General features: G+C 33.3%; 3 protein-coding genes and 1 long non-coding RNA gene across 4 annotated transcripts; 3 read left to right on the top strand and 1 right to left on the bottom strand.

Moving 5' to 3' along the window:
• Positions 1–3,121: 3,121 nt before the first annotated feature.
• Positions 3,122–20,942, top strand: LOC143054449 (uncharacterized). The gene is made up of 5 exons (XM_076227459.1): positions 3,122–3,255; positions 3,920–3,967; positions 10,123–10,238; positions 18,637–18,815; positions 19,375–20,942. The coding sequence occupies exons 1-5, from the start codon at positions 3,219–3,221 to the stop codon at positions 19,469–19,471; spliced, it is 477 nt and encodes a 158-aa protein (XP_076083574.1). The 5' UTR covers positions 3,122–3,218; the 3' UTR covers positions 19,472–20,942.
• Positions 20,943–21,370: 428 nt separating this feature from the next.
• Positions 21,371–26,350, top strand: LOC143055226 (uncharacterized). The gene is made up of 4 exons (XM_076228359.1): positions 21,371–21,400; positions 22,328–22,670; positions 23,715–23,777; positions 24,741–26,350. The coding sequence occupies exons 1-4, from the start codon at positions 21,371–21,373 to the stop codon at positions 25,247–25,249; spliced, it is 945 nt and encodes a 314-aa protein (XP_076084474.1). The 3' UTR covers positions 25,250–26,350.
• A 2,779-nt stretch (positions 26,351–29,129) lies between these two features.
• On the top strand, positions 29,130–41,878 carry LOC143055439 (uncharacterized). The gene is made up of 8 exons (XM_076228583.1): positions 29,130–29,280; positions 32,142–32,189; positions 34,363–34,478; positions 34,999–35,180; positions 36,364–36,391; positions 39,077–39,170; positions 40,245–40,325; positions 41,022–41,878. The coding sequence occupies exons 1-8, from the start codon at positions 29,235–29,237 to the stop codon at positions 41,495–41,497; spliced, it is 1,071 nt and encodes a 356-aa protein (XP_076084698.1). The 5' UTR covers positions 29,130–29,234; the 3' UTR covers positions 41,498–41,878.
• Positions 41,879–44,021: 2,143 nt separating this feature from the next.
• Positions 44,022–59,871, bottom strand: LOC143055440 (uncharacterized). The gene is made up of 3 exons (XR_012972032.1): positions 59,727–59,871; positions 45,060–45,244; positions 44,022–44,439 (listed from the first exon to the last, which is right to left on the bottom strand). It is a non-coding gene; the product is annotated as an uncharacterized LOC143055440 (long non-coding RNA).
• Between the last annotated feature and the right edge of the window lie 12,218 nt (positions 59,872–72,089).

Here is a 72,089-nt window from a genome sequence, read left to right on the forward strand (position 1 = left end):
CATGTCGGGGCCTTTTATAGTTGACTATGCGGTATGGGCTTTGCTCATTGTTGAAGGCCGTACAGTGACCTATAGTTGTTAATTTCTGTGTCATTTTGGTCATTTGTGGAGAGTTGTCTCATTGGCAATCATACCACATCTTCTCTTTTTTTTTTATTATTTTATGCCGGTTAAGTAGGTTAAAATTTCTTTTTTTAATACTAGTAGATGCACAACCTTAAAATTGCAGGATACTGTTAACCAATGGGATGTCTGATATGTTTTATAAAAATCGACTTCTTCTTTTAATTATTTATTTTGTAATTAAAAATGATTGGATATATTTCGTGGTATTTATTCTTAACTAAGAAAGATTATTATCAGAGCCGTGTTTACAGGAACTCCTCTTTTCGCCCCTTTTCTATTTTTGATATCATAATCAAAAATCCAAAAAATCAATCTTTCAAAAAGTGAAATAATCAAAATTGCACGTATTTTAAAAGTTTTATCAAATTTCTAAACTATAAAATTTTAAAATGATATTTAGAATTTTAATATTTTAATTATTTGGTTAAAATTTCAAAATTTCAAAACTTGGAAATTTGGAATTTGGAATTTTGATATTTTAGAACTTTGATCAAAATTCCAAAAATCTAAAATTTCAAAACTTTTTAAAACTTTGAATTGATAAGTGTTACACGGACCATTGACGCTTTGTTTCTATTAATACATATAGTGGTGGTCAATATAAAACTGTTAGATTTATAACGTAATGACGTCGCACATAACAACCACGGAGGAAGCGCTGCTTCAGAAAGGAAATTTGCTTTATCAGGAGATTTCAAGAGTTTTATGTTAAATGTAGACGATAAAAATATAAGAATGCTAATGCAACAAGCTATGATGTTTTTAAGAAAAAATTATATTCTCAATAACATATTAACATTTTTGCAAAATACAATTAAAAAATACACAGAAAGAACATTAAACGACATTTTCCTAATACTTTATTTAATTAATTAATGACTTTCACTTCGTCGATAAGTTATATTTGGACCTGTTAGATTATATTGACACTCGGATTTCGTCCTCGGTCAATATAATTTGAACAGGTCCATATATAATGTATTGACCTGGTCAAAAGTCCATTATTGATATATATATAATAACTGATGATTTGAATTAAAATGTCAAAACTGTTCATGCTGTATGAATAATTTTCATAAATATCTAGGTTTAATCATTAGCCAGTGATTTTCACCAACATGTGACTTATTTATTAGATGTTTTTACTTGTACTTAGCTTATACGTTTCGGTATTACGGTTTCAGGGTATAAGAAGTATAAAAAAAAAACAATTAGAAGTTTGTCACGTGTTTAGAGATCGCTTAGTTGGTATTTCTCAAATTATTAATACTAACAAATGCTCCAACAAAGTTTTCGTTTCCTTTTAATTTTTGTATGTAGAAAGTTGTGAAAGTATACTGTGTATACTCTTTGATAACTCAATGGCATAACATATTACGGAAGGTTTTTTGGGGACACGTTTTGTTTTCTATCATTTCTTTTTATTTTAAATAAATGTAAATAAATTCTTTAACTTATACACCATAGTATCATATTTTGTGTTTAAATACTTTTTTATACGCACTTTATTTGTAATGTTATTCATGATTGATTTTTATTTTAATTGTGTACACTCTTTATAATCGAGAGTTTACAATTATTTCAGATTGAGAAGTTATTTTATCATTATTTTCTTTTGATTTACAAAAAACAAATCAGTGACATGACGCTCGAATAAAAAGAAAGTTAAAAAGGCCAAATAAAATATGGAGCATGGTGATTGCTGTTTTTTATGATTTATACACTTCTTATACTTGATAGTGTTCATCGTCTCAACCCGTGCATGTTGCAATCGTGTCATGTTTATTAGTTAACATTTCATTCGTTCATATCTTTTTTTTTAATTCAATTTCATCATCTCCGCACATTCAAGTTGAAAATCTTTCATTTTGATCAGTTACTTTTCAATATTTTATTTTTATTTTTAATATTTTGAAATATGTTTTTTTTAACTAACGCGTCATCTTTTTATATTATGTGCTTAAATACTTGTGTCTTATTTGATACGCACTTTATTTGAAATGTACTAAATAAACTAATCCAAGATACCTGGATTGAATTTTGTATAAGCGCTAACATGCGTTTCGTCTACAAAAAACAAATCAGTGACGCTCGAATAAAAAAAAAGTTAGAAAGGCCAAAAAAGAATGGAGTTGAAGAGCATGATGGTTGTTGTTGTTTTTATTATGATTTATACACATTCTTATATTCGATAGTGTTCCCAATCTCAACCCGTGCATTTTCAAATCCTATTATGTTGATTAGTTAACCTGTGGTATTTTTTTTAATTCAATTTTCCTATCTCTACTCATTCATGTTACAATTTTGTTATATTATTTGTTATCTTTTCATTATTTTGGTTTTATTACCCAACTTCAATATTTTGAAATACCTATTTTTACTAATATGCCATCGTATCATACTTGATATAGAAATATTTGTGTCTTAATTGATACGCATTTTCCTTTAACAATGTTAAAATTAAATTTACGTCCATATTGTTGTTTACTATAGATATTTTGTAAGTGTATACACTTTTGAAATTAGATAGTATTCTACATTTTTACTCCACCAAGTATTGAAATATTTTTAGATATATATTTTAACTAACACGTCTGTTTAGAAATACTTATGTATTTTTAATACACACTTTATTTTTAATGTACGTCATTAAAACTGTTTACTATAAAATGTATACTTCCTCTATTGGATATTATTCCCTATCTCTACTCGACCATGTTAAATTCATCTCGTGTTATTTAATATGTACATTCATTTTTTTTTTTGCTATCTTATTATAACATTTCTTTAATATTGTTTCATTTTCATTGGAAAATGTCTGTACCAAATCAAACATTTAAAAGTTATTTTTTCACTCGTTCCGTTGAAAATTGTTTGATTTTGTTAGTTTTTATTGACTATTTTGTAAATCCCGTAGGACTTCCAATTCTTTTGTTGAAAGGTTTTTCACGTGATCGTATCTTATTTAGGATGTTTAACTACTTGTACCCTTTATTTAATACGCATTTTATTTTAAATGTTCTTCCTAGTAGTTGTTTACAATTTCTCTGTTAACGACGATCGTTTGCTTCACTTGAATCTATACACAAACCATGGAATGTTGTGATCTAGATCCAATACGGATTAAAGGTAAATTATCATATTAACTATTAGATGTATAAAACAAAACGTCGGACTACTATCAGATAAAATAGAAAATGGAAATAGGGAATGTCTCAAATGACAACCACCGAATCAAAGAATAAAATACACAGCCGTAAACAATCGGATTCAAATTTTATTAGGGTAAAAAACATGTTCGAATGAGCAAAAATTCAGATTGGCAATACATACCATATGTAGGTCTTTTAAAAGGAGACAATCTGAATACAGGACAGGAAATAAGGATTGCCACTGGAAAATGATGATATATTGGTTAAGGACGAAAAAATAGATGATAAGGTTGAAATGCCGTATGTTGTACTGTCACCATGAATAAAAAAGGGAGGATAAGTCGAGTCAAGTCGCAAAAGAAAAACAATAATAACAAACAACTATCCAAAATACATACAATAAATGAATACATACGACATAGACACCACCACACTGAACAGCATAACCTCACTAAAAATCGCGGGTTTGTTCATGTCGCCCAGAATGGTACCTGCTCCACTATTGCTTATGTAAGTACAAATTATGTGGTGAATTTCACCCAATTATAGTATATTCAAGGCAAAGAGATGGTGGGTGGTCAATGGTACAAATAAGATACGAAAATTGCCAACCTATATTATATATTTTTTTTTCATTATAGAGCCAACAAGTCGAGTAGTGAAGACTGGATACCTTACTATTTATGAACGTATGTTAAATAAAAAGTTAATTTAGCGGCCGAACTGACAACATTTACAAACCGTTGAACAATGTCATTGAAAATTAATATTCTGATTAAATATCATACAATGGGGTTTCATTTTAATTGTCCTTGATTGAGTGAAAATTAGTTAGAATTGTGAAAATCAACTAGTGTGCACGTAAGTGACGTCAAAACACTGTATTACGACGATATATTCCTAAAAATGGTTTCTTTCCTGCAAATGAACATGTTGAACAAAAACATAAGTTATTCACCTAGTAACAAGTAGACTTTGAAAAATCAGGACATTAACGCTAATATGAGTCTTTAAAACACTGTACTCATTTCCTTGGAGATTGATGTCTAGTGAATTAAATTTACACTCGTCAATTGACACTAATGCTTAACTTTTTAGTAGATCAAAAAACGTAACAGTAAACTAAGAATTAAAACAAATACACGATGATAACAAAATAGTAAGATGAAACCAATGAGCAATTAAAAAACATTCAACCAAAAGGGACAACATTACAATTTTCAGTTCATTATAAACTCGTCATAGATATATGACTTAAATGAGAGCCAGACTTGCGTTAAGGCAACTAAAGACACGTCAGGGACGCTCAAATCAATTAATCTGAACAGTACAAAGAAACAAAATACTTAAAACAAAACCTCACATAAAAGTAGGGATAAGCATTGTAACAGGAGGGTCGGGTGGCTATGCGTCACCGTTCCCTCTTGTCGATTAATGGTTCGTTCCGCTGCGACTGAGCTCTGGCAAATGAGACCAAATACAGATGATATTCAGATACTTTATTAAAATGTTCCACATAATGTACATGTGAACAGTGAAACTAAAACATAAATTTAGTTAAGTTAAGTTGTCGGATTAATGATAAACCAATGTAGTAATAAAAGAAAGGCGGATTAATGATAAATCCAGGTTGTCTATTTGAGACCCAGTACAAAAATTTTCTTTAATAAGTTTATACTTTTCACAAGTCCATTTAAGAAGGTATGAATCTTCTACGAGAATGGCAAAATCTTCTCTTAAATATCCAGTAAGTTGGATGAAACGTCTACCAAATCATTACCATATTATTTATATTAATATACACTTTGTTATTCCTTTATCTGACAGTGAAATAGTTCATTTTGCGTCATCTCGTATTTAGCAAAGGGAGATTATTCCACAGCATCTCCGTTACATTAGTCCCCTCTTAAAACTTGAAATACAGCGCAGCTTTATTTCTAGTTAAACTTTCGAAATAATCTCACACTGGTTATCGTCACTTTATACACATTTATCGCCGTCTGTAGCGTGATGAACTTCTTTCACTTGTATGTAGGAGACATTTGATCCCCATGACATGTAAGCTGTGCATACGTAAATGTTTAGCAAGTACACTTGCTGAAATGAGAAAGCAAACTTAAGAAAACTATACTTTAAAGTCAATTCAAACAAAACATATACATAATGTTCATACTGCTTTTAAATTGTTGTACAGCGTTTGTAAATATTCACACAGCTAACCTAGGTACCGATACTATTTTTCCCAAGTCCTATTAACGGCCCCCTTATGGAAATATAAGCCCTCTGGCACATAGTTGTGGTAGCAGTATGGCTATGCTGCGGCTTTCTTGCTGAAAACTGTTGCGGCTTCGATGCAGCGATAGCATATGTCGTATGCAAACTAGTTTTCTGGCACCATAATGGCGGCTACATTCTGGCACCATTGCGGCAATATTCTGGCATCATGTTGCGGCACTGATGCGGCTATAGCGTATTTCGTATGCAAATTAGTTTTCTGGCATTATTGTGGCGCTGTTACGGCTCTAATACGGCTATATTATTGCATCATTTTAGTGACAAAACATGCGAATAGGCCGTGCTTTGTATAAAATGTATTGCGCCGGCAAAACCAAGTTGTCAATGCATATATATGACATGCATTCATGCATTATAAATTTATATGCACAGGTACCTAAAATAAATGTCAGCGGTATCTGCATAAAATATAATGAAAATTTTTAATGTGCCCTAAGTTTAGCAAATAATATTGTGTTATTTACCAAACTACAAGTATGCAATTAAACTGCTGCAAGAAAGACCCACAAACTTCACCGATACATGTATAGTGAACTCAGATGAGGCCATGTTATTGAAATACACAATGCAAGATTGATCTTTTCTATACATGCAATTACTTGATATGAGTTTACTTACAAGTCTTCAAATCTTCAAAAAAAACAGCTAGAACACCAAATTCTTCAATACAATTATAATCCCAAGCAACATGGTGGATTTCTAACACACTAGTACAGGGAATAGCTAAAAACGCTGGAAGTGACATCATCAAATGTTCTGGCTATATTGTGGTGCTCATTAATTTTGAAAGGAATTAGTGTCGCAATGATGCCAGAACAATGCCGCTAGCAGCATCATCCGGCACTACTCCGGCAACAATCCTCTGGCAACCTGATTAGATTGCAGCTTTAAAGCCGCAACGCTGCGGCAATGCTGCAGCAACATTTTAAATTTCATAAGGGGGTATAACCAATTAACTTTGTAAACACTTCACCAAAATGAAAGACATATTATAAACATATACACCCGAAAATAGACACATCATTGTGGCATTCACAGATATACAATCCATTAGTCACATTGACTTGTGAATGTAAATCTCACCAGTAGCAGCTATATTAGATACCCCTACTCACATTTTCAAAAGTACTAGTCTAACCTAACCACTCTGGTCCTACAATAATTCTCAACCTTCGTCAGAAAAAACACATGCAGTACAAAGTTATATGTCGCAACTATATGCTATATACTTAAAAATAATTACATGTTTTCAGAATGTAAGTGTATTCGTGTGGTTGCTAAAACTTACAAGTGTCTACAAAATGTAATGTATGGAATCATTGAACTCTCAAATATATTCTGCTCTGTCTCTAATACTAACAGTTGTATACTGCATATTACTTCTATATATTTATTATATTTTATATTAACATTTCCTACAAATGTATCTATTCATTTCCTTTTTTTTTTATTTAAACCATAGTGTATTCCATTTATCAATAGTGTAATATGTGGACATCAAGTTTCATACATAAAATCAACAACATATACATACACATGTACAATGGTATCATAAAATTCATATACTTAGTTTAGTAAAAATCAATGTATCATATCTGGATCTCACTACCAAGTTTCAACTCAAGTTAGATAACACATTGGCCACCAAAAATGTAACAGGAGGGTCGGGTGGCTATGCGTCACCGTTCCCTCTTGTCGATTAATGGTGTTCGTTTCGCTGCGACTGAGCTCTGGCATATGAGACCAAATACAGATGATGTTCAGATACTTTATTAAAATGTTCCACATAATGTACATGTGAACAGTGAAACTAAAACATAAATTTAGTTAAGTAAAGCAAATTGTGTTGGTCGGATTATTGATAAACCCATGTAGTTATAAATGTAAGGCGGATTAATGATAAATCCAGGTGGTCTATTTGAGACCCAGTACAAAATATTTCTTTAATAAGTCTACTTTTCACAAGTCCATTTAAGAAGGTATAAATCTTCTACGAGAATGGCAAAATCTTCTCTTAAATATCCAGTTTCGTCTACCAAATCATTACCATATGATTTATATAAATATACACTTTGTTGTTCCTTTCTCTGACAGTGAAATAGTTCATTTTGCGTCATCTCGTATTTAGCAGAGGGAGATTATTCCACAGCATCTCCGTTACACATATCTAAAAGAAAAAAGGGTTTGCTCCACATTTACATCCATCTACATACATTTTAGTGTACATAAATAAATTTGACTAAAATATACTCTTTCGAATTGTGAACTTTCCATTTCTAAGAAGCAACATTCCAGCAGCACCTACATACGGGGTGTATATCTCCCAATTTATACGATATTTCCTGTGCTTGTATTTCCTATCATGATTTTCTTGATAGAGGGTTGCTGCTCACAAGGAAGCTATTAAACTAGGAGTTCCAAATGGTGAAGTTGAAATCATCCCTTCGTAAATTTTACGGACGCCATCACGAGTTTGTTGACCGTTATGGAATAATCGTTTCACATATGATATCGGATATGTTCCTTACGTCGTAACTACAATTCCCTTTCCTTTTATCAATATGACCTACCGAATTATACTATTTACTAGATTTGATATAACATGAGCAACACGACGGGTGCCATATTTGAAGCAGGATCTTAAACCCTTTCGGAACACCTAAGATCAGTTTTTGGTGGGGTTCGTGTTGCTTATTCTTTAGTTTTATATGTTGTGGCATGTGTACTATTGTTTGTGTGTTTGTCTTTTTCATATTTAGCCATGGCATTATCAGTTTATTTTCGATTTATGAGTTCAAAGTATCTGCGATGGATCATAGTTTTATGTTAAAGGGTTCATTTATGTTTTTGTTTAAGTTTCAAGCGTTGATTTGGGACGATCTTGTTTATGATTGTCTGTTTAATATCTACCGATAAACTTGTTTTTTCTTTGTCTTAAAATTTTTTTTTCACTTTAATTTCACATATCGTTATAAGATTATTATGATTTTCATTATCTGTTGACCTTCCCGGACTATATGTGACCCGCCACGACATATCCAGGCTTATGGAGGTAGAAAGTCATTGTGAGAAAAACGCCGTTAACTATATGTGACTAGCCACTTCAAGGCTTAGGGGGGTACATTGTCTAAAATTTGCTTTTTGTATATTTATCTAGAAGATCTAGTCATGTTATTATGACATATTTGTTGTAAAAGCAACGAGTCATTTCGAATACCGGTATGAAAATGAGACTGTTCTAATACGACTTTTATTAATTGAAGGCACTAATTTATAAAACACAAAAGTATTGTATTTATTAGCTCTTATTGATGTTCAACATGTTCAATAGCGTATTTGAATAAAATATCAAAGACTTAGATTTACTACAATTTAAACAACTCTTATCTCTTTTTTAGAACATGTAATTTAAACTTGTTGAAGTGAAGTTAGTTTAAAATTTCTCAAAGTAAACTTTAAGAATTCCTTTTTTTTAATTTAGATTTATTATGCATGTCTCTAAACATAGTATGCGACGCGTAACAGATTATGAGGTGTTCTCATATATGCATTTGATACGGTGCATTTATTATGAATATATATCAGACTTTATTTATGAAAGAAAATCTTAAGAGCAGAGCATTTTTGTTTTGTTTGTAACTCTATTTTAGAACATGTAATTTAAAATTGTTGAAATATGTTTAAAATTTGTCAAAGTAAGCTTAAGAATTCCTTTTTTTAATTTAGATTTATTATGCATGTCTCTTTACATAGTATGCGACGCGTAACAGTTTATAAGTAGGTGTTCTCTTATATGCATTTGATACGGTGCATTTATATTTCAGACTTCATTTATGAAAGGAAATCTATAGAGCAGAAATTTAAATTTTTTTTGTATTAATTTAAAATGTAGATTCAAATATTTTTCACTTCAAACGATAAACTAAAACTTTTTCAAAACTTACATATGATGTATAGTTCTGCGTCCGCAAAAAAGAAGCCAAGGAAAGTGTTTATCTCTTCTTCACAATACGCATTTCATTGAATCTCGATATTTATCATGTTTATAATTTTTCTAACAATGACGTTCTACCTTCGTAAGCCTGCAAATGTCATGGCGGGTCACTTATGAGATCAACCCCCTATTGTTTGTTAAGATTTTTTTCAAAGTTGATTTATTTTTTTATTATATCATGTTTCATTACTGTTTTGTTATAAGTACGCTAATCGGTATTTAGGCATCCCACCGTTTTATCAGCGTCATATTGAGCCATCCCTATTTACAATACTTTATTTTAAGAGGGTTACACATTTAGAAAAGCATAACAAAAAATGCAAACATATACATAATATATTTCGAATTATGGAAGTGAAAATAGATTGTTATGCCTTTTACTTTGTTTTTATGCATTTTAAATATAAGTTCCGTAACTGACGAAAGATATCAAAATTTTAAATGCAAACATTGTATCACAATATAACAAAAACATGGCGCAGACTTGTTAAAGAAAGCATTTTCAATGCGTTACTGTGGACTCTCGTCTATTCTATATATTTTGATATTACACAGGAGGATTTTTCGTCAACGGATGGAAAGACCGGTATTTTAAATTGTATGCCGACAGCAGTCTTTTATGGTACCATGGAAACAACGATGGGTATCACAAGGGTGGTATAAGGCTAAAGGTAATATTCTTCCACTTTTGTATGAATATCTTTTTCCAATTATGGAACACCACATACAGTTGTGTATCTGTATTCAAACTTATCATACAATTGTTAAACTTATTTATACTCATAAAATTAGATTCTGAACGGACACTTTTGTACAGTATCAATAGAAGGGATACAGTTTTAAAAGTCATAGGAAGATGTGGTCAGAGAGCCAATGAGACAACTTTTCATCCAAGTCATGATATTTAAACTTTTACCATCATTATAATCGCTTATGAACCACATAGACAAACGACAACCACTGATCAATAGGTTTCTAAAATTTATATATGTACGTGTAAATTTAAAATTTAGCAGTATACCTTTTTACATTTAGGGTTAACCAGGAATAAACTGAAAATCCTAGAGGATACATTGTACTGTATATGTTAAACGGAAAGAAAATACTGTCTCTCCTTATTCATTTGTCTTCATACGTATACAAAACATTTAGACAAAGCACTGTTAAGTAGCCACGTTATATATATGTTTTTTTTACAAATTGTTATTATTACAATTAGATAGATAAAATGAACAAACGAACAAGTGAAATTAGACATGTTAAATATTTGTTTAATTGTATATCTGAATCCTATTTTGATACTCTCACCCAAGGTGATATTTGCAACCACAAGTAACGTACTATTTGTTACATTTACATGTTTGCAGTTCATGCATGTTCATTTGCAATTGAATTTTTAGTAAAAATGCTTAATATTCTAAAACAATTGTCCTCCCACATTATGTTTACTTCCGATATCTTCAATTTCAGTGATCATAATTCAATTAATGTATTTCTGATCGACATGATTAATACAAGAGATTAACAGATTTAATTAGCGTGAATTTTTAAAATAGTTAAAATAGGAAGTTATTATTTTAATTACAATTGAACTTTTTTAAATTAATTTGAGAGTTAAGTTATGTTGATCTGTTATATATATTTGTATCTTATAAACTTCACCAACTTCCGACCGTATAAGTATTTTTGAAAAAGTACACTTAAGGTCCAATTACTCATACGGTTTGGAACATATACAATGTCATTTTATAATCATATCAAGCTTTTTGTAATTGATAAATATACATCAATAAGTTTAACAGATAACAAAGAGACATAAAACGAAACGAAGGTCATGTGATAAAGCATTTCTGGTCTATATGTTCGACTGATATATTTGAAAATTTTCTATGCATTATAGGTTAAGTGAACCCTATCTTAAACAAAACTAATTATAAGATATTTTTTAACTTATTTTCTTTTCGTGCTAGTACTGGAACAGTTTGTTCTAGTCTTGTCAATATTCAACTCTATTTAAGGTTCATTAGACGATTACAACAATTAAACATATTAGCTAACCTTGTATGGTTAATCAGTTTTCTAATTGTTAAGTGTTTATCTATCGATTATACTTTTTCAGATATTCGGCAAATACTCAAGCAAGTTATAAAAAACTTTAGTAATGGGCAGTAACGAGTCAGCTCACGTTTTCGACTATGTTCACTTATACATAAATCTAGTCTTGTTGGTCAATTTTTTGCTATTAAAAGTTTCCGTTTATCTTTCCGTTTATACAATAATCAAGATAATATACAAAAATGAAAATAAAATGGTAAAATGTGTCATGGGAAGGTTATAAATCCTATAGTAGTCGTCTAGCTATTTTGATGAAAAAAGACAGCAGAAAAATCTTATCATTTCGTACATGCATGCCTTTGTCAGATTTTCTGTATTTTTTTAAGCCTTTAAATCAATCGACAAAACTTATATTTTACCTCTATGTTCTATTTTTAAAATATTGTTAAATTCGATAACCAAATAGTGATTGTGGGTACGTCTAGTTGAATTTAGTTCAATAGTTTCAGAGTACAAGATTTTTGTAAGAATAAACGACGACGGACGATGGACTCAATATGACAGGTGAAATATTACCAGTTTGTACCCAAAACGTAATGCCTAAAAACTGGCTTGGCTGATTAAACCATCGAAGACTAATAGTCCATCAGCAGCAAAATCGACCTAATACCATCAATTTAAAAATTATTGCTAGACTTTTATTACTTAAAAAATATAAAGCAACTACACGGTAGGTATAGTATCCGGATAGGATCGTGGGATTTCGAGTGATTTGGTCGGGCTTTTTCGAGTGATTTGATTGGGCTTTTTCGATTGAATATCAAAAATGTAAACAAACAGACTTGTTTTCTAACAAAACGTGATATAGAAGCTTGAGTTTGATATATAAGGTTATACATGATATGTTAGTATTTGAAATATACAGATAGTATCATTCTGACATTGCTTTTCGTTTAAAAAGATAAATTAAAATAGGGACGAAAGATACCAAAGAGACAGTCAAACTCATAAATCTAAAACAAACTGACAACGCCATGGCTAAAAATGAAAAAGACAAACAGAAAAACAGTAGTACACATGACACAACATAAAAAACTAAAGAATAAACAACACAAACCCCACCAAAAACTAGGGGTGATCTCAGGTGCTCCGGAAGGGTAAGCAGATCCTGCTCCACATGCGGCACCCGTCGTGTTGCTTATGTGATAACAAATCCGGCAAATAGTCTAATTCGGTAGGTCACATTCAGGAAAGGGAAGGGGATTGTAGTTACGACGTAAAGAACATATCCGATATCATTTGTGATACGGTTATTCCATAACGGTCAACCAACTCGTGATGGCGTCCGTAAAATGTACGAAGGGATGATTTCAACTTCACCATTTGGAACTCTTGGTTTAATAGCTTCCTTGTGAGCAGCAACCCCCTATCAAGAAAATCATGATAGGAAATGCAAGCACGGGAATATCGTATCAATTGGGAGATATATACCCCGTATGCAGGTGCTGCTGGAATGTTGCTACTTCGAAATGGAAAGTTCACACTTGGATTTTTTTGTTTGAATCAGAGTGGTCCTTTACAAAGTAGGATTTATCCCTCCCTAAGACAAGATACTTGTATCTACGTTGGCCATTCTTTTTTACGAAGCAAAGCAATACCAACTCTTTCAATTTGTCTTTTAGTTTGGAATGTGGAATACTAGTGTACAGAGTAGAAAAGTCAAATGTTTTAATACTGTTACAAGATGAAAGAGAGTTAGATTGTATGTACTCTAAAAGATCTTTGGAATTTTTAACTATCCACATCTGATTCACGCCCCCTCTAGAATAGGCAGTTTCACAATAACTTTGAAGCCCGTCTTTGATTGCTGATACAATGGATGTTAATAATTTAGAAAGAGGTTTCGTGGAGCACTTGGAAGACCCAGCAATATACCGTTGTTTATAAGGACACTTATGTAGTTTAGGTATCCAATACAATGATGGCAGATCTAGTTCTTCATTTTTGGTTGAAATCCCAAAGGAACACAGAACAGACCTATGATTATCCAGGATTTCCTCTTTGGTAAGTGTCGTGAGTGTATATGTTGAGTTTCCAAGTGAATTGTCAATACCTAATTCGTTTATCAAGCAGTTAATGTAATGAGTTTTACATACAAAAACGATGTTGTTTGGGGCTTTATCTGCGGGGACAACAACATATTTGTCATGGAAGTAGGATAGGTGTTTTGCAACATTTGGGTCTTTAAAGATTGACGTAGCATGGGCATTGATAGACCCATTCAGTTTCTTAATTCTGATTTGTATCAACGACCTCACTGCCTTAATCCATTCGGAAAGAGTGTCTACGTCCTCCTTCTCGCGCTTAGCCCATTGCCTGGCATAATCCTCAACTGAATCCATCAAAATTTTAAAGTTGAATTTCCAATTGATGGATTTAGGCTCATGATATTTCGGACCTTTCGATAACACATTTCGTAGAGAAGTGTTATTAACAATGTTGAGGTCACCGGTAATAACGTGGCCAGCGGGATTATATGTGAATTGGGAATTAGCACAAGTGCAATCGGGAGGTTTAGACTTGAAGTCGTCCATATCGAGATCCTGCAAAACGTGTTTGTAATTGAAAATTTTAGTTGCAATAGGTTTGGTAAAATGCTTTTATTTCAAAATACCGAAGAAAGCCATTTTCTTACACATACAAATGCAAATGTCGACGGAAATGCATACATGGAATCTATGTATCCTTGGATATACAGACACTTTACAAAAACTATTGTTATTGCATTGAAAACGACATTTTGAGACTAAATTCAGTTTTTCATGTCCGCGCTTTTTCGAAAGTAGTCCGGGTTTTTCAAGTGTGTCCTTCTTTTATCGAGTGATTGTACACATTTCTAATAGCTAAAAATGTTATGTGTTTACGAAATAAAGGCTCAAATTAAGTACTTTCAAGGCAAATGGTGTATCAACACTTGCATTTTATCATGAAACAAGTATCGTTCATTTGTATATATTCTTTTTCTCACATCTTATAAATTGCATAAACAGTATTTATCCGTGATGTCAACAATCTATTGTGAGTGTTCCGGACCATATAAGTATTTGAATCTCATGGGATAACTATTACTGAACAGCAAAATGTCGACTTGGAAAATAACTTCCAAAAATGTCTTAATGAACTGTTAAACAAGAGTTCAACTGTTTTTCTAACTGACAAAAAAAGTCGATATGATAAAGAGTCTAATAATTGATACTAGAGACGGCCAGAAAACAGATACACACAGATTAAGACAATTGATTGAAAGACAATGGGTTTCAACTTGTAACTTGTGCTGTTTTGAATAGCCTTTGAACTATAAAATTCATACATTTCACTTAACCGTCATTGTTATAGATAAGTTTATTGTATTATTGAATCGTTTCTAATGTATACATATATGGTCCCAAATTGGGTTTCCCCTTGGGCAATTATTTGTTTCGCCACCTCTTTCGAAAAAAACAATATGTAACATAAATATATCTTTCGTTTACAATTTTCCTTTTTTTCTACCCCAACCACACTAAACCGTTAGTTTTCATGTTTGAATGGTTTTTAACTAGTCATTTGGGGGCCCTTTATAGCTGGTTGTTCGGTGTGAGCCAAGGCTCCGTGTTGAAAGGCCGTACCTTGACCTGTAATGGTTTATTTTTATAAACTGTGTTTTGGATGGAGAGTTGTCTCATTGACACTCATACCACATCTTCCTATATCTACATATACGCGTATGGTCCTAATACACATATGGTCCGGAACATAAGCATAAATAATTCGAATTGAGACGTTCATACATATATTGTATAAGATGAGATGTATGTTTGTTCTTAAATGAGTATACATCCTAAAATTGAGAATGGAAATGGGGAATATATCAAAGAGACAACAACCTGACCATAGAACAGACAACAGCCGAAGGTCACCAACAGGTCTTCAATGCAGCGAGAAATTATCGTACCCGGAGCAGTCCTTCAGCTGGTCGCTAAACAAAAATACTAGTTGAGTGATTAATGAACGCCATACTAAATTTCAAATTGTACACAAGAAACTAAAATTAAAAAGAGTACAAGACTAAGAAAGGACAGAGGATCCAGACTTGGGACAGGAGCACAAATGCGGCGGGATTAAACATGTTTGTGAGTTCTCAACCCTCCCCTATACCTCTAGCCAATGCAGAAGAGAGAACGCATAACAATACGCACATTAAAATTCAGTTTAAGAGAAGTCCGAGTCTGATGTCAAAAGATGTAACCAAAGAAAATAAAAAAAAATGACCATTATATACACTTGGAAAAAAGTATTGCAACACCTTGATTTTTAAAACTTTGAAAAATCAGCCTCTTTTTTTGGATGAAATATAATAAAATATATGTATAATATTATTGAAACATAGTTTATGATAACATTGGCATTGAAACGAACAAAAAATGTTTGAAAAAAAATGATTTATATAACCACAATTTTAATAACAAAATGAAGTGTTTTTTGTACAAAAAAAATGTATTTTACAACTTTTACTGTAGTCGAACTTTACAATGTCAGACATTTCAAAATTAATCTTCAGATGACTGTTCACATCATGGTTGATCGTTATACGCCAAAGAATTAGTACTTTGTGCGCAGCCTCCATTCAAACGGATAACCGCATCTAAACGTCTCCTGATTCTTGCCAAAAATCAACTTATTTGTTGCTAAGGTAGCAGCAACCATTTCTGATGAAGGGCATTGTTTATTTCAAGATGTGTTTGAACTGGGGTTGTCCTTTCGCGCACGGTCCGCCCAATAGTGTCCCATATATGCCCGATATGGTTCAAATCCGGGCTACGATCCGTCCAAGGAAGATGAACCGAATTCCATTGGAACAATGGATCTTCCTCCACGATGCTAATTTTCAACTTTAGCGAGCTCTGCACTACATTGGATACGGAAAACTGTGTGTCTGTTTGTAAGCAAATGTCTCCGAAATGGTCTTATCGCACGATAACCAGTAGCGATGAGTCGATCTCGAACAGTTCTTGTTAAAAGGCTCCTGTATGCCCACCACTCTCTTTTTAGAATTGTATTGTATGCAATGGGTTTCCTTCTGACCAACCTTCATTATGCTTGATTTTCCCTAGCAAATGGTATAGGGGGTCTTCTTTATCTCGGAAGGTCTTTAACATTGTTTAGTGCCTTATTTTTATTCTCAAAACGACTTATAGTGGAATGGTGATGACCAAAAATACGTGCAGTTGTTTCAGCGACATCCCTGCTTCTCTCATGCTGATAATCTGCCATCTTGCTGCAGTTTAGAGTTGTCGAGGACCCATTACAAGGTGTCAATCACTTGGTTATTTAAAGTGTTGAAAACAATGAGAATGAAAACATCTGTTTTGCTGTTTACGGGTACAGTAGCTGCATGTGCAGATAAAAACTTATAGAGTCGATATTTATTGATTAAACTCAGGTGATACTTAAATAATGTTTAATTAGTTCTATTTTACCAAATTATATCACAAAAAAATAAAAAGTGTTTTTTTAATTTCAATTTCAATTTGGTGTTGCAATACTTTTTTCCATGTGTATACATAAATAACAACAGACAACTAGCAGTTAACTGACATGCCAGCTCCAGACGTCAATTAAACTGATTGAAAGATTATGTCTTCATCATATGAATATCAGGCACAATCCTTCCCGTTAGGGATTTAGTATTACACATTCATAACATATAGGAGAAGAACATAACCCGTGTCATGCCAACAACTGGTAGATTATTCCATTATCTATTTGTCTGGTATCTTGTATTATTTATTTTATTGTTTAAGAACTGGAAACCGAAAATGACTAAATGCTACAACTGTGAGGAGGAGTCTGATTATGCAAATATAATAATTGGTCATACAGCAACTAAACACTATGATAACTTCCTTTCAATAAAAGAAGTGTCTAAAAGGTGGAAAATAGGAATATTAATCACGACATTGCAATGTTGTTCCTGTTGTCGTTCGAAGCACTGGACAATCTAGCTGGTGATAGCATATATAATATACACATTTTGTATTTGTCTATCATTGCAAAGGATCCTATTTAGGCTAATGAACTATTCATTTCATTGTTGATTTTATCTGAAATTTCGTTCAAATTTGGTATTCAATGGAAATAAAAATGGGGTGGATTAAGTGTGTGTTTTTTTTATTAATAGGTTTCTTTTATTAATCTTCGGAGTTCACTACAAGAAATATTATTTACTGTAAAATCAAAAGTAGCCTGAAATGAAGTTAAAATGAATATGAGTTCCCTGCATGTTCTCGACACCGTTTTGTTAAGGATCAAGTAATTTCTAAATGAACACTGAAAAGTAGTATAACGCTCTCCAAACATTAAATTGAAAAAAAAGATTCATTTTGATATGTTTTTGATAACTTGGGAATATATGATATTGTCCTTCACTTCATTACAGTTATAAACTAGAAATAAAGTATTTTTTTAAAGTCTAGAATACCTTCACAATTTCTGTAAAAAACCCGGACCATTTGTCTAAAAACCCGGACGATTCTACAGTTCTACTAGCGAAAAAAAAACGGCCAATAACAAACACTGATTTTTTTTATTAAATACAAGGAAATTGAGCTTCTTTGTAAATCAAAATATATATAATATTCAATATAAGATGGGTAGTAATGTTAAAACTGTTATATTATATATTTCGTTAATTGAACTTATCGAATGTTTTATCACTCGAAAAAGCCCAAACTACACTCGAAAAAAATGGACCAAATCACTAGAAAAACCACGATCTTAGCCGGACACTATACTTACCGTGAACTAGTTGAATATAATAAAAAATAAGAACTCGCATCTGATATCCGTGAATTATATCTGTAATGTGTTTTTTCTTAAAATTGCGCATTTTTGTAAAAAATAAAATGGAAAATAGCTATAATTAGGGATTATTTTTAAGAACAAAAACTATATTATTTTTGATTTGTTTTACAGATGGTTGCAAATTTCATTGCAGTTGGACCAATGTGTCTTCATACAGTTGATTTCCCAAAGCTTCCAAAAGGCAGACATGTCATACATTTGATGGGTGTTCCTGATATCTTCAAAAAGAACACTAAAAGAAGAAACATTAAAATGAACTGGATTTTGTTCCCGACAGATGGAGACATGCAGTACGTAATTACAACACATATGATACAGCTGGGTCAGTTCAAAACTCTCTAAAAATCTGTGTTCGTAGACATCCTCGAACTGTTCGTCACTATGATTCCAAGTACATAACTAAAAATGATCACTACGAGGAACTTAATATAGAATTAACACCGAAATGCAATTATGTACGTGATATACGGGGAAATCAACGGTATCCATTTTTCTGCCAAATATGCGCATTTTGACATGTCTCTTCGGTAATGTTCGAGGTTAACTCATTTGAAAGCTATTCACCAAAAACACCTAGACATTATTGCCATATCCGTGCGAAGAATCAGAGTTGTGCATGAGGGCGATATATTCCGTAATTCAAAATAAGTTCATATATTGTGTAATTTATATATTTTTATTTTATTTATTTTGTAAAAAGAAAACACTAAATCTTTATGTTTATGCAAGTAATAGCTATTGCGTTAAAGAGGCATTTGCTGTCAAACCCATTTCACCGCTTTCAATCAAATTAAAATATTAAAATGTATTTCCAAATTACAAATTATTTTCATTCATTATTAATTGCAGGGCATGGCTTCAGGCTATAAAACCAACGGTAGGTACAATAAAATTCTCATTTGATATGTGCAGCGAAACGCTTTACCTCTTGCACTTTATTTCATAGTATGTACCTCGCTTTGACTTTCGTATTTCATACATTTTTACAATTCTAATATTAAAAAGTAAACTTATAATTGGTCTACTGATTGCCTTATATTACCTGAATGCTTGTATCACAGGTCGTGTAAAACAAATTCAGTTACTACGTTTGATATATGGTAAATACACTCATTAGCGTATTAGTATTCATGTTAGTTCAATCTTTGACAATGATTGAGCTGACCATCAGTTCATGAATGCAGTGAAGAAGAATAGCAAACTTTGCAACTTATCTGTCAATCAAACAATAAAAAAATAGTGATATTGAAGGCCCTTAACTCCAGAAGTAAAGGATAGCAGAGACTGGTGAAATAATGTATATTAAGACAAATCATTACATAATCAGATGACAAAATGAGCAGTCTAAATATAGGCATATGTAATAAAGTTGCTGTTGACATTTTTGATGTTTTGAAAGAAAAATCAATTTCACTTTCAACTAAATTGAAAAAAAAGATGAAAAAGAGAAAAGATCTTACCTTAATCTTTCCTTTGCCAAAAAAGGTATCGATGGCGTCAACTTAGGCAATATCCTTCATCATAAATCAGTTCAATCGATAATACCTCTTTATTTCAAAGACCAGTCTGTACCACATGTGTACAAATCATTGCTTATACCTATACCAAACCTATTGCAACTAAAATTTTCAATTACAAACACGTTTTGCAGGATCTCGATATTGACGACTTCAAGTCTAAACCTCCTGATTGCACTTGTGCTAGTTCCCAATTCACATATAATCCTGTTGGCCACGTTATTACCGGTGACCTCAACATTGTTAATAACTCTTCTCTACGAAATGTGTTGTCGAAAGGTCCGAAATATCGTGAGCCTAAATCCATCAATTGGAAATACAACTTTAAATTGATTCAGTTGAGGATTATGCCAGGCAGTGGGCTAAGCGCGAGAAGGAAGACGTAGACACTCTTTCTGAATGGATTAAGGCAGTGAGGTCGTTAATACAAATCAGAATTAAGAAACTGAATGGGTCTATCCATGCCCATGCTACATCAATCTTTCAAGACCCAAATGTTGCAAAACACCTATCCTACCTCCATCACAAATATGTTGTTGTCCCCGCAGATAAAGCCCCAAACACCATCGTTTTTGTGTGTAAAACTCATTACATTAACTGCTTGATAAACGAACTAGGCATTGACAATTCACTTTGAAACTCAACATATACCCTCACGACACTTACCAAAGAGAAAATCCCGGATAATCATAGGTCTGTTCTGTGTTCCTTTGGAATTTCAACCAAAGATGAAGAACTGGATCTTCCATCACTGTATTGGATACCTAAACTACATAAGTGTCCTTACAAACAACGGTATATTGCTGGGTCCTCCAAGTGCTTCATGAAACCTCTTTCTAAATTATTAACATCCATTGTATCAGCAATCAAATACGGGCTTCAAAGTTATTGTGAAACTGCCTATTCTAGAGGGGGCGTGAATCAGATGTGGATACTTAAAAATTCCAATTATCTTTTAGAGTACAAACAATCTAACTCTCTTTCATCATGTAACAGTATTAAAACATTTGACTTTCCTACTCTTTACACTAGTATTCCACATTCCAAACTAAGAGACAAATTGAAAGAGTTGGTATTGCTTTGCTTTATAAAAATGAATGGCCAACGTAGATACAAGTATCTTGTCTTAGGGAGGGATAAATCATACTTTGTAAAGGACCACTCTGATTCAAACAAAAAAATCTCTGAAACTGATATTATCAAGATGCTTGATTTCTTGATTGACAACATATTTGTTACGTTCGGATGACGTGTTTTTCAACAGACTGTCGGCATTCTAATGGGAACAAACTGTGCCCCTCTACTTGCCGACTTGTTTCTTTATTATTATGAGGCTGACTTCGTGCAGGAACTTCTTAGTAAGAAAGATAACAAGTTAGCAATATCCTTTAACTCTACTTTCCGCTATATAGATGATGTTCTTTCACTAAATAATTCAAAATTTGGTGACTATGTGGAACGCATCTATCCAATCGAGCTAGACTAAGGATACCACAAATACAGTTACGTCGGCCTCATATCTTGACTTACATCTAGAAATGGACAATGAGGGTCGGTTGAAAACAAAACTTTACGACAAAAGAGATGCGTTCAGCTTTCCAATTGTGAACTTTCCATTTCGAAGTAGCAACATTCCATCAGCATCTGCATACGGGGTATATATATATATCTCCAAATTGATACAATATTCCGTGCTTGCATTTCCTATCATGATTTTCTTGATAGAGGGTTGCTGCTTACAAGGAATCTATTAAACCAAGAGTTCCAAATGGTGAAGTTGAAATCATCCCTTCGTATATTTTTCGGACGCCATTACGAGTTGGTTGACCGTTATGGAATATCCGTTTCACAAATGATATCAGATGTGTTCCTTATGTCGTAACTACAATCCCCTTCCCTTTCATGAATATAACCTACCGAATTATTATTATTACCGGATTTGTTATCACATAACCAACACGACGGGTGCCACATGTGGAGCAGGATCTGCTTACCCTTCCGGAGCACCTGAGATCACCCCTAGTTGTTTGGGTGGTTCGTGTTGTTTATTCTTTGGTTTTCTATGTTGTGTCATGTGTGCTGTTTATTGTTTGTCTTTTTTCATTTTTAGCCATGTTGTTGTCAGTTTGTTTTAGATTTATGAGTTTGACTATCACTTTGGGATCTTTTGTCTCTCTTTTACATCACATTAGGGAAAATACATCAATAATGAGTTTATTCAAATGATATATATATAGTTCAAAAGTTGCTTTTTCGCCTTTGACGTTGACCTTGAATTGTTGTAGCTGCCGTCTCCTCCTTCAAGACCAGAGCATCTTCACCATTCAATTAATAGACATCAGGTTAGACCAGAGCATCCTCACTATTCCGTTAATGAACATCAGGTTAGATCAGAGCATCCTCACCATTTAATTAATGGACATCAGGTTAGACCAGAGCATCCTCACCATTCAATTAATGGACATCAGGTTAGACCAGAGCATCCTCACCATTCAATTAATGGACATCAGGATAGACCAGAGCATCATCAACATCCAAGAAATGGTACCCAGGTTACACCAGAGATTGCTCCTGAATCAAGTAATGGTGACCAGGTTAACTTATACCCAACAGTTAATGTTGTACGATGTTAGTATGAATAACTTAATACTCTACATTAACTAAAAATAGAAGTATTTAAAAAATTGAAAGACCGTTCTCGTAATAAAAAAAAGTGCATGAATAGAAAATTTACATGACACATCCACAAAACAATGGTAAAAACATAATGAGCATGTTGGAGTTAGTAGAAGACTGCATGTACTCGTTCTCTAATAGCAAGCCATTTTTCCTGACTTACAGACATTAGCTTTTAATGACGACAAACGATTTATGATAATTAGATTACATAGTAGATTAGCAAGGACCTTGTATGTTGCAAACCTCAAACATCCCGATTCGACGATTCCAATCCCGAACAAGAGACGATGTAATCACAGAATTTAAATTGCCAAATCATTAACAAATAGCAACACAAAAATGATCCAAAGACAATGAAATAGGTTTCAACCACAATTTAAGTCATTTCTGATGTAACGTACAAGCTCCTTGAGAATCTACTCTGTATTAATTATCATAAATCGTTTACTGACAGTTACTGACATACCAGGTTATACCTCAATTAAGCTGATTGAAAGAATCCGTCTTCAAGTATTTATAAATGACTATCAGATCGATGTGACTTGTGGCGAAATAAAAATATATGTTAAACCATTTTACTTGTTTGGCTTGTTCTATAATGCTTCTTTTATAAGACCCATCGGTGATATTTGTCCGTTGTCTGTTCTTTGATCGGTTTTGTATCTCTTTGACAAATTCCCCTTTACCCTTCTCTGTTCCAAATTAGATTGTTTAACATAAGTGTATTATATAACAATTTACAAATCAAGTGTGTGCGTTTTGTTCTGTCTTACTGATTTTTTGTGAAGTTCCACTTTTGATTTTTATGAGAAACACTTCTTCTTTCAATTGTATAACTTTTTCCGTACAACAAATATGTATTTCTTTTCATTTCCGCCATCTTGTAACAAAAAAGCACTGTGTGCATATTTTTGAATAATGGCAACAGTAGTATATAAGTGTTCCGGGTTTTCAACGTTTTTTCAGTTTTGAATTAATCTATATAAATTTCAGACCAACCTGAATGTCAACATATAAACACTAGAGACAAAACAACCTTTTCAGGCATTCAAAGAGGTAAGGTAATATGTAAAAATAAAATATAGTAATATGAGATGGCATTTCAATAGCAAATAATAAGTGAATGTGTTACCTAAACGAGCTTCGACTCTTTTTTCTATTAACTATTGTTGTGATCCTGGTATTATAGATCAGTTGGTTTTAATGTTAAGTCCTAACTCATGATATATCACTGCTGGTATTGCTTCAATTAACATATTCTTTACTTCCATTACAATGTATTGCTCCAGAAAAGTTTCGTACCTTACACATGCCGTGTGTAGTATAACTACGGTGTATAACTCTAGAAATGTTTTGTGCCTTACACATGCCGTGTGTAGTATAACACCTTCTTTATTTCCATTACGATGTCTTGCTTCAGAAATGTTTCGTACCTTACACCTGCTGTGTGTAGTATAACCCCTTCTCTACTTACATAACGATGTATCGATCCAGAAATGTTTCGTACCTCACCATGTTGTTTGCAATATAACACATTCTTTATTTCCATTACGATGTATTGCTCCAGAAATGTTTCGTACCTTACCCATGCTGTGTGCAATATAACACTTTCTTTATTTCCATTACGATGTATTGCTCCAGAAATGTTTCGTAACTTGCCCATGCTGTGTTTAATAATACAGTATTTTGAGGCGTGGTTTAAAGTGTTTCTGGACACGAAACGTATATGGTTCATAACGATTTCTTGTGGGGAAAAGCACTAACAAAAAAACAGTAGATTGAATTAAATTGTTGCTGAAAACTATAAATATCAATACCAGATGGTAAAACAGAAAGATCCGAAAGAAAATTCTATTAAAAAACAAGGTTTTGTTTTATCTTTCTTCAAAGTTTAAAAAAGATCTGTTTTTCTAATGAGTTTGTCCATCAAAAGAAACTGAAGTATATCTTATTTATCAAAATAAAGTACTTACATGTGTACATCCTTTACATATGATGCTGTTTTATCATGTTCTGTAGGTGTTATCCTGGGAGGACCGTTAGGTTATGGTATTGATGGTTATGGGCCAGGTATTGGATGGGGTTGGGGATGGGGATGGGGACCAAATCCCTACGGTGGATTCTGGGAAAGTTGGAATGACGTTAGTGGCTGTGGAAGTGTGAACATTGATCGCATTGTCGGCGATTTGTGTCAAAAAAACAACAATTACGGCTATGATATAAATGATGTTGAGGATTTTGAAAGAGGAAACTTTAGTAACAATGGCGGTGATGGTTGTGGTGATGATGTTGATGGAAATGGTTTCTGTGATGAATGTTGTGGCGATGATTGCTGTTGGGATCATTGCTGTCAAGATAGTTGCTGCAAAGTGGGTTGCTGTGGAGAAGATTGCCGTGAACATGGTTGCTTTGGAACTGGTTGCTGTAAAATTGGCGATGGAGACGGCCGTCCTGGACATTGTGGTGCAGGTTGCGGGGGTTGTGGGGGTGGTGGTGGTTGTGGAGGTTGTGGAGGTTGTGGAGGTTAAGATTTTGTAGTAAGGGAACGGCATTTTAACTTCAAGGTTTTTATCTATAAAAAAAATCTGATCCCTAATTTGATTGAAAAAACTATTTCTGTTCAAATAGATGACCTAAAAATATTCTGAATCTAGATTTTTTTAATACCAATAAGTATTAAATTTTGAAAAACAAACCATTATTTCTGACTGAGACACAAAACATAAACCCCATTCTTTTTGAAGTTAGATAGTTGGTCCCTCAACATCGGGTTTGTTTTATTATATGATGATGTGATATTTTATCATTGTGATACATTTCAATTGAAAACAAAATAACTTTATGTATTTCATGTACTTGGTATATACTTTCGATATAAATTTTAACAGTAAATATTATGCAGGATCAATGTATTATTTTCCTTATATACTACGTTTCCTATCGCGTCTGATCTATTTGCCTGTTGTCAGTTTACAAATTGAATAAAATTCTGCATAAAAATTGCGTCACATCAAAATCAAAGCGAATGACTAATTTTATTTTAGCGCCTGAGAGATCTAAAAACTCATGTGATTTGTGTAACAATTAAATACGGGTCCTTTTTAGAGTATATGTTTGCTATTTAGGATTTCAATGCAATACCTATTTTATTTGTGATTGAATGTTATTTTACAAATGTTTTATATTGTCTTATTCTTGTATAGTATGTTAATTCCAAATACATATTTTTTTATTTCAATGTAATTATACACGTATAATTTACATATCTTTCATCATTTTATTAATGTTTTGTACAAACTGTTATTTGAATGTTCATAGCATAGGAAATGTAAGATACTCTTTACACAATGTTAATGTGTAATTGTCGTCTAATAAAATTGAGAATGGAAATGGGGAATGTGTCAAAGAGACAACAACCCGCCCATATAAAAAACAACAGCAGAGGGTCACCAACAGGTCTTCAATGTAGCGAGAAATTCCCGCACCCGGAGGCGTCCTTTAGCTGGCCCCTAAACAAATATATACTAGTCCAGTGATAATGAACGCCATACTAATTTCCAAATTGTACACAAGAAACTAAAATTAAAATAATACAAGACTAACAAAGGCCAGAGGCTCCTGACTTGGGACAGTCGCAAAAATGCGGCGGGGTTAAACATGTTTGTGATATCTCAACCCTCCCCCTATACCTCTAACCAATGTAGTAAAGTAAACGCTTAACAATACGCACATTAAAATTCAGTTCAAGAGAAATCCGAGTCTGATGTCAGAAGATGTAACCAAAGAAAATAAACAAAATGACAATAATACATAAATAACAACAGACTACTAGCAGTTAACTGACATGCCAGCTCCAGACTTCAACTAAACTGACTGAAAGATTATGATTTCATCATATGAACATCAGGCACAATCCTTCCCGTTAGGGGTTTAGTATCATACCATCATAACATATATGAGAAGAACATAACCCGTGTCATGCCAACAACTGTTTTTAGAATAAATGTGTTTAGTTCCGATGCAAAGACCTTATCAGTGACTCAATATTAACGCCAAAATATGCAATCTTTAATGACTTGACAACAGTATCGTAATTATATCCCTTCTTAATAAGTCTATTCATAGGTTTTGTAAGTTTCTGAGGTGAATACTGACACCTTTGTGCTTTAAAAAGAATATTACCATAAAAAATTGGATGTGAAATACCTGAACGTATTAGAAGTCTGCATGTTGAGCTATATTTACGAATGATGTCTTTATACCGATGATAAACTTTAGTAAATGTTTTGACTAGTTTGTGATATCGAAAACCCTGGTGTAATAATTTTTCAGTAATACATGAATTTCTCTCGTTAAAATCTAAAACATTGTTACATACACGAGCGAATCGTACAAGTTGAGATATATAAACACCGTAAGATGGTGACAAGGGAACGTCACCATCTAAAAACGGATAATTAACGATAGGAAATGAAAAATCATCCCTTTTATCATAAATTTTAGTATTCAGCTTTCCATTAGTGATATAGATATCAAGATCGAGAAAAGGGCAGTGGTCATTGTTAGTATTAGCTTTATTTAAAGTAAGTTCAACAGGATAAATTTCATTAATATACATACTGAAGTCGTCATTATTGAGAGCCAAAATATCATCCAAATATCTAAAAGTATTATTAAACTTACTTAAAGTCATGTGTTACTTTATAAAATGGTTACATATTTCTGAGTATTATTTTTTTTCATTGTTATTATGATCATGAGATTCAAAGGATATATAAGTATATGGATGCTTTATTACTATTTAAAAGTATGTTGGGGTGTTTGTTTTCGAGGGAGACATGAATTATGACAATGTTCACATGCGGTTGTGGTGTTTTAATAGGGTAGTGTGATGAATAACATAAATGGTACCAATAGGTATGCACAGATGTCCTATCAATGTCCTGTCAATGTCCTTTTAGTGATGCTCGATTCAAAGTATTTGAAAATACAAAGATGTTTAAAACGATGAAGAATGATAAACCGAAAACGACAACAAATTATAGTCAAAGTCGGGCAAGGAATCATAGCTTTAAATGAGGGAGAGATATATATACATTCCAGAATTCAAATAATTTCCGAAATTTTGTAACTTTGAATAACATTAAATCAAGTCAGTACATAGGAGGCATGTAATGTGAGTTACAAGGTATATATAAATTTATTTTCTTATCTTTTTATTTTCCCTTAACATCTGAAAATGGAGAAGAAACAAACAATTCACTTATCTATATATTCTATATACACATAAAATAGATCTTCTGGAATAAATTGCATATTCTTGTTCATTTTATAAGTATAAAAAAGAAGATGTGGTATGATTGCCAAGAGACAACTGTACACACGAGTCCAAAATGACACAGAAATTAACAACTATAGGTCACCGTACGGCCTTCAACAATGAGCAAAGCCCATACCGCATACTCAGCTATATTAAAGTCCCTGAAATGACAATGTAAAACAATTCAAACGAGAAAACTAACGGCCTAATTTATATAAAAAAGGTTCGTTTAAATTCTAATGTTCTATTACAACTTAGACTGAATACATCAACGACCGTGCAATGGAGAGGATCTATAGTCGTAACATTTATCTGCATGTGTTTATGTGTATGATCCTAGAAAAAAATGTAACTAAACAGTTTAAGCTTTGTATAGTTTTGTTTCTCGCATGTGTATATATATGTTAGCGGCAAATCAGGAGCCTCTGGCCTTTTTTTAGTCTTGTATTATTTTTAATTTTAGTTTCTTGTGTATAATTTGGAGTTTAGTACGACGTCCATTATCACTGAACTAGTTAAGATGTTTGTTTAGGGGCCAGCCGAAGGACGCCTCCGGGTGCGGGAGTTTCGCGCTGCATTGAAGACCTATGGGTGACCTTCTGCTGTTGTCTGTTCTATGGTAGGGTTGTTATCCCTTTGACACATTCTCCATTTCCATTCTCAATTTTAATAAGTGAAATAAGCATTAAGCTTAAATCCTAGGCAATAGGCTGACGCATAGGCAGCAGGTCTATTGCTACAATAGTGTTAGGCATTAATCTTAGATCCTGAAAAATGTGTCCAGGCTTAGATCCTGGAAAATGTGTCCAGGCATTCAATATGCCTAAAATGTAAATGAGGTTAAATATATTATCAAGATCAAATTAGAGTTATCTTTCGTAATACATTGACTGACTCGCTGCAAATTGTTTTTGTATGGTACAATTGAGAATTATACACCTAAATGTCACAGTGATGTGTGCGTTGAATAAGTGATGATGTCAACAACATATGATCATATAGTATAAGTCAGGTGAGAAACATGGGCTTGTTGAATCCGTTTGGTAAAAACCACATACATGTATATATGTGTGTGTTGAAACATTAACTTTACGACAATAATTCTATTTATAAATTCCGGTTTATAATATTTACAATATTGTATGTTAAATTTGACAATTACTTAACACAACGGATTTCCTAATCATATACAAATGGATTGTTTTCTTTGTCGTCGTCCAAAAATGATAAGAATTAAAAGTAAGTTTTTTAATAACTTAGTATAAGTTAGTCGATAACTCTTTATAATCAGATAAACATGAAACAATCTCTGTTAGAAAAAAAAATAACTTAGTTTAACTAAAATTAAAGTGCATCAACGATGTCAACATCATGAAAATATCACCGTTTTGTAAACTGCGTCATAAGTAAAGTGTTTGACAGATCGATCTGTGTAACAACTTACAAGGTTGATCTTATAAATGCATTGTTTCTGTTTTAAGATGTTGTATCGTGTGATTGATTGATTGATTGGTGTTTAAAGCCACTTCAGGACTATTGTGCTATTTTTTGGCGGTCAGTTATTATTTCAAGATGGCAAGAGTTTCCAGGGAGAACTATCGATAATCGGTACGAAAACGAGATAGCTGAAGTGTCCAGGAAGAACTATCGATAACCGGTACGAAAACGAGATAGCTGGAGTGTCCAGGAAGAACTATCCATAATCGGAACTAAAACGAGATAGCTTGAGTGTCCAGGGAGAACTATCCATAATCGGAACGAAAACGAGATAGCTGGAGTGTCCAGGGAGAACTATCGGTAATCGGAAAGAAAACGAGATGGATAGAGTGGTCAGGGAGAAATATCGATAATCGGTACGAAAACGAGATAGCTTGAGTGTCCAGGAAGAACTATCAATAATCGGTACGAAAATGAGATAACTAGAGTTTCCAGGGAGAACCATCCATAATCGTAACGAAAACGAGATACCTGGAGTGTCCAGGGAGAACTATCGAAAATCGGAACGAAAACGAGATGGCTAGAGTTTCCAGGGAAAACTATCGATAATCAGTGCTAAAACGAGATAGATGGAGTGTCCAGGAAGAACTATCGATAATCGGTACGAAAACGAGATAGCCGGCGTGTCCAGGGAGAACTATCAATAATCGGTACGAAATCTTACAATCCCAGTCAATATAGGTTACCGATGATCACACCTGCCATGTGTAGGATTCCAACGCACCCCTCATTGTTGACACGCAAGTGATACTCTAATTATAGTGGGACTACTAAGACTTCTCTGACACTGCGGGATTCTGCATCATATGAATGAGACAACTGTTCAATAAAGCCCATGGATAAAAATGTAGACAGATATGCAAATTCTGTGAGGCATTCAACCTGAACAAAACTCATATTATATAGTAGCTTAATTCAATTATTCAAGTTATTCAATTCTCTATCATAATCTTAATTCAGTTAAGATGATAGGAATAAGCTGGAATGAACGAGCATCGTAAGGGATTTGTTCCAGAAGAGAGGCAAAAGATACCAGAGGGACAGCTCATAGATAAAAAAAAAACTGACAACGCCATGGCTAAAAAATAAAAAGACAAACAGACAAATAATATTATACAAGACACAACATGGTTAAACTAAAGACTAAGCAACACGAACCCCACCAAAAACTAGGGATGATCTCAGGTTCACCTTTTCATAAACAAATACTGGTATACTGAAGGGAAAACAACTAAGTTTGCCGTTCGATTAGTGAGGGTTTAATTATAACCCACCATTTTCTTCGGAAATTACTTAACTAAGTTAGAAATATGACAGTTGTCCATTTGTTGAAATGGTAGATAAAGTCGTTTGATTGTGTCAGTTTGTATGGACTTTCTCTTTCTACTTTTTCCCAAAAAGGACAAGGTGTGTTTACAAAGAATGAAAAAAATATAGATCACATAAATCAATGTTAATAGTTATCAAAGGTACCAGGCTTAAAATTTGATATGCCAGAAGCGCGTTTCATTAACATTGTATATAAGACTCGTCAGTGACGCTCAGATCAAAATAGTTAGAAAGCCAAACAAGTATAAAGTTGAACAGCATCGATGACACAAAATTCCAATACATTGTGCCAAATACGGCTAAGGTAATCTATTCCTAGGATAAGAAAATATTTAGTATTTCGAATAATTCATACTTCTGAAAACAGTAAATTTATAAAATGACCATATCAATGATATAATCATATTCATGTCAACACCGAAGTGATAACTACTAGGCTGTAAATACCCTCGGGAACGAAACGTCCATCAGCAGTGGCATCGACTCAGTGGTGAAAATAGTTTTCAACCAATTGATAACTATTCGCTGCTTAGGATAGTCACATAAAGATTAAGATGGAGTTATGTGTAACCTATTAAACTCCAACCTCTGCTTTATCTGGAACCGTGATGTAAACACAACATATTAATTGGAACTAGCTTGTCTCCTCAGATTGGCACTTAGACCAAAAAACAAATACCAACAAAAAACACAGTGCAATTTTACAAGTTGCTATGCCGGCTCATCCGGTTTGCAACATCAATTTGGTAGGCAACTGTTTCCGATGTTTTATGGAATAAAAATTTAACACTTTACCTTGGGCGAGGTCATCTAATTTTGGTTCTAAACAGTTAGGTAATGTCCAGTGTCAAATATGTATTTTATGTATATTAAGGAAGACAAATGAACAATATGTCCAGTGGCAGGTTCTGCATAGTTGTAAGAAGTCCTATAAAAGGTAAAACGTTTTGGATCGACGCTGCAAGAACGGAATATTGCAGAAATGTTGCCTACATACAAGCTACGCATGTTTCTACTAATCCCTTAAAGAGTTTCTAACATTCTGAAAACGTCGATCTCGACTCACATGTGACATCAAATTTGACGTCATCAACTTGTTGACTAACGTACATCCAACAAAAGTCAAGGAGATGCCCCTTAAGAGTGTGTTCTGCTTTTGGCAGGCGAGGTCGACATAACATACCAACTAATGCGTTAGGTTTATATTTTTAACATTTCAACAATATTTGTTTAGATATTTTCCACATGTTAATCAATATGTATGTTGTTTATAGAACCAAACGCACGAGTGGTCAAAAAAGGTTACCTGAAGATTTATGAACGTATGTATCTTTGTGTAGTACGTATGTATCTTTGTGTATTACGTATGTATATTTGTGTAGTACATAAACAAAAGTGAAATTGTATGTAATATTGTTTAGCACGTATGAAACATAGTGTTGTACCTTTGTACCTTTGTGTAGTTTTAAAACATGTACATGTATGTGTGTGAATCAGTTAAAGAAGAGCAGAGGGTTCAACATTGAAATGAGATAATTAACTATCATAAGTCGAAACAAAGTACGATAAACAATGGCGAAACAAAACACGATTAGCACGTAAAGAAAACTTAATTTTGAGGAAGACAAATCCCTACAAAAACTGGGGCTTAACTCAGCTAGTGCTTCGAAAGGGTGATCAGTTCATTGAACAATTTTTATAAAGTGAAAATGAGTGAAATTGATTGAAAAAGATTGAAAAAGAAAATACGTTTGTTTAAAAAGAAATGCGTTCACATAAATCTTTCGGTGAACTTTTAAATGCAGTGATAGTTATCGCGTTTTCCCTAATTTTTGCTCTGACTTCTTCCCATGAAATCGTCTATTTTCAAAAATGCGTCACAAAGTAAGTTTATATTTCTGAATCTGTTATAAAGCGAGAAATGATCTACCTTCCTGGTGGTCAAAACCACAATGGAAAAACTTTGCAACAAATTATTTCAAAATAAATACACACAATATATTTTATTATTTGACCGAGAGTTCTGTTCAATGAAAATTTATACACTACACACAAACTGTAAATGTTGACGTATCTAAATGTTTAGCTGTTTACAAGCAAAGCATAGCTCCAAATAACGTTGGGCTCAAATGTTTCGGTAGGGTCTGCAAGAGATACTCTTTTTGTTACCCGTTCGGAATTAGGGTAATTAGTCTCTATGCATCGATCATTGAGTGGCTAAAGAAACAATACCAACATAACCGTAAACTTCATTGATGACCACACGAAACGCGATTCTGACGTACAAAACGTTATTCTTTTATCTATGCTGAGTTTATTCCTTCAAAAAGAGCAAGGTTCTTTTGATTTTCTACGCGATGACAAAAACAATTTTCATCAACGAATTCATATTCTTTTGAAAACTCTTTGCGTTCTGTATTAGCTATAGGTAACACACCACTAAACATAGTTTGATAGGCTATTATTAGTTAGGCAAAGAGATTTGGGAAAGCATGTATTATGAGATCACCCCTAGTTTTTTGGTGGGGTGCGTGTTGTTTATTCTTTAGTTTTCTATGTTGTGTCGTGTGTGCTGTTGTTTGTTTGTCTTTTTCGTTTTTAGCCATGGCGTTGTCAGTTTGTTTTAAATTTATGAGTTTGACTGTCCCTTTGGTATCTTTCGTCCCTCTTTTTTGAAGTTATGAAAATTAAGATAAATTGGGAAAACACTATTAGAAAGAAAATAACGACATAATGGTATATGTCGGAAAATGCATTGCTCTAAAACAGAATTATCCTTGTTTTAATAGTTATCAAAGGTCCCAGGCTTATAATTTTATACGATCTCGAGGATGAAACGTTCACCAGCAGTGGCATCGACCCAGTGGTGTAAATAGTTATGAAAGGTCTACATAATAATCATCGGTGATGCTCAGATTCAAAAAGTTTGAAAGCCAAAACAAGTACAAAGTTAAAGATCATGGAGGACCAGAAATTCCAAAACGTTGTGCCAATTACAGCTAACTAAATGTAATCTATGCCTGGGATAAGAACATCCTTATTATTTCGAATAATTCATACTTTTCCAAACAGTAAATTCATAAATATGACCATATACTTGATATTCATGTCAACACCGAAGTGCTGACTACTGGGCTGGTGATACCCTTGGGTACGAAACGTCCAACAGCAGTGGCATCGACCAAGTGGTGTAAATTCTAATCAATGGTACCAGGCCTATTTTATGTACTTGTATATGAAATGCACACGCAACTCTCGATATGCTGTTGAGAGATGTTGTCATTTAAGCTTAGTTGTCTTTTATTTTATTTATAGGGAGCATATAATTATACATGTTATGAATAAAACTACTAATAAATTTTTAATATTTTCTCCCTTCAAACTTACTTTTAAGTCTTTATTTGCATTAGAAGTAGATGTGGATGCTATAGACGAAATTCCAGATTATTTCCTGATATTCATTGCTCTGAATCCCCTTTTTGTATTATTTTAAAGGAGGGTGTTTATATGATGGATGGAACTCGCGATTCTTTGTGTTATTTGAGGACAGTAGTTTATTATGGTATGAAAACCAAAATAGTTACCATCACAATGGAGGCATCAAATTAAAGGTAAATCTAGAAACAGGCAATTGCTTAATCTTGCTTTTCGGTAAAAAAATAATTGATTTACAACATGTAGTATATATCTGTAATTGATGATGCATGACAACATTTCACGTGCATTCAAGTGAAATTCCGTCTTGTAATGTTAAACCACGTCTCATGTATATTGCTATCAAAACAAGAAGTTGACATGTACACAGTTTAAGCCTGACTGACAGTGGTGCAACCAACAAGACATCTACATTTGTACTTTGAACATGCAAATATACAAGATGGCACATTTTATTTGAAAAGCATGGTCAAATGCAAGGTCAATTTTTTTTTTTATGTTTCGCTTTTAGTCATAATACTGACCATTGATTGTCCATTCTTTTTATATTTGGTGATAATAACAGTATGTTATGGCGTTTAATAAATTACTAAAAATATGCACTTTTTGTTGAGATTTCTTATCTTATCAAATTAAGTACTTCTAAAATAGTTGGAGGAATATATTTATTTATCTAACTATTTCTCTCCATTCTAGATGGTTGCTAATTTTATGGCGGTTGGCCCAATGTGCCTTCATACAAGTAAACTCCCAAAACTTCCGAACGGTAAACAGGTAGTTCATCTCATGGGAATACCAAATATATTCAAGAGGGGAACCAGAAAAGAAAACATTAATATGAACTGGATTTTATTTGATGGAGGTGATGAAGATATGAAGTGAGTGTATGAATCTTTGTCGTATCCTAAGGGAGCTACCATTTGATTTTTAGGGGGGGGGGGGGGGGGGGGCTAGGATGAAATTTGAAAAAATAGGCAGGACATGAGTTTTGAGTTAAAAAAAAAGGCAGGATGAGCATCTTGGCAAAAAAAAAAGGCAGGATGACAATTTGGGTAAAAAAAGTCAGGATAAACTAGTAAAAAAAAAGGCAGGATCGAATAGAGTAAAAAATAAAAAGGCAGGACAGAGATTACAACTAAAAAAAAGCAGGACAAAATTTTTCATCCTAGCCCCCCCCCCCCCCCCCCCCATAAAAATCAAATGGTAGCTCCCTAAGGGGCGGATCCAGCAATTTTCATAAGTGGGGGCACTGATTGCCGAAAAGGGGGCCCGCTCCGGTCATGCTTCAGTCATTCCCTGTATAATTAACACAATTTTCCCAGAAAAGGGGGGTGGGGGCTGGACACCATCCCCCTCTTAATCCGCCAAAGTGGGATGTATTGTGACATATAATATCTAGAATGTTGATACAAATGAAGACATTCTACGATTAATAAAAAAAAATGTGAATGACATATGTTTAGGACAACACACACAGGATTCTACTATAAGCAATTGTTTGTTAAAAATATGAAGCTCTAAATGAATCGAAACAATTTTATTTATACTACGTAAAAAGTAAAATCACAAAAATACTGAACTACAATTAATAATAATAATAATTATTATATTGTTGGAAGCAACTCAAAGTAATATAATGAGAAGCGGTTCTCGGATTTTGAAAATTCGGAAGTTGTTCTTGCAAAGAGCAATATCAGTCTTTCCGGATTTCCTAATTATTTACTGTGGTCCTACGTGTCGATTTGCAAACGGTTAAAACCATAGTATTATACATGTACATTATTAGAAACTTTTCTAGAATGAGTTCGACCGGCTTTCTGCAATAATTAAAGAATTTTGTACCAATCAAAATTGTCGTTTGAGTTGCTGCACGGGTGAAGGTGTATAATTCAAAAGCCCACTAGTCTATGATGTAACTGAGTGTGCTGCAGATGGCATGAAACACAATCGATCAATCGACCAACCAAATGCTTGACAATGATACATCTATATTATTTATGTGTAAATATTTAGAATTTGACAGTATTTGCTCAAGTCTCTGACCGTTATATTTACTTACAGGGCGTGGTTAGAAGCTATTAAAGTAACTGTAAGTAACAATATATTTTCTCTGAAGTTTGAAATATCAACATTTATATTCGATTTTATAAACGAGATTTTTAATCACGAGTATTTAAACAAAATTTGAATAAGCATAATCAATTGCATCTGGATTACATTAATATAATCACGCTGTTCGGTTTGTGCTTTGGACGTTTAAGAATTGTGCATACCATATTTCAAATTATTATTGTACATATTTGTTAATACTCATTTTGTGTTCGTGTCGTATTTCGTATGTTGTTGCTAGTGGGTTTTTTGTGATTTTTTTGGGAAGGGGAAGGGTTTTTTTTTTTAATCTTCCAAGACTTAACTTGAAAAAGGTTTGAACATAATTTTGATATCTATATATAAAGTAAAATCACAAAACTACTGAACTTAGGGGACAATCAATTCGGAAAGTCTATAATCCTTAGCAAAATCAAATAACAAAACGCATCAAAAACGAAAGGACAAGAACTGTCATATAAAGACAACTTTGGATGATGTTTTCTGGTAATTTCTGTCAAACATTTACAGCAGTTTCTCTTTGGTCACATACAGTATCGCATTCGTCGACGATACAAGGAAACTATAGGCTCTAAAGAGCCTGTGTCGCTCACCTTGGTCTATGTAAATATTAAACAAAGGAAGCAGATGGATTCATGACAAAATTGTATTTGGTGATGGTGATGTGTTTGTACGTCTTACTTTACTGAACATTCTTGCTGCTTACAGTTATCTCTATCTATAATGAACTTGGCCCAGTAGTTTCAGTGGAAAATGTTAGTAAAAATTTACAAATTTTATAAAAATTGTTAAAAATTGACTATAAAGGACAATAACTCCTTAGGGGGTCAATTGACCTTTTCAGTCATGTTGACTTATTTGTAAATCTTACTTTGCTGTACATTATTGCTGTTTAAAGTTTATCTCTATCTATAATAATATTCAAGGTAATAACCCAAAACAGTAAAATTTCCTTAAAATTACCAATTTAGGGGCAGCAACCCAACAACGGGTTGTCCGATTCATCTGAAAATTTCAGGGCAGATATATTTTGACCTGTTAACAATTTTACCCTAGTGCTCTAAATGCTTTGGTTTTTGAGTTATAAGCCAAAAACTGCATTTTACCCCTATGTTCTATTTTTAGCCATGGCGGCCATCTTGGTTGGTTGGCCGGGTCACCGGACACATTTTTTAAATTAGATACCCCAATGATGATTGTGGCCAAGTTTGGTATAATTTGGCCCAGTAGTTTCAGAGGAGAAGATTTTTGTAAAAGTTAACGACGACGGACGACGGACGACGACGGGCAACAGACGACGGACGCAAAGTGATGGGAAAAGCTCACTTGGCCCTGTGGGCCAGGTGAGCTAAAAAAGGAAGATATCATTACAAAATCAGCCAAGACTATGTATGTGCACGCTATCGACGTACATTACAAAATCAGCCAAGACTAGGTATGTGCACGCTATCGACGTACATTACAAAATCAGCCAAGACTAGGTATGTGCACGCTATCGACGTACATTACAAAATCAGCCAAGACTCGGTATGTGCACGCTATCGACGTACATTAAAAAATCAGCCAAGACTCGGTATGTGCACGCTATCGACGTACATTACAAAATCAGCCAAGACTAGGTATGTGCACGCTATCGACGTACATTACAAAATCAGCCAAGACTAGGTATGTGCATGTTATCGACGTACATTACAAAATCAGCCAAGACTAGGTATGTACACGTTATCGACGTACATTACAAAACCAGCCAAGACTAGGTATGTGCACGCTATCGACGTACATTACAAAATCAGCCAAGACTAGGTATGTGCACGCTATCGACGTATATAATCAGCCAAGACTAGGTATGTGCACGCTATCGACGTCATTACAAAATCAGCCAAGACTAGGTATGTGCACGGTATCGACGTACATACATTATCATTACAAAATCAGCCAAGACTAGGTATGTGCACGGTATCGACGTACATACATTATCATTACAAAAATCAGCCAAGACTAGGTATGTGCACGCTGTCGACGTACATACATTATCATTACAAAATCAGCCAAGACTAGGTATGTGCACGCTATCGACGTACATACATTATCACTACAAAATCAGCCAAGACTAGGTATGTGCACGGTATCGACGTACATACATTATCATTACAAAATCAGCCAAGACTAGGTATGCGCACGGTATCGACGTACATACATTATCATTACAAAATCAGCCAAGACTAGGTATGTGCACGGTATCGACGTACATACATTATCATTACAAAATCAGCCAAGACTAGGTATGCGCACGGTATCGACGTACATACATTATCATTACAAAATCAGCCAAGACTAGGTATGTGCACGCTATCGACGTACATACATTATCATTACAAAATCAGCCAAGACTAGGTATGTGCACGCTATCGACGTACATAAACTGCCTTTCCATAAAATCAAAAGACGAAAACCAATTAAAAATCATTTATCAAGTCTTACAATTATTTCAGTTGTAAAATTCTTTTCAAATCACAGACACAATTTCAGTCGAACGTGTAAGTTCTGCATAAAACGTACCGACAGCTGACAAACACAAATCTTGCAGGAAAGATTCAAAAAAGATTTGGACACTTTGAGTGAGAGGCACAAATATATGACGTTTAATTTACTTTTTTCTCTGTAGCTTCCTCCGCCTCCTCCTAGACCGGCTCGTCCTTATCCCCCTAACAACAATGTACAACCAACTGCACCAACTCCACCCTACAATGTCACGAATTGTAAGTATGACAAACGATAGCAGGTACATCTTGATGTCGAATGGAGAATGGAAAAGGGGAATGTGTCACACAACAACACAACCGAAGAGCACAAAAACAGCCAAAAACCACCGATGCCGATTGGTTTTGAACACAGTGAAAAAAATCATGTATCCGGAAAATTTAAAATAGTGTGTACAGTCATACATTATTTCGTTTATTAATTTACTCTTCAATTACATTTACTCTATTAAGTATTCGCTACTTTAGAATAGGAAGCTTGCATTCAGGTAATATTCCTGCATTTCTATAAATATATAGAGCTACTAAATACGTCAAAAAATACATAAAAGATCCAAGCAGACGTTCTTCTTTGAAACTTTTTTGTATACAAGAAGGTCTGATGTATACAAGAAGATGTGGATGGGGTTTACAGAATAAAGAATAATAGCAAGAAAAATACGAAGGGAGAACATTAATCAAAAAAAAAAAACAGGGATGCAAAGAAAAAAGAATAATGAGGGAAAATAAAAGAATTATTAGCTATTTTGATATTGGCAACAGAGAGGAATGATGTACAGAATAAAATTATTTAATTACCGAAAAATGTAATTGTAAAATCAATTTCAAGAGAAATTTATAGAATTATAGAATAAGCGTTATTATGAAAGATAAAGAAAAATGTCCTAAGATTTAAAGGACTACTTATAACTGTTATGAGGGTATGAATGGGAAGTAATTATACGTTGATGAAAAATAAAACTTGTTTTTAAATGTTCTGTTGGAGTTATCTCTCTTCGTTGTTATATCCACATCATACCATAGACAAAGCATGGTGCTGTTAAGTCAAATACAATGACTATTATTTCTTCTTTGTCTAAAAAAAGCTTCTTAATAAATTCAAACAACGTCTAACTTTTCAGCTGTTTATACAATGAACTCCATTTTTTTCAAATAATCTCAAACTTTTTAGTTGCATATATCAAACACTATTTTTTTTCAGACCATCCTCCAAATGAGACCTTCCCTCTTATTGAAAAAGTTCTTACTTTTTAGCTGCATATATCAAACACTAATATTTTTGTGTTGTTTCAGACCATCCTCCAAATGAGGCCGCCCCTCTGATTGTACACACACATAATACATACGGTGGTGGTGATTCAAGCTTGGCCACAGGTAACATAACATTGGTGGCATAAGATTCTGATATGTAGTGATGATCATGAAATTATTTATGGAGAACTGTCAGAACTGTCACTTTATTCCGACGAGAATGATTTACATATATACCCTCATAATGATTTCCAAGCATTGAAGACTGGAGAAAACGATCAAATAAAAAATGAAACATAAATCCAACCCTCGACATGAAATATGTATACTGTAGATCACTACTATTCGTGTTCTTTAATACTGATTGTGTTTTTTTAAATATACATGCTAGCTATACCCTATTGTAAAAACTATTTTTATATGCATTTGGTATCCTTACACAAATAGTTCGAAGAAATATGGAGGTAAATTACAGTCTTCAAAAATAATCAGGTTTCAATTAATATATTCAAGTCCTAAAAGTTTTAACGAGTTATGCTTTTAACAAAAACTATCGGAAACCGCTGACTTACAAAATTCTCCAAAGTAAAATTATTCCGGCATTACAATAGACAGCCGCTTACATGTACGAAGTTTCCTACTTTGGATATGTGTTTCTGTCTAGAATTCAGCACAGCATTTTTATAAAGATGACTTCTTTAAATATACGATTACGACTAAAACTTTTACGGTTTGCTCACGTATATCAGTATCCAGGTAATAATGATACCTCCTCTCCTTATATTTGTTTACTAATATAGCGTAGTGTTTAATTTTCAGGAATGCTTGTTGGAGCTGCAATAGGATATGGCCTTGGTGGTTTTGGACCAGGTATGGGGTGGGACTGGGGTTGGGGATGGGGACCAAATCCCTACAGTGGTTACTGGGGAGGTTGGGATGAAGGTGGCACCGTTGATATAGATTACGCTGACTATGACTTCGGTGACAACATGGATTATGGGTATGCTGACAGTGATATTGGTGAATTTGAAGATGGTGATTTTGGTGGTGACGACGGTGGTTTTTATGGTGGTGATGGTGAGGGCTATACTAATGACTATGGCGGTGGTTACAACGATAGTTTTACTGGTGCGGATGGTGGAGGATATGACGGTGATTATGGCGGTGGTGACGGCAGTGGTTTCGCCGGTAATGAAGATGGCGGTTATGCTGATAACTATGCTGGAGGTGATGACGGTGGTGGTGATTATGGAGGGGATGGCGGTGGATGCGGAGGAGGATGCGGGGGAGATTAGACTGCTAGATCTTAGTTATACATGCGGATCTCTGCGATAATATTTAAACTTTCATTGTGTACTCCTAAGTCAGATGACTACCTCTAACGTCTATCTTATTGCTTAAAGATTAAGAGATGTCCAATGTGCTTATCTAGTCACTATAAGAATGCTTTACTTTGTATGCTTATTTTCTTGTATAAAATGTTGTTCCTTGTTTAAATTATAGTCTGTTAAAAGTTAACTAAACAAGAAATTAAGAGAAACGGTTTGTCAACCTTATTTTAATACAAAGTGTGAAGTTCTTTTTTTATAAATGTATATTCATTATTCATGATATTTATTTATAAATTTCTATAGAATCCTAAATCATGAATTTTATATAAATATTTCAAAACTCGATTCATTTTTCTACATAAATAAGGCCGTTAGTTTTCTCGTTTGAATTGTTTTACATTGTCTTATCGGGGCCTTTTATAGCTCACTATGCGGTATGGGCTTTGCTCATTGTTGAAGGCTGTACGGTGACCTATAGTTGTTAATGTCTGTGTCATTTTGGTCTTTTGTGGATAGTTGTCTCATTGGCAATCAAACCCCATCTTCTTTTTTATAAGAAGCTATCTCAGTCTAAACCAAACAAAATGTGTATAATATATGGTTTAGAAGCAGTATCAGAGAAATTTTATGTAAATGTTCCATTCTAATTCAACATCGTTTGTAACGTTCATTTTGATTGGAGTTATAACGGTCACTACTTTTCAAGACATCAACACACAATTGATGTTATAAAAATATACGCGCAAGCGCGAGCGACCTATGACAGATTTTAAATGTTTGATTTAACGATGGTTTCTGTAATTTCATTAGAATGGAGATATTGTCTTTTAAACACAGAGGTCTTCAATTGGTGCCGTCGGAGCTTAACATACAATACAGTTATCACCTAAATGGTGTCCTCAGTGGACAACAGATAAAAACCACAAAAGGGCTATATGGAAAATAAAGATCCTCAAACGGGAGAATAATCCAAGTTAAATGGGGCAATATGCGTAATTGTTTCTCCATAGGCGTTAATGGTAAACTTTTCTTCTGTAGCTCAGCCCATATCGTAAACTTGTATATGTATGATGACTTGTTTCGAAGCTGAGACATTTTTAAATATGTGGTTAAATTTTCGGGGTACGAAGTGTGATTCATTTTTCCGTAAATTAGCACACCCCGAAAATCATTTCGTGATGCGGCTCTTCATGGTAAAGGTCCCTTCTTCTTTGAAAATTTAATATTTTGAATATATATAATAACTCCATAGTTTTTACACATTTATTCTAAGGTCCTATACTTTCCAGATCAACACAAATGGTTAAGCTCATTCGCTTGTTAAAATTTGAAACATGTCCAATATCACTACACACAGATTTTTTTGTTTACAAACCACTTCCTCAATCAAAGGCGCATTTTGAATATTGTCCCAACTGCACAAGTGTTTACATGCCAACAAAAGTACAGCAAAACGTTAGAGTAACCAAAAGATTGGATTATATCAAGATGCTCCGAAAAGATAATTATATCCTATTAAGCATAAGACGCCTGTCGATTTGTATTTACGGGAGGGGTTTACAGGGGGGGGGTAATAATGAACAAAAAAATGAAAAATAGGAAACAATATATAAAGGCAAAAAATAAAGACAAAAGATTGAGATGCCAAAATATATAGCATACATTCAAACGGGAAAACCAACAGTCTAATCTATAAAAAAAAAAACTAGAAACACTTCTGAACCACATCAACAAACGAACATCAGATTCCAGTTTAGGACAGGAGCTAATAACCCTGGTTTATTTTACTATGCTGTTGTTTCTCAGATTTTTTTGTGTGATTTTGTTGTCTGTCTGTGCGCTTTTATCGATTATAGTAATCTAGCCTGTATTTACATGAGGTATAAGAAGATGTGATATGAGTGCCAATGAGACAACTTTCCATCCAAGTCGCAATTTGTAAAAGTAAACCATTTAAGGTCAAAGTACGGTCTTCAACACGGAGCCTTAGCTTACAGCGAACAGCACAGCTAGAAAGGACCCTAAAAATGACTAGTGTAAAACCATTCAAACGGGAAAACCAAAGGTCTAATCTATATAAAAACCGGGATACGAGAAACACTTTATATGAGCCTAATAAAAAAAAACGACAACTACTGAACATCAGATTCCCGACTTAGAACAGGTGCAAACAATTACAGTGTGTTTTGCCTTCTTTCTCAGTTCTATAATTTGTCTCCTCAATACATAGAGATGTTTTCAACCCGGAATAAGATAACAGATGTACAAGTATTTTATCCGACGCAGCTCAAATGTTAGAGTACTATGTTAAATTTTGCGTAAGTTATCATAGGTTGTTCGTCTCTCTAAATGTGTTCTTGTTTTTAAAAAAACACACACACAAACCACTGTATCTATTCGGTACATTTTCTAACAATATGTAAGTTGCCCATTATTCTCAATTCTGTAAAACCCAAACACACCCTCATAAATATACTACAACATAGAATATATTTTCCTGACCATTTTATTTTTCTAGCAAAATTCCATGTTTAACATTTAACGTTTTCATATCATATAATTTGGCTATTTAGTAATTAAATTTCGATAGTTTAACGATCCACCTTAAAATTTAAGCACGTTTTATATATTATATAATAGCAAAAGCATTCACATCCCAATTGGTATGTCCACTCCTATATACATTAGCTGTGTCTTCAAAACAAAAATTTCAATTGAAATGCTGATAAGAAGATCTTTTAGGTTCTAAAATTTTAATGGTAATGAAGATGATAACCACGTATTTTTATGCTGCACAAGCTTTGATGTTTTAAAAATAAGGTAATGACATATCATCGTCTTCTTCTTGTGATAATTCGAAATCATTGTAATATCTTTTGTTCCAGCTTCCTCTTTTATCTTCACATCTACAATAAAATCATATAATATGTATAATGATACAAGAAATATAAAAATATGATATATATATATATATATATATACTAGATATAATATTGCGTGAATAATATATAAAATATAACAACTAATTTTATAACACTCATTAGTGTGTTAAAGTTACATTCTTAGTCACTTATATAATTTAATTTAGTAGCTGCATCAGTTTATTTACAAACTGATCCACACTAAGATAGATTGAATGTTGATTGTTGCTATTTTTAGACACTATATATATTAGATATAATATGTATAATAGATATATTATGTACATGATGATATAGTATGACTGTATAGTAATATAACTTTTTTATGATTTTAAACTGTCTATGCCTTTTGTTGTTTCCCCTTTCTTATCGTTTTATCTTTTTTGACAGAACGTGTCTGAACTTCTATGCCATTTGTTCTCTTCTAGAGGGTTGTCTCAGTGGCTCTTTTTTTTTTTTTTTTTTTTTTTTTTTTTATTTATGATGTTTATTTATTAAAAATGTTGTGTTACTAGTATCCTAAGTCTGGTTCCCAACATTTTCTCTCCTTTGCTCTTACTATTTAATTCATACGTGATGTAAAAGTATAAAAAATGTTGTATTACCTTAAGTCTGGTTCACCACATTTTTCCAGTCCACACTTTTTAAACTCTTCGCAGCAATAATCCTTCTTTTGTCGTTTACATCGGATAGCCTTCCGTAAGCACATAAACTCACACTTTCCACTGTAAACTTCTGAAATTGTAGCAACTGCTAGCATAATAGCATATAGACAATAGATTGACTTCATCTGAAAAAAAAAGAAAATTTGATGATGGATGTTATATATAGATTACACAATTGGTTTTCCTGTTTGAATGGTTTACACTAGTCATTTTAGGGCCCTTTAGAGCTTGCTTTTCGGTGTGAACCAAGGCTCTGTGTTGAAGACCGTACTTTGACATATAATGGTTTCCTTTTACAAATTTTGACATGGATGGAGAGTTGTCTCATTGGTACTAATACAACATCTTCTTCTATTTACTTTAAACGTAATATAACGTACCTTACTTGTTATGCTTAATGGTAGAACATTCGGAATCCAGAGAATCGAAAATCGGATTTCATAAGAAATACATGCAGTTGAAATCCATAGGATACTATGTCTATGTTCGAAATTCAGAATACCCCATACAAATTCTAAATTCAGACACATACAACGTAACTCTAAATTCAAAGTACCGCTTCAAAATTCTGAATCCATGGATTACTTCATCTAAGTTCGGAGATCAGAGGTTTCACATCAAAATATAAACGAGTTAATGGGAGAATAAATTGAAATTCGGAATACATATGATAAAAATCGAAATTCAAAATTCAGAGGATCAAACATTAAAATTCAGAAACCGTTGGATAAAAAAAACAAACAATGCAGACGAATAAAAAGATAAAAAAATATAGATGATTGATTGAATACACCCTTCCTTTTTTCCAGGTGTTTATACATTCCCCTCCAATTAAGAAATTTGAATGTCTCAAAATTTACATTTGACTTTTAATTTCTGTAATTCACTAACCAATGCAATTATGCAAGAAATAAACTAGAATGCAAAAACTGATACGGCTAGCTTTTAAAAAAAAAACAAAAAAACTATGACCTGTATTCAACCTTGTCGCTATATGGCATTTACCAATACTTGAGCTATTGACCTAGTGTCGATCGTTATTCAACAATCAATTTTGCACATTGGCTGCAGACATTTAATTTCTCATGTGACTTCATATTTTTGCAGGAACGTATTATATGTCGGTACCGTTAATTAATGCGCGGGTCAAATCGTAGTTTAATGTAAATTCTTATTTTTTAAATATCTTCAGGTACATGTGTATATCAAAATATTTTTTAGAATCGCAAGATGTTATTTAAACAGTTTTACAGTTAGAAATTATAATATTTTTTTTTAATTTGAACTCAATGGTATATTTGTTTTCTACACTAGAAGCATTCCCTTTCCCCTATATCAAAGATAACTGCATTGTCAGTAATTAAAAAACAATATTAACCCCAAAGATCGTTTTATTTTTAGGGGGATTGTGGTGTATGTCATGTGCGCCCGTTTGTGTGTGTTTTAGGGAGATTGTGGTGTATGTCATGTGCTCCCGTTTGTGTGTGTTTTAGGGAGATTGTGGTGTATGTCATGTGCGCCCGTTTGTGTGTGTTTTAGGGAGATTGTGGTGTATGTCATGTGCGCCCGTTTGTGTGTGTTTTAGGGAGATTGTGGTGTATGTCATGTGTGCCCGTTTGTGTGTGTTTTATGGGGATTGTGGTGTATGTCATGTGCGCCCGTTTGTGTGTGTTGTGAAGTTAATCAAACGTAGGTTTCAAACATTCAAACAAATGATATGACATTCTAATGCAACAACGTTTGTAACGTTCATTTTGATTGGATAACGTCACTTATCTACATGGCATCAATTGACAATTGATGCTATGGAACGTACGCGCAAGCGCAGACGGCATGTGCCAGTTTTTAAATACATGTTTTAACGTTGTTTTCTGTCAGTTTCCTTAGAATGGAGATAACAATATTGTATTTTAAGCTCCGACGGCATCAATTGGGGATTTGATGGTCGCAAATACTCGTTTACTGTCTCCGCTAACGCGTCGCCAGTAAACTGAATTTGCGACCATCAAATCCCCAATTGATGCCGTCGGAGCTTAAAATACAATACAGTTATCTCCTAAATGGTTATGATATAAAAAAAAAATTATGTTCTTTCTTTCATTTTTATTTGTCAAAGATGTTACGCTCATCTTTGCATTCATTATACTGTATCATCTTAAAATTTGACCAATCAAAATTGATTTACTTAGATCCATGATCGTTCACTTGGTCTTTGTTGCTATTTTTCCTTTGATCTAATTATATTCTATAGCAGTTAAATATGGCAGTACAATCAAGAATTCGCCAAGATCGTAAAAAGTCAAAAGAAAAGTTATAAAAATAGGTTAATTATGTATACATTAATGATCGTAAAAAGTCTGCAAAATAGGTTACATATGGATATATTAATAAATAACACGCTAAATGAAATTTAAAAAGTGTTGATTTAATTTTTAGCGCTTGTTCAATATATAGCTGGTGTTGGACAATTTATACCATAGTGTATCATCAGCTCAGTAGTCAGTGATTCGGAACTGACATGATTAACAATGTATTTTTCTAAAAATTCCCGATTGATAAATTACCCAGTTCCAACTCTTTCCGGCAACGTTTACTTTAGAAGAATTTGACTATTCCTTTGAGGTCAATATTGGTCGAATTGCTCTCAACGTTTAAATACGTGTTTATAATACATCGATCCATCATATTTATGCACTCATATGTCTTCGGTGTGAGCTTTCATATATTAAGCGATTCTGACGCAAAAGTTTTTTTTTAAATAGTTTTTTAAAATGTTATTTTCATTGCAATCCACATAATTTTCAGAAATAAACACGCCATATGTTTCCTTTGGAATTATATTATTTCATTAGCGTAAACAAATAAGAGAAAAGTGAATGGTACAATTTGACTTCCCAATACATCATTATGTTTCAAGATAAAAATGACTCTTGGCATTGTTGTGTCATAGATGAGTCCCAGAAGATAAAAAATGTGCGGGAATTTGTATGCGTTTTCTCTTTAGGGATCACGTGATAAAGAAATCGACAAACATTGACATTTCATCTAGACATGTCAGTCATTAAAATCAGCAGTATATAGTGTCAATTTCCATGAAATATTTAGGAAATTGACTCTTAATGAATAATCAGCTTTCTCCGGGCTATGAACCTACTTATAATTTAATTAATTGCTTATGATCAAAGATTAAAGATAAATTCTCGAATGAGGTATTACTGTATCGTGGACATTGTCAGTTAAATAATTCGTTTTAGTCTGAAAAGGTTTCAATGACCTATTACATATTCTTGTATAAAAGTGCATGAACATTGTATTGCTACGGAAACAATGATGTTTCCCGAATAACACTCTCTCGATTTCAACTTTGAAATATTTGAATATTTAAAAGTGTGCACCACATTTTTTTAGGTTATTCATAAAAGACAGGAACAATAATACAGTCATTCCTTATATTCTAAACTAATCCATCTTTAAGGAGTGAATGATTAAAAAAAAAGTCGATGACGTGATGGTTATACAATGGAATATGTAATGACAAACCACGTTTAGCCAATCAGAAGACATGTTGCATCCCAAATTAAATTAAAATAATACCCTGTGCACCTTCAGAATACGATTGATACAAAATGTAGAAATCATGTTCGACCTAAACAGGTCTATTATTTCCAAATGTGTCCGGCAGAACAAAATAAGATGCAAATGAAAAAAAAAAACACTTAATAAATTGAATGTGTTCGTTACGTTTTTTTGTTATTGACCATAATCAGAAAAAAGCTCAAATCAAATCTCTGAAAATTGAGTGTCAAGAATGCAAAAGTATCTGAAATACGTAAGAATCTCAGTTTAGCATTAAAAGGGAATTTGAAAGAATTTTCTCAGGTCAAAAGAGATGATAGTATTCAAACGTATTGGAAGAAGAAAAACAAGCTGACAACGACATGCTAAAAAATGACAAACGACCGAAAACATAAGCAACAGACAACGAAAAACAAACTAGAAACTAAAACAAAACTCAAAAACGGAGTTGATCTCCGGTGCATGGTATGATACGCGTCGTGTCCACTTTGCATTGCATATTGTATTATTGATTCATTATATATTCAAAGCAGACACTACTGATGAAGCATTTTCTCAAAAGGAGAATAGTATCAAAAATCATATAATTTTAACCAGGTTCAGAGGTTATAACCTAATAACTCGGGGACAACAAACTTGCTATTACCTTCATACTTCGGGAAAACAATCTGACTACCCCATATTATTTATGTATGTGCCTGTCCCAAGTCAGGAGCATGTAATTCAGTGGTTGTCGTTTGTTTGTGTTACATATTTGTTTTTTGTTATTTTTTTTTTATATGAACAAGGCCGTTAGTTTTCTGGTTTGAATTGTTTTACATTGTCATATTGGGGCATTTTATAGTTGAATATGCGATATGGGCTTTGCTCATTGTTGAAGGCCGTACGGTGACCTATAGTTGTTAATGTCTGTGTCATTTTGGTACCTTGTGGACAGTTGTCTCATTGGCAATCATACCACATCTTCTTTTTTATATTAACTAGTATCCTCATAACTTAGGAACAACAAACTTGCTATTATAACCCTCATAACTCAGGGACAACTGACTTGCTACTACCCTCATAACGCAAGTGGGACAACATACTTGATTTAACCTGTCAGGGACAAAACAAAATATTATTTCAGGGACAACTAAATTGTTATTACCCTTATAAGTCAGGGACAGTAAACTTGTTATTACCACCATGACTCAGGAACAACGAACTTGCTATTACCTTTATAACTCAGGGATACAATCGTGCTATTATTCTTAGAAGTAATCATCAATGATTTATCAAGCAACCAAATGGTACACAATTATTTTGTTTTTATTACGAAATGATATAACTTTTCACTTTATTTTTATCTTGAATATCTCACGAAACACCTGCTTAAACCATAGTAGTCAGATTATTGAACGGCGGCAAAACAAACTAATTATATGTTGTCTTCAAATATATTGCAATTTTTCAGCATCTTGTATACGTATTCAATTTGTTGATAGACGTGTAAATTATGTCGAACAACTAGAATTAATACGTCTGGCATTCAGGTAATAACTCTGATAATTATGTAGATCTCATCTTTACCTTTTAATAGTAACGAGAAAGCAAATCGTGTTGGGTACCTTCTTTTGAAGTACATGGATCTCCTAAGCCGTTTTTGTCCGAATTGCGACAATTGTCATACAAACACTTTTTTAAATTTTAGGAATTAATCAACCCACAATTTAATTGTTATTAACGTCAAAAGCGCGTTTCCTCTACAAAAGACTCATCAGTGACACTCGAATCAAAATGTTAAAAAGGACAAAAGAAAGTACGAAGTAGTTGGGAAACCAAATTCCTAAAAAAAAATTATTAAAAAATATATGGGGGCAAAAAAATAGAAAATCTACAAATAGTTTTCTTTTTTTCCATTTTGGACATTTTATTCCATATTATCCGCGAACACTATATCCATCCCTGATGAAATCGCTGTGATGCAAAAGAAAAATAACAATACAATGTATCTTACAAAAAGTACACCAGAAATAACACAAATAAAAATATGCCACCAGTGATAATTAACTTAGCGGCGGAGAAATCCACTCTTGAGATTTCTTTATCCTTAAAAACAGGATTTTCTTTTAAATCGCACCTTTTTGCATTTGTAAATAGAAAATGTCTTGATAATACGTCTGACAATAAAATCTAAGCAGTTAAGTTGAACAAAATCTATGCCCTTCCATTAAAAACTTATAATCAAATCGAGGCCATTGGGTATAATATGTGTTTATATGAAGACTTCATTACTCATTTTCTTATTAAAAAGCAATAATTTTCTTTACATGTCTGTCTTTTTCTCATATTAAGACATGCATCGACTAATGTACTCATGTCAAAAAGGATTATCTACGGAAAAAAAATATATATTCAAAGAAAACTGATATTTGTTAAATTACTGAGTGAGGGTTAAAATTGTGTGATGTCAATCAAATGTGTGGAGCGAAAAATCCAGTAAGTAGTGTGAAATGTGTGGAGCGGAAAATCCAGTATATAAGTAGTGTTAAATGTGTGGAGCGAAAAATCAAGTATATAAATAGTGTGAAATGTGTGGAGCGAAAAATCCTGTAAGTAGTGTGAAAAGTGTGGAGCGAAAAATTAAGTATATAAGTAGTGTGAAATGTGTGGAGCGAAAAATCCAGTCAGTAGTGTGAAAAGTGTGGAGCGAAAAATCATTACATCCCAGCTCCTCTGTTCTTACAGGGGTGATCTGAGCCGGATCACCCCTACCAGATCACACCAGTTTGAGTTTCTTTGTTATGCATGCTTTCCTTTGTTCTGTAACATTTTGGCGGGAATGCCAAATCCACTATAAAACTTATAATTCATTATACGGAAAAGACTATCAAAATTCACAAAGAAAAAATCCAGTCTATATGCTGTGATTCGAACTCAAGCCACGACACGTTCCACTACACCAGGACGACTGGATACGAGCTATCAGTAATATAACATACTTAAAGGAAGCAAGATATTTTTATAAGTGGGGCGAGTTGGCAGACCTGTATTCAGTGGGGTTTATACCCTTTTCGTTAATAAGTGAGTTGTCAGACTGATTTTTCAATTTGATTTTACACTTTTTCAAATTGGGGCGAGTCGGTAAACAGGAATGGGGCGATATTTTTCATAAAGTGGCAATATAGGTTGGGCCGATTGGCCAATGGGGCGAGTTTACATTATTTGATATCTACTCATCGTCTTCGGGGCTCATTAAGGGTATACATCATATAATGATATAGTAATATATATAGTATATTATAATGGTTGTGTGGCGTTCTAAACTAGATTTAATGAATTGTAAATGGTTTTTCGTGTAATCTAAAACAGCTGGGATGTAAAATAGTTATACCATTCGGACTTGGTGTGTCAGTGTTCGATCACACTCTGGCCTCCGGCCATCGGGGTGATCTTACACTGACACACCGCGTCCTCGTGGGATAACTATTAAAGTAAGTAGTGTGAAATATGTGGAGCGAAAAATCAAGGAAGTAGTGTGAAATGTGTGGATCGAAAAATCAAGTAAGTAGTATGAAATGTGTGGAGCGAAAAATCAAGGAAGTAGTGTGCAATGTGTTGAGCGGAAACTCGAGTAAGCAGTGTGAATGAATGGAGCGAAAAATCCGGTAAGTAGTGTGAAATATGTGGAGCGAAAAATCAAGTAAGTAGTGTGAAATGTGTGGAGTGAAAAATCCAGTCAGTAGTGTGAAAGTGTGGAGCGAAAAATCCAGTAAGTAGTGTGAAATGTGTGGAGCGAAAAATCAAGTAAGTAGTGTGAAATGTGTGGAGTGAAAAATCAAGTAAGTAGTGTGAAATGTGTGGAGTGAAAAATCAAGTAAGTAGTGTGAAATGTGTGGAGCGAAAAATCGAGTAGTGTTTCCTTTAATCGTGTTTAATTTGCTGTTTGGTCTGGTTGATGTCTCTTTGACATATTCCCCATTTCCATTCTCTATTTTGGTTCCTTTGATCGTGATTTGAAGATTTCCCAACAAACTGTGATTCATAAACGTAAAGCAATGAATTTGCAATAACAAGGCACAATAAGTCCCCAAAGGAATACTAATCATTTGGTGTTATTTCGGCTACTCCAACATGGTTAATATAATCAACTTGCAAAACACGAATGGATCTACTCATTTCTTCGCATGTCTGACATTCTTATTTTTGTACGCATTCTGATTCAAAAAATGAATTGTAGGACTCTCTCTTTGTTAGTCGAATAAATTACGTAGGGATAACATTGGATTTTTGACAATGTCGATATTAATGTTGGAATATTGGGATAAAAATTCACACACGAACGTCTACGTGTAAGGATTTAACTGCACACGCGAAACACATACATATGAGTATAATTTTTCACACATATGTTAGGATAAAATTTCACACAGGAATGTCATACATGTCATGATAAAATTGCATTATCGATCGTCAAACGTGTAAGAATAACATTCACACACGAACGTCACGTATACGTCACACATGTCATGATAAAATTTCACACACCACGATTGTCATACGTGTCATGATACTAGTTCACGCACGAATGTCGTACATGTTGGGCTTAATTTCACACCAATGTCATACATGTTGGGATTAAATTTCACACATGAATGTTATATATATGTGAGGATATATTACAACTGAATTTGGATTAGAAAAGCAGTCACACATGAATTATGTCAATTTTCGGTAGCATTTAATAAGTGGCTGTTATGACCACCACGTACTGAATTTCATTGGCATATATCGAATCATTTTTTTATTCGGACAATTGGTAATTTTGCCATTCATTTTGCTGCTATGCTACACTAATCGAGCTAGTTTTGTTATCGGGTTTGGGTTGATATTTGAGGATACGTCTATTATATTCGCCCCAAAGATTCACTGAAAGAGTTCAAAACCGACGACCTTCTGAGGGCCGTGGGAAAACAATAATTTCGTTCTGAATAAATAATTGCATTGCTATTTTACGAAATTTTCCTTTGATCTTACTGACTGATAATTTCCTTTTTCAGCTCAGTAGAGTGATATGGAAAATTATCGCTAGTGTGCACGCGCCGTTGTCTATGAAATGAACGACGTCGTCATAGGTAAAATTGCGATATTTAAACAGTATAACTTTGGTTGTTATTCTCATTTTCGCCGTACCTGCTCAAACTAAAAAAACAATCTCGTTAAGTTGACCAACAATAATCTATAAATATCCCCTGTATCGGATCAGACATTGTTCTACTGAAACATCAACATGTGTTGGTCGATTCATTGCAAATATGTAGCTGCAAAATATTGTTTTTAAATTGTTCCACCATTTTATTGTACATGTATATTGCAATTGACACAACTATCTGCCAGAGTTCATTTGTCGTGAATATAAGATATTAAAAAGGCACATTAAACAATGAGAAAAGTCCATACCGTAAAGTCAGCTATAAAGGCCTTTACATGAAAAATGTGAAATAATTCTAAAAAAAAATCAATCGACCCAAGTTTATGTTGATTTGAGACTGCTACCTCATTTGTGCCGGAAATATGCAATTACTTATATTGTTTATATGTATTCAACTCCTCGGGGTATAAATGTGCATTTCATTAATAAATAAATAATATAGCCGGAAAATTCAGCAACGGTTATTAGGTTTATTATAAAAAAAACTAATAATATTATCATGATCAATGTAACATGCATTTGTCTTTTCTTTTCTTGACACACAAATTCCGATAAACACAAACAATTATAACTGTTAACATAATCTGTCTTTAGACATTGTTGTATTCATTTTTTTTGTCTGAACCTACGGTGCATTCGAACAAACAGACATACAACGTTATACCGTAATTCATCCTGTAAATGCATGGGCGTATAAAACTGTAAACATCAGTTTTAAAAGTGAGCATTTATTCTTTAGAAAGGTACTTAGCACAAACATCAGAAAGTCACAAAGTAACTATTATGTAGGAGTATCCATACTGGTTTCGTTATGGTGGCTTTTTTATGTCACTTTTTTTGTGTATCCATTTCATTTTTAGAGTGGGATCTCATCTCAAACATTTGATAGTTTTGGATTTGCAACTATTTTCGGCTTTGAAATGCCTCTAAAGAATACGGTTTACAGCAGATTTCATTGAGTGTGTATCCAAAGGTAATATCGTTGGTTAGCTTGCTTGTTAGCTAAACCGTGAAGTCATTGTTAGGTCAGGTAAACTACCCTATTTTAAGAGTAGACTAGTCCGGCAGATAACCAATTTATCTGTATGTTGGACTAGGCTTCTTTGAAAGAAGAGTAGTATACCTGATCTGATAATGAATTCACGGTTCAGCTAACAAGCAACCTAACCAAAGATACTACCTTTGGCTACATACTCAATGAAATCTGCTGTAATTGTGGTATGCATGTTTGTCCAGCATAACCATACTTTCCATAAATGAATCACGGATTCATCAAAAACTATTAACCTTTAGAGTTTTATTTTATTTGGTTTTGATTCAATGTTATAGAGAGACCTTCAGCGCCCTACCATATAATAACATTTAACCTTTAAACACATGCTATTTGAACTAAAAGTACAAACAAGATTCAACAATATTATTTATTACTAAAACTGTTTATTACTTTGTAAATAATATTAATGTAAGGTGTTTTTTTTTTCTTTCGGAAAAAACTCTGTCACCTGAGAATGGTTATACAAATGTATAGTGTTATATGCGTAAACTATATTAATGACTTTTTTTATACATTAATTGCATGTTTTCCAATGCTGTAAAGGAAGTAATTTTACTTTTTTTAACATCATTGATGACTTTTGATATTTTCTTTATTAAAGAGAGGTGTGTGATAGAGCCAATATATAGTTACCCCCTAATTAAATTGTAAAAAGAATAGCATTCATTTGAAAATGATGCCGAGTTCACACGTCCATTACTATCGAATCGAATGCAAATCGAAATCGCTAATCGCGTTCACACACTCTTCCTTTTTAATTCGAATCGATTCGAATTGGCTAATTCACATAAACCAAATCCGTTTTTTGTTGATACGAATTAAAAGTTAACGTCGTTCGGACAGTAAAGCAAATTTGACGCGCATTGCAATTCGAATTAGAATTTGCGTTTGGACGTAAAACGTTTCGAATGAGAATTAAACTAATTCGAATTAGTGAATGCGAATCAAATTTGAATTACTTGTGAACGTAGCATGAAAATGAAAATGAAATAGAACATATAGAAATAATCAAGCCTTTCGTTGATAGTTCGCCGTTATTGTTATTTAATAAGATAAAAAATATATGGGTCGATTTGTTCGACAGGTGCCACAAGTAAGGCAAGATCGGCTTAAACGTAGAGCAAATGAGATAACCCCGTATTTACATGGCTACCATTTGCAGTCTTAATTGTTCTGTAGGTTGTCTTCCTGCAGTTTTTTGCGGGTTTTTTTTCCCCATGGCACCATAAGTTATATTACCACTAATGTGTTGAAAAGTCTATTTGGTAGTATCCGATCTCGATATCAAGTTCAAAAGCAGAGGTTAAACTAATTCAAAGTATCTCGATATTAACTTAAAAAGCAGAATTTAAGCTTATTCAAAGTATCTCGATATTGAGTTAAAAAGCAGAGTTTAAGCTTATTCAAAGCATCTAGATATTAAGTTAAAAGCAGAGTTTAAGCCTATTTAAAGTATCTCGATATTAAGTTAAAAAACAGAGTTAAAGCTTATTCAAAATATCTCGATATTAAATTAAAAAAGCAGAGTTTAAGCTTATTTAAAGTATCCTGATATTGAGTTAAAAGCAGAGTTTAAGCTTATTCATTTCATTTAAAGTATCTTAATAATGAGATAAAAAGCAGAGTTTAATCTCATTAAAAGTATCTCGAGATTCGTTTTTCTTTTTTTTTTATTGGATACGCGATATCTGTTCTTGAACAAAAACATCTATTGTTTGGACAAGCGATACCTATGTTGAACAAAACACGTATATTCTTAGACAAAAGATATTTTTTCTTGTACAAACAATATCCTTCTTAGACAAACGATACATTTTCATTGATAAATGATAGCATTCTTTTCCTTTATACATCAAAAATTCTTTCAAAATAACATTTTTAAGTAACAATACCAATGCCATATAATGCAACGTAAGCCAAGATCAAAACGCTTGCAAAAGTATAACTCGTCTGTACAAAACTTAAAACTCGTGTGACGTGACTAAGGTACGTTATTATTACTTTTGGGGCGTTGCTATGACGCATCTAAATAAAATGAAACTGTACTTATAAAAAGGAGTAATTTATTATAGATTAAATTGAGAGAAATAAATACGGTAATTTCAGCAAATGATACGTTTGTAATTAACACCAGTACTGTATAGCTACCATGAAGATGTAATTAACACCAGTACTGGCTAGCTACCATGACTGTCCTTATGCAAATTAAAACGTAATCTCCGCCCGATCAGTTGAAATAACATTGGTAATAGCTACCATGAACATGTAATTGTCTTTTTTTTCTATTCTTATCTTTCTACTTTGCTGATATGTACATCATGTTTTCGATCTAAATTCGATCTGAACATCCTTTAAGTAGACTATGACATGTAATTCTATAAACATTGGAATGGAAAACTAACTAGAGGAAATGAGAACCTGACTTTCATTTGCTACGTTCAAGGATCATGTTTTAAATCACTATCCGTATGACTTTACATTTAAGAGATAACTGTATTGTATTTGAAGTTTTAAGGACGTCCATCCGTAGTTTTACTGTCGCAAATTTAGTTTACCTGGCGACGTAGTGATGAGAAATGTGAAACAGCACAACAATTGGAGAAATATATTTATTAACTACTTTACGTAGAAGAAGACAACAACTCTCCCCCTGTTCTTCTATTTATCTTTAAGGATGTACTTAGGTGAGGTAAGGTAAAATTTAAGAAAGTAAGAAATTAAAATTGATACTATAAGCTGGTAGAGCATCAATTAAGGATAGATAAGCTAAACATATTGATAGGTCATGGACCTCCTTTTCGAGATATTTGAGATTTAAAATATGGCTGGAAACGGCTGACTCTGACTTTTTCCTTATATTTGCATTGGTATTATTTGGGTCTCAAAACAAGAAAGAAAATCAAGAATCTTCTAAAATTTTGGTAAATGACAACAACTCTTCCCCCCTGTTCTTCTATTTATCTTTAAAGAAATATGTTCAATTGTTGCTGGTAATCTTCCCAGATTTTATTATTTAGGTATCCATTTTACGAGTTTAGGTACTAATAAAATTGAGAATGGAAATGGGGAATGTGCCAAAGAGACAACAACCCGACCATAGAAAAATCAACAGCAGAAGGTCACCAACAGGTTTTCAATGTAGCGAGAAATTCCCGCACCCGGAGGCGTCCTTCAGCTGGCCCCTAAACAAAGATATACTAGTTCAGTGATAATGAACGTTATACTAATTTCCAAATTGTACACAAGAAACTAAAATTAAAATAATACAAGACTAGCAAAGGCCAGAGGCTCCTGACTTGGGACAGGCGCAAAAATGACTACAATAAACTACAATAACTGGTAGTATAGATATATGACTTATTAACCTTGTGTATTACCAATGTTATTTCAACTGATCGGGCGGAGCTTATGTTTTAATTTGCACGAGGACAGTCTATTTGAAGATGTGTGTGATAAGGATCATTGCCGTTATAATCAATATTGAATTTTAATCACCTATCAGTGTCACTAAAAGCATTATACGAAAGAACTGAGTGTATGATATGGGACGAATAACTGGACACTTCATTGTTAAGTCGATCCCAAAACTCCTGTCTATAGATGGACTGGTCTTAAAAGCGAACTTCTTAAACCCCGCACAGTCAAATGAAATAAATCTAGTAATATAAGTGCTGCATCTTAAACATTTGATCTTAGTCCCCAAGAGTATCAAAAACCCAGTAGCCAGTACCTTGGTAATGACATGATAATGTAGCTATTGTATTGATGAAATTTGGTATCAAATAATTTAGTTATCTTATCTTTATAGTAAGGAATTATTATATATATCCATTCTGCAAAGCTCTGATTTCTTGTCCGTAAAAGCGTTTTGTTAAGAAATAGTCTATTTAATCCTAGTATCATTTATAATGTGACCTACCGAATTAGACTATTTACCGGATTAGTTATCACATAAGCAACACGACGGGTTCCACATGTGGAGCAGGATCTGCTTACCTTTCCGGAGCACCTGAGATCACCCCCAGTTTTTGGTGAGGTTCGAGTTGTTTATTCTTTAGTTTTCTATGTTGTGTCATGTGTACTATTGTTTGTTTGTTTGTCTTTTTCATTTTTAGCCATGGCGTTGTCAGTTTATTTTCGATTTATGAGTTTGACTGTCCCTTTGGTATCATTCGCCCCTCTTTTATATTTCAATAAGAGACACCAACTTCATGACACAAAACACGAGATAAAAAACATAATCTGAGCATCATTCAGTCTCAAGACTTCCTCAGTTGACATATAGCTGTATATTTTTCTCGGTGTTTTGCATTTGCGCCAATTAAATCATTCATTTGCGCCCCACCAATAATATCTCATATGCACCCAACCAATAGATCATTTGCGCAAAAAATATTTCGTTGCCCAAAAAGAACAGATTAATAGTTAAAATATATTGAAATATGAAATAATAATTCACATTAAATACTTCTCTATATATCTATTTTCAACTTTGATTTCCAATATCAAACCTATCGGTTTTGATGGAAAACAAATCGGTGATGTTTTTCAATCGAAACAAATTCGGTATGTTTATTTTTAATTTCAATATTAATAAGATAGTTTGTTGTGTATCAAATTATTTGTAAACAGTATTTGCATATTAAACAATTGTCATAAACCGGACAAATCCTATGATATACTCTTTTTTTCTTCATTTTTAGAACTATCTCTCAAGGAAACACGGTCTTTTCCTAAAGTTACTAGTGTATTAAAATAATTATTTCAAATAGTGTTCAAATCTTACCTTCTAGTTTCTTGGACTTTTGCTTTCAAGACCCGCTTCTCAAAGACTGTTCAAGTTCTCTTACTCAACTATAAACAATACTGAAAATCCGTAGGCGCGTACATCGTAACCGAAGATCGTATTAATTATTAACCTTTGCTCCGCCTCTGTGACTAATGTTGAGAATTACATCGTAATGAAATACCAATTTCTCCAATTAAGTAGCAAGTTATTGTTTAGCTTGGAAAAAAACAAAGTTAAGTAAACATAGTGGCTTTTCTCCTATGTCATGAAATTACTATGTGTTAGCAGTTTATTATTCTTAAATCATTGGTTATTTTATACCCGAACTGGAAAGCTGCACGAGCCTTTTGTCTACAAAAACTAATATAATTTATCTATATGATATATACATGTATGTGTATACAAGATTGAATTTGTTTTTAGAACCAAAAATCTTGTTGGCACTAGGTTTTATATTTTCTGATGGGTACAATTAAATTTGTTTTGTTAAAAACTTTCTTTGTTGCACATTTGTTAGCTAAAAATGTAAATGCCATGTCAGGAATATGACAATTGTTATCTTCGTTTGATGTGTTTGCTGGCATGAGCTTTTGATTTTAATGTCCATTTGATAAAGAAGTTTCCGTTTTGAATGTTTACTTTTTAGTTCCGTATTTTTGTTATTTTACTTTTTAATATTATTTTTAGAGTTTTTATTGTTATAATATGAGAATGACTCTTTTTATTCAAATTCCATGAAGTTTGCCAACTTTTAATTTTATGATTTGATAGAACCAAATACAGGGGATATGAGAAATACATGCTTGACATGTTTTTATTAATTGTTATTGGCTTTGCACTTGCTGTCAGTATAACTGCGAGTATCCTCAGATCTGTACTTAGTGTCTTTTTGTTGTTGGGATGTACAAGTACCCGCCCACGTATCTTTTTGGTGTTGGGATGTACAAGTACCCAGTCACGTGTCTTTTTGTTCTTGGGATGTACAAGTACCCCACACTCGTGTCTTTTTGTTGTTGGGATGTACTAGTACCCGCCCACGTGTCTTTTTGTTCTTGGGATGTACAAGTATCCGCCCACGTGTCTCTTTGGTGTTGGGATGTACAAGTACCCGCACACGTGTCGTTTTTGGTGTTGGGATGTACAAGTATCCGCCCACGTGTCTTTTTGGTATTGGGATGTACAAGTACCCACCCACGTGTTTTTTTTTATTTTTGGGATGTACAAGTACCCGACCACGTGTCTCTTTGGTGTTGGAATGTACAAGTACCCTCACACGTGTCTTTTGGTGTTGGGATGTACAAGTACCCGCTCACGTGTCTTTTTGCTGTTGGGATGTACAAGTACCCACCCACGTGTTTTTTTTTTTTTGGTGTTGGGATGTACAAATACCCGCCCTCGTGTCTTTTTGGTGATGGGGTGTACAAGTACCCGCCCACGTGTCTTTTTGGTGTTGAGATCCACTCTGTGTTTTTTGTTAGATATATTTCTATTTGTATCCATCTGATAAATTCGGCCTTTTCAACTGATTTTTATAGTGTGTGCTTATGTTGTAGTGTTACACCACTGTCCTAGGTTACGGCAGAGGGTTGGGTGTTCTTATGTTGATCTGTTACACCCCTGTCTTAGGTTACGGCATAGGTTTGGGTGTCCGTAAACATGGTTCACCCGCCACATTCTGTGTGTATGTGCCTGTCTCAAGTCAGGAGCCTGTAATTCAGTGTTTGTCGTTTGTTGCTGTGTTTCATATTTGTTTCTCGTTCATTATTTTGTACATATATGATGCCATTAGTTTTCTCGTATGAATTGTTTTACATTTGATATTTCATTGCCTGACTATGAGGTTTTGGTTTAGCTCGTAGTTGTAGTCCACACAGTGACCTATAATTGTTAATTTCTGTGTCATTTTTTGTCTCTGGTGAAGAGTTGTCTCATTTGTAATCATACCACATCTTCTTTCCTATATCTACCACTAACTATTATCGGCAAGTCTGAAATTATACCCAATCTACAAATGTGTCTGTAAAAATAATTCGCTGTTAACGATTAAAAGATATAAACGATTTAAGGTGGTATGGGTGTCTTCCGCCATCTTGGATTGTAAAAAAACAGAGAACCTAAGGTCCACATATTCTATCAAGTTAGCAAAATTTGATACAGAAATGCAGATATTTAATTTGCATTTTCATTCAAAAGAACCAATTTATAAAAATATAACTTATAAATTTTTACAAGTGTTGATTATTTTTGGTTGTTTTTAAATATTTTTGAATTGGCATTTTAAGGGGAGGTAACTCTAAAACAGTTGCATTTTCTGAAGGATTCTACATGGAATTTTCCTATTTTGTATTTTAGCCGGAAAAAACGTACCAAATGTTTTTTTTGTTCTGTATAATCCATACAAAATGTGTCATTTTGTCACATTGTCACAACCTGTAGCTTGAGAAAATGCGCGGTGACCTATCATTTTTATTATATTTTTGAACATGTATCAATAGATACTACATTTTGGCAAAGTATGAACAAATTCTATAATTTTTATTTTAGACTCCCATACCTCCTTAAACAGCTAATTATTTTTTTATTTGCTTTTTTTTGTATTACAATTATAAGACTCGTGTCAAATCTTTTTTCATTATTAAACGATGACGAAATGTTTCTTTGAAAAACAAATAGATAGTCAGTGTTTATTATTTTACGGGAAAACCAGTATGGAAAAATCATCACTTAGACGTTTGTCTCTTTAATGCATTTAACAAAAATGTCAATGTATTCAACAAATTCTAGAGAATATGTAGACAGTTAAGTTGGAAAGTATATAAAACCTTGAATTTTATTTGTATTTTGTTGTCATTAAATTCTAAATTTAACTGTTAAAACTTCATGTCTGTCTTATTTGACTACCAGGTCGTAATTTGTTTATGAACAAAGAACTTTGTAGGCGATTTCATTCAAATATGTCTAAATATTTGTGTACGATTTGATGCTTCGATTCGAGATTTCCAGATAAAGCGAGTAAATTTAGAAAGGCGCTTCTGGTGCACCAAATACTTAAAAGATTTTTTTCATTTTTAAGCACTGAGCAATACCGCAGCTGATACTTAGTAGCCTGTATGTCCCCGAGGGTATCATAAATCCAAATGATCGGTGATTTGCCACCACCTATCAAGCATTTATTTGTAAAGTCATAAGTCGAAATAAACGACATTGCCAAACGCTAAATGAAACATACAAACAACAGAACCCAAAACACAACATCGAAACTAACAACAAACTTGCGCGATGACTACCATGCAGTGGTGTTTTGCGCGATGACTACCATGCAGTGGTGTTTGCACGATGACTACCATGCGATGGTGTTTTGTGCGATGGCTACCACACGGTGGTGTTTTGTGCGATGGCTACCATGCGGTGGTGTTTTGCGCGATGACTACCATGCAGTGGTGTTTTATGCCATGACTACCATGCGGTGGTATTTTGCGCAATGACTTCCATGCGGTGGTATTTTGCGCGATGACTTCCATGCAGTGGTGTTTTGCGCGATTACTACCATGCGGACGGCCTCTCTTCAAGTGAATACGCTGTGTAACTCAAATAAGAACTCGTATGGTAAAATTTATTAACAGAATACCGTAAGGAATAGAATTGAATTGTGTTGCTAAAGACGTATATTACCCTATTAATACGAATGACAAATAACTGTTTTGGTATATTTCCAACTGTTTTACGTTGTAACATGTTCGATTCAAAACAGTTTTTTACCAAAAGTAGGTTAAGTTTCTATTGACATGAATGAGATATGACATTGGGAAAACGCCAGGAACGAGAAAGCCATTTAAACCAAGATAGTAAATTAACATTTATACATTAAATGCATCATGCACTTTATTATATAAGTTCACAAACAGCTCAAAGGACCTACATGGACATTCGGTGGTGCCTATAAATGTTAGATCGTAGCGATACATGATCAATGTAAATAGTTTTAAAATACCACCGAGAGTTGATCATTTGATTAAAGAACAACATTATTATAGGGAAAACGGTACTATTTATTCTGCCATAGGCGACAATACTAACAATTCCTAAATTTACTACTTTTTATAATAAAAACATGGATAAAACAGTTATGTGTGGTGTTAGTACTTTATTATTCTATTTTAAAAATTAAAGCCAAATAGTATATCATGACCAATTTCCAACGGAGCTTGTTTATGTTATCCATGCCCACCGTCATTTTACACCAAATTTTTGAAATTTTGGAAGCCTTTTCGAATAATTCTCTAGAAAATATTTCAATAGGTTTTAAAATTTATATTGTAAATTTACACACTGCAGTTATTCATAAATAATTAAAAAAATATATTGTACCCTTACATCCAATCACAGCGCTCCTAATTTGACTTCCTTCACCTGCCTTGGGTACACAAAAGGCCAACCTAATGCTGGGAAAATGTAATACTACCGTTTTCCCTATAATCATCTTTTTGAAAAGAGAATATTAGACTATAATCGGTCCATAATTTATAGACTAGCGTTCCTTTTATCCACGTGAATCGTTTTGTTTTTGTTTGGCATTATCATATAATTACATTAGATGTATGTTTCATTATGACACGTTTTTCTGATTGGCAATAAAATTTATCACTCATGATGACACGACGTCCCACAATAAAGTACACTGGTAAATTAAATAAAAACTTCATAAAAATCGTGTTTTCATGATCCTAGCTAAAAAATGATATTATAAGTATTGAATGCTTGTTTTTGTTACTTCATAGAGTTGTAAAAGCGTTGACCGTGCGGACATTTTTGGATCCCAATGTGGTTACAAAAAGAAACATTCAATTCTTAAATGCAATTAAACATGTGCAACCGACTTCAACCCAGTTTTGTATTACTTTATGAGTTTGTTTTACGGCCGATGACGTGCTATGAAGGTAAACACTACATTTTGGACGTTCAGATTTCTTGTAAATTAGTATTTTGCTTCGCATCGTGGCGAAAATCGTTCGTTTCAGTCGATTAAATCGCAATCTTGAAATGATTACTTAGAAGTTCCACAGTTAGGTCTGAATGGCTTTCTCTTTGTGATGATAAGAATCTATTAAGCTGATTATCGGCTTACTACTACAATACAATACTATACAAATAGTTTATTTACGACTCACCATTAATATTACAATACATAACATAATACACGAATTCATACAATAATATAATATATTACTGCCATTCTAAAAAGAATTATGAGAGACAGGATTAATATATATATATATATATGTATATGTACACTTTGTTCATAAAGTTTGAGTGTAGAGTAAGACAAGATTATAGTATTCCAGTTTAAGAATCTTATGGCTTGAATGAGATATCAAATTTGGAGCACGCCAGGAAAGGGAGTAGAAATTATTTACGAATGGTTTGACAGTTGTTAGCAGAGGCGTATTTAGGGGGAGGGGGCCAGGGGGCCCGGCCCCCCCTTTTTGGGAAAAAATTTGGTTGCATATATAGGGAATCATTTAAGCGTGACTGGAGCGGGCCCCCACTTATGTAAATTTCTGGATCCGCCACTGGTTAGTAGTTATCCTTGAATATGTTACTTTAAAAATATATATCATTGGGTCAGTACTCAGTCTATAAAAAAGAAATACCAGCAAATTTACTATGTACCGGATCGTCTAAAATAGGCGATACTATGCAGATAAGGAAAAATATATATATACATAGTAAATAGTTTGCCTCATATCACCCTCTTTATTTTTCATAAAAGATTTTAATAGTTTTAAAAGGTCAATCCAAAATTTTGGCATATTCTGTATCTATTTTCTTCCGATTTGAGACCCAAATAATGCCATTGCTAAAAATAATGTCAGAGTCAGCCTTTTCCCGCCATTTTTTAAAAATTAAATGTCTCGAAAAGCAGTTCCAGCACCTGTTAATATTTTGATCTTATTGCGTTCCTTCACTAATGCTATAATAAAATACAGCATTTATCTTTATTTTCTATGTTTTTTTTTTATTTCACCAGACTACAACCTTAAGGGAGCAACCATTTAACTTTCGTTGAAAAGAGGGGTATGTTTTTTGGGGTGTTTTTTTCGACGCTATCAATCATTTTTTTTTAAATTTAATTTTAAAGTATGGGGAAAATCTGGATTAAGAATATTCTTTTTGTCATCTGCTTGACCACAATAATTATTCTTCATCAATTTGGAATTAGAATTTAAAAAAAAACAATACTCCCCCTCTCTTGAATTCAATTGGTCGTTCCCTAATTGTATGACAGTATAATCTGTATGACATGATTATAGATTTATTCACAGTATTAATTTCCTAGTAAGAATAATACATGTATATCGGATGCATGTGTTTACTCTCGTACGTTATAAAAATCATGATGATGAAGTCGAGAGTATCAATTTACTAGTACCTGAAAAGCATATGATTTTAGTCTATTAAGAGAGGAAAATATGGTCAAATGCACGGTATCGCATGTCAGTATAATGAAGAAGATCCAAATATAACTCCTTCGTGTACAAAATAATTTTTAACATTTTAATATCTATATTTTCTTATCACGGCCTATTATTAGTGACCATCAGATCGCATTCTATTTGCTGTTACGTCCCATTATGTGTCGTATTATTGATACAAATGAAACTGAAACCAAAATATTAGTATTTGAGTTTTACTTTTGAATTGTAAGTTTTTACTAATACTGTTAGCATGGCTATTACTACGTATACGCATATAGTAATTATTGTATGGTAATGAAAATTGAGTTCATTTCTAAGTTTGTATTGGTTTATTAATAATCTTTATTAGCACAAATTACACCCAGAAGAGGAGCAAAGTCAGTGTTTTATAGATAAAAAGATTGTGTTGGAAGTCTGTTTGAACCAGTAAATAACAAATAATGTTTTGGATTTCAATGTATATTATCTTTTTTATTTTTGATTAGTACTTAATTATTGAGTCGGGTATTTCGTTACCACAAATTAAATAAAACCATATCTCTAATTCTCATACGATAGTTCTGCGAAGTATCTAAATGGAAACGAATCTAGATGGAACCATCGCTATTTTGACATGAACGGCCACTCATACATTTATCTGTAGTAAGGTCTGAATATGTTTTCGTGTGTACAAAAATTACGGATCGTTATACATTTATAAACGCTTTTGGATCTAAATCCTGTCAATAATTACATTTTGAGATTGTACATGCCTATGCTTTTCTTCGGTTTATTATTACGTCCTTATACATATTCCTTCATTGAGGTGTGTACTGATTGCAAATTGTGTCGAAATAGACATTCATTGTGTCTTTTTTTTTTACATAAATAAGGCCGTTAGTTTTCTCGTTTGAATTGTTTTACATTATCTTATCGGGGCCTTTTATAGCTCACTATGCGGTATGGGCTCTGCTCATTGTTGAAGGCCGTACGGTGACCTATAGTTGTTAATGTCTGTGTCATTTTGGTCTTTTGTGGATAGTTGTCTCATTGGCAATCATACCACATCTTCTTTTTTTATATGGTTTATTTTTTTCTTATTAGTTGGCATTGACTTTGTACTACTGAGCTTTCAGTTTCTGCGATGAATCTTAAAACGGTGAATCTTGTTTTTTCTCTCTATTTTCAGTTTTTTCATTCTCTTAATGCCAATCTGTTGAGGAAGTCTTTATCATAGCGCTCACAAATATTGGCACGCATACCACATCTTCTTATATCTAATAGCATCCATCACGTTCTTTATTTCCTGTTCTCTGTCCAGAGTCTGTTATTCTCACTTATAACTAATATCATTAACAATAAATTGTTTTTTTTTTTCTTTTAAACTGATTCACATTTGGTCATGCCGCGGACTGTTATACCTGACTATGTAATATGTGGACTGTTATACCTGACTATGTAATATGTGGACTGTTATACCTGACTATGTAATATGTGTACTGGTATACCTGACTATGTAATATGTGTACTGTTATACCTGACTATGTAATATGTGGACTGTTATACCTGACTATGTAATATGTGGACTGTTATACCTGACTATGTAATATGTGTACTGGTATACCTGACTATGTAATATGTGTACTGGTATACCTGACTATGTAATATGTGGACTGTTATACCTGACTATGTAATATGTGGACTGTTATACCTGACTATGTAATATGTGGACTGTTATACCTGACTATGTAATATGTGTACTGTTATACCTGATTATGTAATATGTGGACTGTTATACCTGACTATGTAATATGTGGACTGTTATACCTGACTATGTAATATGTGTACTGGTATACCTGACTATGTAATATGTGGACTGTTATACCTGACTATGTAATATGTGTACTGGTATACCTGACTATGTAATATGTGGACTGTTATACCTGACTATGTAATATGTGTACTGGTATACCTGACTATGTAATATGTGGACTGTTATACCTGACTATGTAATATGTGTACTGTTATACCTGACTATGTAATATGTGTACTGTTATACCTGACTATGTAATATGTGTACTGGTATACCTGACTATGTAATATGTGTACTGTTATACCTGACTATGTAATATGTGGACTGTTATACCTGACTATGTAATATGTGGACTGTTATACCTGACTATGTAATATGTGTACTGGTATACCTGACTATGTAATATGTGTACTGGTATACCTGACTATGTAATATGTGGACTGTTATACCTGACTATGTAATATGTGGACTGTTATACCTGACTATGTAATATGTGTACTGTTATACCTGACTATGTAATATGTGGACTGTTATACCTGACTATGTAATATGTGGACTGTTATACCTGACTATGTAATATGTGGACTGTTATACCTGACTATGTAATATGTGTACTGTTATACCTATGTAATATGTGTACTGTTATACCTGACTATGTAATATGTGTACTGGTATACCTGACTATGTAATATGTGTACTGTTATACCTGACTATGTAATATGTGGACTGTTATACCTGACTATGTAATATGTGGACTGTTATACCTGACTATGTAATATGTGGACTGTTATACCTGACTATGTAATATGTGGACTGTTATACCTGACTATGTAATATGTGTACTGGTATACCTGACTATGTAATATGTGGACTGGTATACCTGACTATGTAATATGTGGACTGTTATACCTGACTATGTAATATGTGGACTGTTATACCTGACTATGTAATATGTGTACTGTTATACCTGACTATGTAATATGTGTACTGTTATACCTGACTATGTAATATGTGGACTGGTATACCTGACTATGTAATATGTGGACTGTTATACCTGACTATGTAATATGTGTACTGTTATACCTGACTATGTAATATGTGGACTGTTATACCTGACTATGTAATATGTGGACTGGTATACCTGACTATGTAATATGTGGACTGGTATACCTGACTATGTAATATGTGGACTGTTATACCTGACTATGTAATATGTGGACTGGTATACCTGACTATGTAATATGTGGACTGTTATACCTGACTATGTAATATGTGGACTGTTATACCTGACTATGTAATATGTGGACTGTTATACCTGACTATGTAATATGTGGACTGTTATACCTGACTATGTAATATGTGGACTGTTATACCTGACTATGTAATATGTGGACTGTTATACCTGACTATGTAATATGTGGACTGTTATACCTGACTATGTAATATGTGGACTGTTATACCTGACTATGTAATATGTGGACTGTTATACCTGACTATGTAATATGTGTACTGGTATACCTGACTATGTAATATGTGGACTGTTATACCTGACTATGTAATATGTGTACTGGTATACCTGACTATGTAATATGTGGACTGGTATACCTGACTATGTAATATGTGGACTGTTATACCTGACTATGTAATATGTGGACTGTTATACCTGACTATGTAATATGTGGACTGGTATACCTGACTATGTAATATGTGGACTGTTATACCTGACTATGTAATATGTGGACTGGTATACCTGACTATGTAATATGTGTACTGGTATACCTGACTATGTAATATGTGGACTGTTATACCTGACTATGTAATATGTGGACTGTTATACCTGACTATGTAATATGTGGACTGTTATACCTGACTATGTAATATGTGGACTGTTATACCTGACTATGTAATATGTGTACTGGTATACCTGACTATGTAATATGTGTACTGTTCATTTTTGAAGGCCGAACATCGCATCAAACGTGTATACATTATCGCTCATTGGTTTCTGTCGGTTGGTGACACATTGGGAAACCTATACATCTCACTATTTTAATATTTAACGTAAAATATTATGTAAAACTATAACGAAGAGAGAAATAAAACAATGATTCGATGAATAAGGAAAAAAACAACCATGTCAATTGATAGATTAGGCCAAATAAAAATATATGTGTTTGTCCAGTTACCCTACTGAGCCTTCTTTATAGTCTGAGACTTAATAATAGCCTACCGTACAGATTTTTTTGTTTATTTTCATTAAGCACTATTAAAGTAAGAATGTTGCTCCAATAGACTCAATATAAAAATAAAACATAAAATTAAGAAAAATACCTACCTTCCTACCCTAACTTTTTTTTAGATGCAACTGGAACCTAACATTAACATACTATTTCATTTGGCCTTATATAAAAAGTTATATGGGTTGTGTTTAGCATCCCTTTAGATGTAACTGAAACCACCCATACTATTTAATTTGGCCTTATATGCATGGTTTGTGTTTATCGTAATTCTTTCATGTAAGATTCCACCCACAGCTTCCTATTGTATGTTATATCCACTAGATAGTCATAAGAATCTACAAATGCATTTTACATTGATTTAATATGGAACATTTTATTGTTAAGTATTCTTTGATGAACGAAATAACTCTTGTGGAGAGTTGTCTCATTGGCAATCATACCACATCTCCTTTTTTATATTAGATGTTGAGAGATAATTTTGATATTAGATTAAGAATGATTGAAGAAAACATCAGATGAAGGGAAAAAGATCTGGTATGATTGTTAATGAGACTATACTTACCACCCAAGACCAAAGGACGAGGTTTGTATATACATATAGGAAATGGTTAGATGATAAGAAGTCAATGAATGTTAACTCCAATCAAGTCAATTAAAATACCGTAAATAACCATTTAGTTCGTGACGTTTAGATCAAATATAATTTATTTGCAATTTAAAGCGATGAAAACATTTTGTTCAAACAGAGTTAATGACCCTGAGTTCTTAAATATATGTAATTTTGTTTTGAAGACTAAAAGCGTGTACTAGAGAGGGAAAGTCGGATTTTTTTTATAAATAATTAATATATATATTTGGAAATATTATGAAAAATCAATATCCGAAAAATCAGACGAAGAATTTATTTCTTCTTTTGAATTATGTAGAGTTTTTATACGCCCGTCAAAGTTTTGACAGGACGCATTATGGTATACAAATGTCCTGCGTTCGTCTGTCCGTCCGTCCATCTGTCCGGCGTTAACATGTCGCGCCGTAACTTAAGAACAACTTACCTTAATTTCACGAAACATAAAATAGTTGTTTCTTATGATGGTCAAATGATCTGCATACGTTTTGGTAAAAAAAAATTGAATTAAGAGACTTTGTAACTAAAACAGCTGTGTGTTTTTTTTCACATGTCGCGCTGTATCTCAAAAACAATTTATAATTATTGCTTAAAACTTTACACACGTCTTAGTTATAATAGTTTTAAGATCTGCATATTGTTTGGTGATGATTCAAGGTTTTATTTTAGAGTTATTGAGTTTGGGTTTTTTTTAAAACTAGAGGCTCTAAAGAGCCTGTGTCGCTCACCTTGGCCTATGTGAATATTCAATTATTGACCTGATAAACAAGTTAACCCCGTCAGATATGCTCTAAATGCTTTGGTTTTTGAGTTATAAACCAAAAACTGCGTTTCACCCCTATGTTCTACTTTTAGCCGTGGCAGCCATCTTGTTTAAATGGCCGGGTCACCAGACACATTTTCAAAACTGAATACCCCAAAGATAATTGTGGCCATGTTTGGATTAATTTGGCCCAGTAGTTTCAGAGGAGAAGATTTTTGTAAAAGATAATTAAGATTTACGAAAAATGGTTAAAAATTGACTATAAAGGGCAATAACTCCTAAAGGGGTCAACTGACCGTTTCGGTCATGTTGACTTATTTGTAAATCTTACTTTGCTTAACATAATTGCAGTTTACAGTTTATCTCTATCTATAATAATATTCAAGATAATAACCAAAAACGGCAATATTTCCTTAAAATTACCAATTCAGGGGCAGCACCCAACAACAGGCTGTCCAATTCAT

Source organism: Mytilus galloprovincialis, chromosome 12 (genome assembly GCF_965363235.1).
Source record: "Mytilus galloprovincialis chromosome 12, xbMytGall1.hap1.1, whole genome shotgun sequence".
NCBI lineage: Eukaryota > Metazoa > Mollusca > Bivalvia > Mytilida > Mytilidae > Mytilus > Mytilus galloprovincialis.

Coding starts and splice junctions, on each gene's coding strand:
- LOC143054449 (XM_076227459.1), top strand. CDS start 3,219: ATGGAATGTTGTGATCTAGATCCAATACGGATTAAAG. Junction 3,968..10,122: donor ATACCTTACTATTTATGAAC/GTATGTTAAATA, acceptor GATATTACACAG/GAGGATTTTTCGTCAACGGA. Junction 18,816..19,374: donor CCGACAGATGGAGACATGCA/GTACGTAATTAC, acceptor TATTAATTGCAG/GGCATGGCTTCAGGCTATAA.
- LOC143055226 (XM_076228359.1), top strand. CDS start 21,371: ATGAGGCTGACTTCGTGCAGGAACTTCTTA. Junction 21,401..22,327: donor CTTCGTGCAGGAACTTCTTA/GTAAGAAAGATA, acceptor GAATTGTTGTAG/CTGCCGTCTCCTCCTTCAAG. Junction 23,778..24,740: donor CTTTTCAGGCATTCAAAGAG/GTAAGGTAATAT, acceptor CATGTTCTGTAG/GTGTTATCCTGGGAGGACCG.
- LOC143055439 (XM_076228583.1), top strand. CDS start 29,235: ATGGATTGTTTTCTTTGTCGTCGTCCAAAAATGATAAGAATTAAAA. Junction 35,181..36,363: donor GGAGGTGATGAAGATATGAA/GTGAGTGTATGA, acceptor ATTTACTTACAG/GGCGTGGTTAGAAGCTATTA. Junction 40,326..41,021: donor TGATTCAAGCTTGGCCACAG/GTAACATAACAT, acceptor TTTAATTTTCAG/GAATGCTTGTTGGAGCTGCA.